Source organism: Sphaerodactylus townsendi, linkage group LG01 (assembly GCF_021028975.2).
Source record: "Sphaerodactylus townsendi isolate TG3544 linkage group LG01, MPM_Stown_v2.3, whole genome shotgun sequence".
Taxonomy (NCBI): Eukaryota; Metazoa; Chordata; class Lepidosauria; order Squamata; family Sphaerodactylidae; genus Sphaerodactylus; species Sphaerodactylus townsendi.
This window is the reverse complement of record NC_059425.1, coordinates 76,276,248-76,337,195: the sequence shown is the minus strand read 5'-3', so window position 1 is coordinate 76,337,195 and position 60,948 is coordinate 76,276,248. Positions and strand designations below refer to the sequence as shown.

The 60,948-nt window shown below is 42.7% G+C and overlaps 1 protein-coding gene across 1 annotated transcript; it reads right to left on the bottom strand.

Annotated features, from left to right (window-relative positions):
• Positions 1–412: 412 nt before the first annotated feature.
• On the bottom strand, positions 413–22,523 carry LOC125426139 (sulfotransferase 6B1-like). Its single transcript, XM_048484332.1, has 7 exons — positions 22,137–22,523; positions 19,669–19,787; positions 14,207–14,296; positions 7,251–7,377; positions 5,278–5,372; positions 4,522–4,678; positions 413–767 (listed from the first exon to the last, which is right to left on the bottom strand). The coding sequence occupies exons 1-7, from the start codon at positions 22,336–22,338 to the stop codon at positions 637–639; spliced, it is 921 nt and encodes a 306-aa protein (XP_048340289.1). The 5' UTR covers positions 22,339–22,523; the 3' UTR covers positions 413–636.
• Positions 22,524–60,948: the final 38,425 nt, after the last annotated feature.

Here is a 60,948-nt window from a genome sequence, read left to right as displayed (position 1 = left end):
GTATCAACAGCAGACACAAGGTGGCTCAGATGTCTCTTTCAAATACATGCTATGTTGATATTTTTCAATTTTCAATTTCAGTTTCTATAATTTATAAACCAATTTATAATCAACCAAAATTGGTGTGTTGTTAATTTAGACTTCTATCCCAGATCTCTGATTTTCTTTACTAAATATTGCCTTTTAATTTCTCTCATTTTAGTTTCAGTGCCAAATCAGTGAAGTACAGTGCAATCCTAAACAGTTACACTTTCTAAGTGGATGTAGAAGGATGTAATGTAGTTTAAGAGTACATTGGTAGGTAGTAGCAGTACAGTTATTTTCTTCTAAGTCTTCATTAACTGTAGAGGTTAAAATAAGTCTCATAACTTGACAGTAAGGCATGAACACACAATGTACAAAATCCAGAAAATGCTGCTCCAGAATTTTTTAATGATACATAAACATGAATATATAAATTTCTCTCTTGTGTGCATATACATGTGTGTTAATTTTCTGTGCATAGACATCAGTTCCACTTTAATTACTGTATTTTCATTTAGAAAATGGATAACTAATAAGCACAATGCCATGCTTTTGCAGTGCCATTTTGAAGAGACTTACATCCTTAGGACAGCATTTCTGATGTTACAAAATTTAAAATGTGCAGTATTGTTCATATTTTAGCATAGTACCCAGTTTAGTTCCTGCTAAACACTCTTCAAATTTTGCATCCATTTCCTTGCTCTGAGCTTCAGTGAACAATGTCTTCCAGTCACCCACTGCACCTATATAGAAACAAAGACCATTTAATTATAATACTAGCAGCAAAGCCCATTGCGGGGGAGATGCAATGGGCCCTAGCTAAGGTTGAAGAAGCAAGTATCTCCCCCTGCAATGGGCTTTACTGGGGCCGTAGCCCCCTCCCCCACTCCCCCCACGACATTTGCCATCTATCTGGTCCTGGGTCTGTGGCTTGGGGATGGGAGAGGTCAGAAAGGTGTTGATTGGGGAAGGTGAGGATTGGGGGAGGGTGGGAAGGAGTGGCTTGGGTGGGGGAGGGTGGGAAGGTGAGGCTTGGAGTGGGGTAGAGTTGGAAGGTATAACGGGGTGGGGGAGAGTTGGAAGATGCGGCTTGGGGTGGGGGGAGAGTTGGAAGCTAAGACTTGTGGGGAGGCAGGGGCTGATGGGAATTGTAGTCCATCAACATCTGGAGTGCCATAGGTTTGCCACCACTGGCTTAGGGTATGGGGAGGGTTGGAAGGTGTGTTTTGGGCTGGGGGAAGAGTTAAAAGGTGAGTGACATGGGCTCAGAGTCAGCCAGTCAGGAGTCCTCTTGAGGAGCACAGGCAGGATGACCCCACTGTGCTGGAGCCCCAGTCGCTGGGCCTCAAGCACTGCCAGAAGCTTCACAGGATGCAGAGTGGACCCAAGTCAAGAGCTGGAAGTCAGAATTCTTGCAGAAACACCTCCAACGAATAAGACCCAAACTAGCAGTCCACCCAGTTCACCTGAGTCTGTGAGGCAGATGGGAATCTGTACCCGGCAGGAACTGCCCTCTAAAAGGTGCAGAATGCTGTGAGTTAGCTCAGGATCAAGACTGAGCAACAGCAGAGACATATAAGAGATAGCTCTGGGAAGGGGCAGCACTGCTGAAGCAGCACTGTTAAAATCCTGACAACTTTCTGCTGCACATACTTGCAGACTGATTTCTCAGAATACTGACTCAGAGAAGATTGCCTGACCTGACCTACCTTCGATCCTTGACTGCCTCTTCCCAGACCTGCTTGGAACTTGTTCCTCTGGGCTCAGAGTAAGACTTCTCTCTCCCTCTCTCATGTCTGTGCCTACTATCAGCTGTAATCTCACTGTCTGTAAGCCTAGCAGGCCAGGAAAGTGAGTATTGGGGTGGGAATCCGTGGAAAGATCAGGCTTGGAGGTGAGGGAGGTCTTCTCCAGGCCCACAGAGCAGCAGGCACCAAGGTGCCACTACTCCACTGACTGGGGCAGCCTGTTGGGATGGAGAGAGGTGAGAGGGCTTCTCTGGACCTGTGGAGCAGCAGCACCAAGATACCACTGATCCACTGGCCAGGATGGGCTGCTGGGACTTGCTCTTGGGTCGGGGGAAGGTGGGCAAGGTAGATACTAGGATTGGCAATTTGGCAAATTGGGCCCGATTCGACTTGGATTCAGTCTGATTTCAAGCAGCTCAAATCCAAGCCAGATCTGAATCTAATTGAATGCCCAAATCTGAATAGCAATTCAGATATTCAAATGGATTTGGGGAGGGGGGGTGTTGGGAGCCCCATTAGCTCCCTTTAAACTATGTTGAAAGCAGTGTTGTTTGTTAGACTAAATTCAGCATGGATGGGGGGAAGATTTAAAGGGAGCTCTCCCTTTAAATCCCCCCAAACCACGCAGAATTCAGGCAAACAAAACAACGCTGCTTTCAATGCTGCTTTCACTCCCCTTCCCTCTCCCCCTCCCTCCCCTTCCCCTGCTTGCCACCCCCAATTCCTCTGCCAGTGCCCCTGCTTGCCACCCCCACCTTTAAACAAATAGTGTTGTGTGTTTGCCTACATTCAGATTCTCTGCTCTGAAGTGACTGAATTGCAACCAATGGGGAATTTCTGGGGGTGTCTGTGGAGTGCACATTTTTAAAATCAGAGGCACCAAATGATGATACCACCCAGGTTTGGTGAGGTTTGGTTCAGGGGATGCAAAGTTATGGACTCCCAAAGGGGTGCCCCATCCCCCATTGTTTCCAATGGGAGCTAATAGGAGATGGGGGCTACACCTTTGAGAGTCCATAACTTTGGACCCCCGGAACCAAACTTCACCAAACATGGGTGGTATCATCAGGAGAGTCTCCTAAAGATACCCTGAATTTTTGGTGCTGCTAGCTTAACAATTGCACCCCTGACAGGAGGCACCCCCCCAAATTTTCCCAGATTCTCCTCTTAAATCCATCCCCTTCGGCATAGATTTAAAGGGATAATCTGAGGTTTCCAGTTTAAACATTGAAAGTGATGTTGTTTCAGGGTGGGGGATAATCCACCCCAAAACAGCATCACTTTCAATATTGTTTAAACTGGGGACCCCAGGTTCTCCCTTTAAGGTGGATTTAAAAGGAGAATCTGGGTCCCTAGTTTAAACACCTTTGAAAGTGATGCTGTTTGGGGGTGGATTCCAGTATCACTTTCAATGGTGTTTAAACTAGGGACCCCAGATTCTCCTTTTAAATCCACCTTAAAGGGAGAATCTGGGGTCCCCATTTTAAACAATATTGAAAGTGATGCTGGGTTCTATTTGCGGGGGGGGAGGGGAGAATCCACCCCCAAACAGCATCACTTTCAATGGTGTTTAAACTAGGGACCCCAGATTCTCCCTTTAAGGTGGGTGCCACAGGTCGAGGAAGGGCGCTGATCCTCTGGAGCCAGAACCCGTGCCAGCACGCTGACTCAACCCCTTCTGGTCTGCCCGCAGTAGACCTGGGCCCCTTCCAGCCTTCCCAAGCAGTAGACCTGGCCCCCTTCCTGCCTGCCCAGCAGTAGACCTGGGCACTCCTCCATGAGATTGGCAGACGGCTTGATTTCTACAGTGGAGAGGCACTGTATCTAGGGAAAATGGAGCCTGGGGGGAGGGAGCGGAAAACTGAGATGATGCCCCGGGCTCCATTTTCCCTAGATATGCCTCTGCTTCACCCTTCCAGGGTCTGTCCAGGTAGGCTTCTGTCCTCCCTGGGCCCTGGGGAGAGCAGGAGCCAGCAGCAGGGATGCGAAGGGGGCAGGGTTAAGCAATGCATGGGGCGGGGCTACGTGACCTGCAGGGGGGCACCCGGAGGATGTTTTGTCCCTGGGCGCCACTTCCCCCCATACGCCACTGGTTGCAAGGCTTTAACTAGGTACCAGAATTTATGCATTGACAACACTAGACAATACTGGTGGATGTTTTGACACATTTCTGGAAGCAACAGCAGAGAGAGTGATGGTTATGGAAACATTAACACCTACACTCTCTGAAAGCTGTTATTTATTTCAACAATAAAGCCTCTGTCTTCTGGACCAATGCATTCAGGAGTAAGTACTATTATTTGCTCTGATGCATCCACACTTAGAGGCAGGCAATGGAGCAACACTTCTTTTTATTTATGATATGGGGAGTAAGATTGAATTTGTATCAAAGTAAGTGTTTATGGAACTTAATAGGGTACAACTCATACTTTTGCATTTGACTACTGATGCCTTGGGGCAGAAAGGCAGCATGGTCATCAGATCAAATCTCAGAAACTAAGCAGGGTCAGAATTTGGAAAGGAAGACTCTGCAGAGGAAGACAGTGGCAAACCAACTCTGCTTTCCATTTGCCTTGATAGCTTTTTGCTGGAGTTGCCATGGGTTGGCTGTGACTTGAGGGCACTTTACACATGCACACATGCACACACGCACTGATGCCTTCACAAAATGGCTCATGTTATTGGAAGAAATATATAGTCACCATGTGGGTCTTTGGAATTAGATTATTATTCTGCAGTAAAGTAGTACCTTTCCTGAAAAGGACAGGAGCAAATGAGCCATGGGTTTCATTGGATTTGTTGCTCATTTCTTGAAATGTGGCTTTGGTGGCTAAAGACCTAATTGTTTCATCAGGCAAGGGAAACTCATAAAACTCAGCTATTTGTTTCATTTCTTCATAAAGATTCTATAAAATAACAACACAGTAAATATAGTTAGTATTTCATAACTATTTTTGCCATATTTTTATGCAAGTTGTTAAATATTAAACTTCCCTAAAGCTCAAGGATAAGGAAGACATAACAAATGTTGGCTGCTTAACCAGGTGCATCGAATATACCGCATCAGTAGATGAGTAATCATCACAAAAATGTTTGATTGCAAAGCATCAACATTTAACTTTTTATCCATTTCTGCACTTACAATGACTGAAAATCAATTATTTTCTATTTCATGCAGCCAAAAAATTACATTTCCAATGGGTTTGATCTAGAGACCCATTGTGGAAGGCATTGGTAGGTATATACCTTTGCCACCCACTTCTCCCCTGAGCAGCCCCTTCTGTCCCCAGGAAGAGTATTCTCCCATTTGCAGAACTCATGTGGGGGGGGGGGAGTAATTTCCTCTTTTCCTTCTTCCATGAACACACCTGTGCTTAAGAAAGTAGAACAGAATAAATTTTGGGCTGTTCTACATCCTCACTGCACTCCTTCCCCCATTCCCTTGATGTTGATGATATCATCTAATCAGAAAACTGAGAGAGTTAAATATTTCTTAGAATCTTACTTCTTTCATGTCTTCATATGTGATGATCTTGATATTTTCATCATCTATATGTTCGTTCCAAGCAAGAGCATGGTCAAAATAGGACTTAAAACAAACTGAAATGAAATGCAACCAACATATGTCAAAGCCAGAGAAAATTACACTACACCATTTGTTTCACTTTATGGCACATGCTTAGGATACAATTGAAGGTTTGTTTTCATAATACATAAAATCAATTGATACAAAACAATGTGATACTGGATAGTGAGGAAATAGTTGGATTATCCCTATATAAATCAGAAATAAATCCAAATTCCATCTTGGCCAAGATATATTGATTTTATATGCAATGTAATCAACCTGTAAGCCTTACAATGCAATTCTACAGTATAGTCCATAGAAGTCAATATGCTCAGAAAGTGTAATTCTGCTTAGTATTGTAGAGTAAGAGAACAATATTAAGCAGGTCCACTAAGAATCCTACTGATTTATTCTGTGGAGCTTACTCTAAGGAAACTCCTCATGAAATTGTTAACAATCCTATGCTGATCTACTCAGAAGCAAGTCACATTTTATTTGCTGGGATTTACATGAATACACTCCATATTCATTTATGGAGAGCCCTTCGGGGGTAGAGCAGTATATCAAACCGAATAAACAACAACAACAACAACTGGTGGGAACATTGTCCAGAGAAAGTAATAGAAAATGAGAAGGTCACAATCCTGTGGGACTTTCGAATCCAAACAAAGTGTTGAAACACAATACACCAAACATCACTGTGATCAAGGACAAGAAAGTGACCATCATTGACTTAACAGTACCCGGTGACAGCAGGATCATTGAAAAAGAACACGAGAAGGTCACTAGATACCACAATTTGAAAATCGAGCTTCAGCGTCTATGGCACAAACCAGCTGAGGTCGTCCCAGTGGTAATCGGCATGCTGGGCGCCATCCTGAAAACACTAGGGCAGCATTTGAAACATCTTCAAATTGACAAAATTAACTTCTGTCAAATTCAGAAGGCAGCCCTATTCCAGCACGAATACTACGCCGATACATTACAACTTCCTAGGCCTCTGGGTGAGGCTCGAATTGTAATGAAGGCCAACAACCAGCTAAAGATCTTGCAGCTGTGAAATCTACAATAATAATAATAATAATAATAATAATAATAATAATAATAATAATAATAATAATAATAATAATAAAAGTAGGAAAATACGGATGCTTAATATTGTTCTAGAGAATATGGGAGCATTTTCACAATGCTATGCTAGTCATTCTCAGAATTACAAATGTATATCCAATAAACATTATTACAAAAAGAGGAAGAAATGCCCTTTTGTAACATCCAGACCACTTTGAAGGGTGCTTTAATCATTCTATTTCATATTAGTGATCAAAAGTTATTAGTCTTAGATCTCTGGTATAAAATTATTTGGTCTATAATCCACAATAAGAATATATAGAGAACTATGTACACAATGAAAGTTTTGGATGCTATTTTTTCCCACAGCAGTTCCCATTGCTGAATATAGATCCAGTCAAATTAAACACTTGTAAATTCTATCAATTTCAGTGGAGAAAGTTTGATTTTAGTGCTTAATATTGTTATTGAAATAAAACGTACAAGCACTTAATTCTGGCTGGATTTAAAATCTATGTTGATTAAAAGTTGTTAGCGGAAACAGTGTTGGTTGCATGAACTGAACTGTGGGTATCTGTGACCCAGACTGATTAACCTTGAAATAAAAAACTGTCAAAACATGAAAATAATTTATACTCAATATGGGCAGCTTCCACATGAGGTGCACAAAATGTGTCTCTGCTGTGAAAGCAAAGGCAGGGATACTGTCAACATACCCCATCCCAACTATGCTTACTGCCACCCTCTCACTTTTCCTCATTTGTCTCAGTGCAGAAGTGTTGGCATGACAACAGCCTGTGTCCCAGCTATGGTTTTGAAATTCATGAGGAAAAATATACCTTCTCCTCGCATAAACATTGGAAAGAATTCATCCCATGAAGCGACATTTGGAAGCACAGGATTTTTGTTGTAAAAATGGAAGAAGGATACAGCCGCATCTTTGGGATTTCTAAATATCACCAATATCTGTTAAAAACAATAACAAAAAGTACATTGCATATTTGTGGTTTAAACAAAAATCATCATATCCCAGATTATGTGAACCTGCTAATCACTGGCGGACTTGCCTAGGGACAAGGGGTACCCCTTGTCCCCGGGCACATCCATTGCAGTCACGTGGGGGGCGCCAAAACATCCCCTCACGCAGACTGATTTTGGAAGCCCAAGCAAGCCCGGCATTCAGGAAGCGGCTGCTGAAAAAATTAAGGAAGCCTGACATAGCCCCGCCCACTCGCTACGGTGGCCCTGAGTGTCCAGAGGGCGGGGGAGAAATACCATTGTGCCTCCAGGAGGAGGACTGGAGAGCTCCGCCTCCCCTCCCTCTCGCCCAGAGTGCAGTGCCTTATTCTCCAGTAAGTCCTTGATGTTGCTCTCAAGCCTTCTCCCCAGCAGAGGGCGCCAGCCAGCACAGGAGAAGTCCATAGGCTGGCTAGGGAGGCAATCCCTGCCCCACAAGGTCTTTGTTGTGGGGAGAGGAAGGGAGGGCGCGTTTGTGAACTGTTTGGAGACTCCTTAAAGGTAATGTGCAAATCCAAACTGCACTTCTATCCATAAAATCTTGTTTGCAATTGTGAATGGCCTTGATTGGGTGTGTGTGGGGGCGGGGGGGGGGAGCGCCTGGCTTCTTAACTTTTGCTGTGGGGCTGAGATGTAATCTGCAGAGCTGAGTTTGATTCCCCACTTTCTCTGCCCCACAAGGTGTTTGCTGTGGGGAGAGGAAAGGGAGGGGGTGTTTGTTAGCTGTTTGGAGACTCCTTATAGGCAATGTATGAATCCAAACTGTTCTTCTATTCCTAAAATTTTGTTTGCAATTGTGAATAGCCTTAATATTACGGGGGGGATGGAGCGCCTGGCTTCTTAACTTTTGCTGTGGGGCTGGACTGGAATCTGCAGAGTGAGTTTGATGCCCCACTTTCTCTGCCCCACAAGGTGCTTGCTGTGGGGAGAGGAAAGGGGGGGTGTTTGTTAGCTGTTTGGAGACTCCTTATAGGCAATGTATGAATCCAAACTGTTCTTCTATTCCTAAAATTTTGTTTGCAATTGTGAATAGCCTTAATATTGGGGTGGGGGGATGGAGCGCCTGGCTTCTTAACTTTTGCTGTGGGGCTGGGCTGTAATCTGCAGAGTGAGTTTGATGCCCCACTTTGTCTGCCCCACAAGGGAGAGGAAAGGGGGGGTGTTTGTTAGCTGTTTGGAGACTCCTTGTAGGCAATGTATGAATCCAAATTGTTCTTCTATTCCTAAAATCTTGTTTGCAATTGTGAATAGCCTTAATATGGGGTGTGGGGTGTGTGGAGCGCCTGGCTTCTTAACTTTTGCTGTGGGGCTGGGCTGTAATCTGCAGAGTGAGTTTGATGCCCCACTCTGTCTGCCCCACCTGCTACCCTACAAGGGCAGGAAAGAGGGAGAGGAAGAAAGTGGGGAGAGGAAAGGAAGGCATTTGTTAGCTTGCAAACTCCTTTCCCTTCCTTTCTCCACAACAGACACCTTGTAAAGTAGGTGTGGCTGAGAGAGTTCAAAGAGAACTAGTTCAAGGTCACCAATCAGGCTTCATGTGTAGGAGGGGGAAAACAAATCCAGTTCATCAGATAAAGGTCCACCACTCATGTGGAGGAGTAAGGAATCAAACCCAGTTTTCCATATTAGATGCCACCAGGCTGAAAAGGGCACATTCATTCATCTTTGCCGTACACTTAGCACTAAATTACCTATAACATCAATTATGAGGGTCTCTTATGATTCTTTTGGATGTTTGTTTTAGACAGATTGTTGCCACGGGTGTTGGGAGCAGGTCCTCTCCAGAGCAGTGGCTGGTTGCTTAATTTGGAGGGGACAGGTTGGTCAATAAAGCAAAATAGAAGCTCTGATAGAAAGTCAATTTGTAGTGCAAAAAAATATTTAGGGGAATTGGTCAAACATCCATTTGTTTTCCCCCTTCCTCAGCTGCTTTGGCTTTTGACAAAAGCATGAGGTTCCGATCTTCTGCATCATGTGGTGGTGGAGCCCACTCTTTCTGGCCTTCAAGAGGGGACCTATCTCCATCTAGTCCAGCAATTAGTTTCCAGTATTAGCCAGCCAAATACATCAGACCAACTCCTGAGCAGACCTTGTGAGTTACAGCAGTCCCTATTCTCAGCATACTGTCAAGTGAAAAACTCAGAGGTACACTGGCAGAAAATGATGCCCAGGGCAAGACAAGAGTTTTCCACCCCTGCCCCACCCCTGCCCCATGCCCAGCCAGCACTGGGGCCAAGACCTGGTTTTTCCACCCCCCATCAAGCCCCACTTATGGTTTCCCTGTCAGCTGCGGGGGCCATCCATGCGCCTCAGAAGCCATGGCTCCCCACTCCAGACTCTGGGGGCTTTGGGGGGGGGCAGGCCGCCCAGTCCCCATGCTTAACTCAGAAGGCCCTGCATCTTTGCCAGGCCGTCTCTACCTGGGCATGTCGTGGGGAGTTTGCAGGAATGATAAACACTGTTTCTAAAAAATACCCACCCACCCCTTCTACTACAGGTTTGTCTGGTAACAAGAACACTGGAACCTTGACACTTGTTTTAAAATGAGTAGAGTATAGGTAGAGGCACTACTGCAAGGTGGCAGATTTACCCCACATCAGATCCACAAAGATAAATGGGGAAAGCCTGCTATCCAAGGTACTTCAGCCAACTCACAGTTGTCTCTCTGATTTTCTTTCTTTGTTCAAACTGCCTTTGGGGGGAAGGTTCCAACTTCTGATGGGGGCGGTGATTTGTGAGAGATTTACATGCTTAAAAGTTAATTCTCACTTGCGCTGGCTTGGAGCTGTTTCTGAGGCTAACAACCTACCTCATAGGGTTGGTGTGAGGACAAAATTAGGAAAGAGAGTTGGTGGGGAGAGCCATGTATGTTTTGCTGGTGGTGGGAGGTGTTTTGTGAGCTGGTACAAAAAATCATTGTTTGGTTGTTGTGGGGAAGGGTGGTCGTCCATACCGGGGCGGGGGGGGGGGGGGCACCAAACTCAGATTTTGTCCCCGGGCTCCAGTTTGCCTAGATTCGCCCCTGCTGCTAATGGATCATGAGGGAGTCCTCCTATCCTACTTAAATGTTTTGGATTTCTCATACTTGCTCTGGGGAATGAGAGACTGCCACAACAAGAGGCAAGAAGTTGAGCAGAGTAGACTTGTGTCCAACTAATATTTCTTCAGATACACTTTTTGCTTCACATTCAGCATCCCATTGATTGCCAAATCTGGGTCCAAAAAGTATTTTCCCCAGGAGACTATTGATTGTGAGGAAGGAAGCAGGGAAAGGGGCCTGTCTTCTTCAATATGCTGTGACATAACTTCATGTGACAAAGGGCCAATATACCGGTACATGTTACAGAGGTCACATGATGAACACGTGGACTGGAAACAGATATGCTACGTGTGGTCTGTGATGGGAGCTTAATTCCTAGGTGTGCATGGGCCTGCTTTGGACCAGGTCAGCCAATGAAGTGAAAGGACTTCAGCATTCTTCCCACAAAGTTTTCCTGACCCCAAATGGTCCCTGGGTAGGTTTGCCAATGGTGGACTAAGAAATTCTGAGGCATTCGGAGGTCCAGCCTGGGCAGGGCAGACAGAGGAAAGGAAGCTCAGCAGCGTTTAATGCCATAGTGTTCATCCTCCAAAACAGCCATTTGCTCCAGGGAGCTGATCTATGTTGTCTGGTGATCAATTTTAATTCCAGGAGATCTGCAAGCGCCACCTGGAAGCTGACAACTCAATCCCAGGGATTCACTATTTGCTGGTTGACAAAATGTACATGTACTGATGGCTGCATATAATTTCTCATGAATGACAAATACCAGTTCCTTGAGGCTTTTTCAGGTCAGGAAAAGGGCACAGAGGAGAGACTGAAGATGTCTCATGCTCTGCCTCAGCCTCAATAGGTTAGGATGTCATCAGGATCAGCTCTACTGCTAGCAGGGTTGAAATCTTAAAACCTGCTAAGGCTCAAGAGTGCCACCTAGAGCATCTGGACCCATTGGTTCTATGAAAATGAGGTATTCACTTCCATTCCACATTGCAGACTTAACCACTTTTGATCAAAGGACAACCCAGTTTGGATTATTAGACCATCTATTTGTCATGGAAGTTCAGACCCATTACCAGGTGTTTGATGGAGATGGGACTATTTTGTATATGGCTCTGATAGATAAAAGTAGCCTCTGACATCAAAGATGGGAATTTGCATTAAATTGGAAAAATCTGCTTGTCGTTCTTGTTTATTTGATTGATTGATTGATTGATTGATTGATTTGCTAAACCATCCACCCCCGAAGGGCCCTGGGTGGTGTACAATGCTAAAACACTTTAAAACACCAATAAATAGAACAAATTAAAATAATAATAAACTGTACAAATTCCAAAAATATAATACTATACAAATGGCAACTGTAAAACACATCTTCACATAGCACGCCCCGCCTGGGAGGGGGATCAAGCAATGATATTAGCAGTAAATCAGATGCTATAAAGGAAACAGGGAACAGCCCATCAGTGGCTGGCCTCCCCAAAAGCCTGGCAGAATAACTCTGTCTTGCAGACCTTGCAGAACTGCTCCATGTCTCGCAGGGCCCTGATGGTTGGAGGCAGAGCATTCCATCAGGCAGGGGCAGGGCAGTAAAAGCCCTGGCCAGGGTGGAGGCCAGCTGTATCATAGAGGGGCCAGGGACCACCAGTAAATTGGCCTCTGCAGAGTGCAGTGGGGACATAATGGGAGAGATGGTCCCTGAGATATGAGGGTCCCAGGCCATGAAGAGTCTTAAAGGTTAGCACCAACATCTTGAAGGTGATCTGGAATTCAACTGGGAGCCAATGCAAACGGCAAAGCACAGGGGAAATGTGGTCCCTCATCAAAGCCCCTGTGAGAACCTGTGTCGCTGCTTGCAGAACCAGTTTCAGTTTCCGGAGCAGCCGCAGGGGAAGGCCTGCGTAAAGCGAGTTACAATAGTCTAAGCTGGAGGCGACTGTAGCATGGATCACTGTGGCTAGGATGGCTTGGCAGAGGTATGGGGCCAGTTGCCATGCTTGGCTCAGATGGAAAAAAGCCACCCAGGTTACATGGGCCATCTGGACCTCCAAAGATAGAGAAGAGTCCAAACTCCAGAATGAGGAGGCTGGTGTCAATGTGGCCCCTCAAGCGATGGCAACTGGAAACCTTCAACCCCACCCCCCGCAACCCACCCACAGGACCTCCATCTTAGATGGGTTCATTTGCAACCTGCTCTGTGTCAACTACCCAACGACAGCCTCCAAACAATGCTCTTAGAAAGGAGGCTGGTTTAGGTCCAACTTTATTGTGACTGTGACTGTATTTTATTGATTTGTACACCGCCCAGAGCCCTTTGGGGATGGGGTGGTCTATTAAATTTGAATAATAAAGAAATAAACAAATTCCATTTAGCAGAAATATCTGGACATTTGGTATTTTCCCTTGTCTTCAGTAGAAACTGGGTCCACAGGAAGTTGAGTAGGGTTAAGGACTCCGTCTTCCTGTTACCACAAGGAACTCTCCACATGCTCTGAGGAACCAGCTTCAGCATAGGTCATGTTTTTAACTTATTTAGTTCAACTGCATTGCTTTTCATTTTAATATCTCTGTGTTGTTGTTGCTGGATGCTTTCCCATGTATTTTGTTTTACCTTTTTCCAGCCCTTTTTAAATCCAGCCACCCTTTCCCTTTCTCTGTCACTTTTACAATAAACTTTTTATATAGACTTTCTGGAGCTTTGTTTTTAGGAAAATTCATTTTTCTGGAATATTTCTCTCAAGTCTTCTCCATGTGCTAGACTGCATGGGTGATACCGGGTTTGTTATAAGTTTTTTGTTACTGCTCTAGTGCTGCGCTGGAAAACAACTTTCTTAGTAGGTCAGTCTAAACTCTAGAGATTTTCAGGAGTTATTGAGGGGTAGCAGCTGGTTACCAGGGTACTTTCCACAGAACTCCTGAGCTAATGGAGTTTCCCAGCAAGGAAAGGTGCCATTTTCCCCTTCCTACCATTAGAAGCTTCTGCAGCTGTTCTGTGCTTTCACCAGGATCCTGTGAAGGACTATCCTTGGCGATCTGCTCTAGATATATAAGGAAGTTATGTGTGACCAGTGAGGCACTTGATCTCCTTTCTGCCACCATGGTCTGGGCTTTTTTGCCACTGCTATTTCTTTGGAGAGGGAGAGGGTCCAGAGGGGTTGCAGGCCCAGGTTTGAGTCTTGCCTGGCAGAGACCTAGCAGATGGCTTGTGGGTGGCTTCTCTTGCAGGGTCTGGCAGTATGGCTTATGGTTCTGCTATTAGGTCCATGATAGGTACTGGTTCATTCCGTACAGGCACCTCTGCCATGATGACCTTCACATGTCCTCCTCCTGAGAACTCTGAAACAGATTCTCTGGACTGATTGGAGAAGGTTATGACAGAAGTCTTCTCTCACATAACGCAGTCTTGATCTGATTCAGGCCTATACACATCTGCAAATTAATTTCCCGGCATGGGGACTATTAAGTCCACATGTTGAATATATTTCTCTATGTAAATTTTGTAATGTTTGGATTGCCCAGAGATATGACAGACTCCTAGTTATGAGAGCATCTCAGTTCCAGAGGCCTTGTCTGTGCAGATATGACATGAAAGGAAACACCACAACCACTAGCTCTTTAGAATTTATATCAGACATAATTTTTACAGAACTTATATTATGAGATCTGCATTATTTCAATATCCAGTGTCCCCAGCTACTGCTATAAGGTACACTAAGAGTAGTAATCAAGATGGTTACTTACCTTTGTCTTTTTTTGAATGAAAGACTTGGGAATGTCATCATAAAGGAGATGAGTAGCAAAAATACGTGGCGAGGGCTGGTTTTTCATGTTCTAAAATTAAATTTATATCAAATTAACATTGCTGTTGTAACTTGTGCTTGCATCAGGGGAAGGTTCATCTCACCAGGAGAAAGCAGGACTATTAGTGTAACAGATCTGTGGAACCTAACTCATAGTTTTCTTCAGTCACAGAAATACATGAGTGTTAATGGCAGAATTTTCCTTGTTAATTTTCAAATGACAACAAATGGTATTATTTCGAATACAGGGAGTGGCAATAAATACTACAAAAAAGATAATTAGCTTTCGCGTTTTCAATACATTTGAAATATGCTGACCCTAAATACCTGAATCTTTCAGTTAATTTCTTGTATTGGTCTGCATCCTTGCCCTATAAATTGCATTTTATCTAGAGTTTTGTCAGCTGAGTAAAGTTTTTTAGTTAAGAGAAAGTGATTGTCTTGGTTCCTGCCTACAAGTTTCACAGTGACAATCAATCAATCAATCAATCAATCAATCTTTTATTGGCATATCAACAATAAGCTAGACATGAATATCAAAAGAACTACAACCAGAAGGGAAAATATGGTTCAGCATTCCCTCATTTAGGAGTGCAGCTTAACAACATGATATAGGAATTTAGAAGAAGAAGAAGAGTTTGGATTTATATCCCCCCTTTCTCTCCTGCAGGAGACTCAAAGGGGCTTACAATCTCCTTGCCCTTCCCCCCTCACAACAAACACCCTGTGAGGTAGGTGGGGCTGAGAGAGACCTCGGTGAAGCAAAAAAAAAATGTTTCTAGCCCAAGGTCACCCAGCTGGCATGTGTGGGAGTGCACAGGCTAATCTGAATTCCCCAGATAAGCCTCCACAGCTCAGGCGGCAGAGCTGGGAATCAAACCCGGTTCCTCCAGATTAGATACACGAGCTCTTAACCTCCTACGCCACTGCTGCTCCTGATTTAGCTACTGATTCTGTTATATCACCAATGTTATTGTTGAATAGAAAAAATATTTATGTTGGTCAGAAAGACCTTCCCTTTTGTTCCACAAGGGGGACAATAACTTTGTCTAAACTGCAATCTAAAATATAAAAAGAGCAATAAAGTAATATATGACTAACAGACTTCATAGATTTCTGACTGTATGCACATAATCTTTGTTTTAAGGAATTTTTAGACATCTCCCCACTGTTATTGCTGAAGGTAGTATATTACACCTAGCAAGTGAAACTGACCTTCGAAGGCTAGGCCAAGTTAGATGGTAAAGGTAATTAGCCCCATTTTCTATGGGGAGTGGAATTCCCAGAGAGAGAGGGGAGCAAGCCCCTGTAGCTTTCCCTTTAGATTTTGATGTTCCTGGTCAAATAACCTCCTTTTTGAAGTTAAAAAAATCTCCCCTGCTGAAAGCATGGCCAAAGAGTCAAAAGAGAAACTCAATGTAGAGATTTTCCGTACCACAAGTGCCCACCAATCAAAAAATTGCAGATTGGCTAGGGATTTATAATTCAAGCTTGTATCCTCAGAAGTAAAACAGAGATGGAGCTAGAACTTAAAAGTTGCAAGCCATGCCCTTGTTTCTAGGAGATGCTGACAGATTTCCAAGCAGAGGTCTGTATAGGGCACAGAGTGAGATAGACCTAATATACAGGAAGCAAGATTGACCCCGCTCAGCATTATGATTCCACACACCCACCCATATGAGAACTCCGTTAGGAAATTGCTGACAGACCTTTGCATTAAATATCTTAAGCGCAGCAGGGACAAATTCATGGCCCATATTATAAAAGAAGAATATGATGACCACAACATTGGTTGTGCAGGTTGTGATAGCTCGGTCCCTGTGTTTGGCCCAACCACCTCTATGATGGAAGTGGAGCCCCAGATATTTAAAGTGCTGACTTGCTCCACAATATTGCCCTTAAGCATCCATCTAGTGGGGCTCTAAGGTCTTGAGAAGGCCATGATCTTAGACTTGGCAAAATTCAGTTCCAGACTGTTGTTTATGCAATATTCATTGCAATATGCTAACAAGCAGTTCAAGCCTACTCTTGTAAAGGAGAGCAGGACAGCATCGTCAGCATATAGCAAAATTGGAATTTGGACATCCCCTAGCTTTGGGCAATCAGAGTTGATGTTCATGAGTGTGGGGGAAAGGGCACTGAGGAAGAGGTTAAAGAGTACGGGAACCAGAACACATCCCTGTTTAACTCCTCTGTTGACAGGTACATTGGGCATAAGCAATCCAGCCTGATTGCATTTAATTTAGCAGACTGTGTCCCTGTGTTGGGATTTAATTATTAGGCATCTATTGTCTATGCCTTCACATGATCTAATAGGAACTAGTTGGTCATTCCAAGGCCTTATAGTCAAAGAAAGCAGCAGATGATCACTCACAACATGGTAATCAATGTAAAAATCACATATTCTTTCTAAAAAAACCGAAAGAAACCGTGAGATAATCTATTACACTGCTATGTCTGTGAGACACAAACATATATTCATCCAAGTTGTTAATTTAAAAAAACATTAAGAAAAATCCACCTGAAATCAAGAATGTAGGTAAGGGGGGGCTTCCCCAGCTTCAAACCCCCCATTACATATCGGAAGCTCCGCCCCTGTTTGTGTTTTTGGTTTTTTAAAGTGTTTTTTTCAGTTTTTGGCCTGCAGGGGGTGCAGTTTTTAGGCTAGCAGCACCAAACTAACAGGGATTTTTCGGGAAACGCTCCTGATGATACAACTCAGGTTTGGTGAGGTTTGGCTCAGGGGTCCAAAGTTATGGACTCCCATAGGGGTGCCCCATCCCCCATTGTTTCCAATGGGAGCTAACAGAAGATGGGGGCTACACCTTTGAGGGTCCATAACTTTGGACCCCCGGAACCAAACTTCACCAAACTTGGGTGGTATCATCAGGAGAGTCTCCTAAAAATACCCTGAATTTTTGGTGCTGCAAGCTTAACAATTGCACCCTTGACAGCAGGCACCCCCAAAATTTCCCCAGATTCTCCTTTTAAATCCACCCCCTTCAGCATGGATTTAAATGGAGAATCTGAGGTCCCCAGTTTAAACATTGAAAGTGATGCTATTTCAGGGTGAGGGATAATCCACCCCAAAACAGCATCACTTTCAATGTAGTTTGAACTGGGGACCCCAGATTCTCCCTTTAAGGTGGCTTTAAAAGGAGAATCTGGGGTCACTAGTGTAAACCCCATTGAAAGTGATGCTGTTTGGGGGCGGATTCCAGCATCCCAGCAGCCGCCCGGGGGGGGGGGGGGGCTCAGATTTTGCACTGGGCTCCATTACCCCTAGCTACGCCTCTGCCCGGAGGGGAGGGCAGAAGGAACAGCCGGCTGCCAGCCGGGAGCCCAGCTGATGGGGAGGCAGGGCGAGTAGGGCAGGGGAGTCTGCCATCCCTGACCTCGAAGAGCTGCTTTTATAAGCACTGAGGATGGGGACGGGGCTTGGGGAGGTGTGACCACATCCCCAGGGCTGGGTGGAGGCATGGCCCCACCCCCCGAACCTACCCCATAAAAAATCTATACCTATGTCACTGCCTGAAATGTATGCAAAATTTAGGAATTTAGGACACTACAGTGTAATTTGTTTAGGAATCCAAACATTCAGAAAGAAGAAGAAGAAGAAGAGTTTGGATTTATATCCCCCCTTTCTCTCCTGCAGGAGACTCAAAGGGGCTTACAATCTCCTTGCCCTTCCCCCCTCACAACAAACACCCTGTGAGGTGGGTGGGGCTGAGAGAGCTCCGAGAAGCTGTGACTAGCCCAAGGTCACCCAGCTGCCGTGTGTGGGAGTGTACAGGCTAATCTGAATTCCCTAGATAAGCCTCCACAGCTCAGGCGGCAGAGCTGGGAATCAAACCCGGTTCCTCCAGATTAGATACATGAGCTCTTAACCTCCTAATAATGGGAGATTTCAATTATCCTGATATTTGTTGGGAGTCAAACTCTTCCATGACAATCAGGTCCAACAAATTTTTCACTTGCCTTGCAGACAATTTCATGGTCCAGAAGGTGGAAGAAGCAACAAGGGGAACAGCTATTTTAGTATACTACAGAAAGTTCTGACTATAGAATTTCTAACAGTTCCTAAAACTACCAAGAAGTGACACAATGTAACTGTAAGAATCACTGGAAAATATGGTGATTCCTAGAGCATAAGCATAAGCATAAGCATTTTATTGTCATTGTGCACGCACAACGAAATTTACAGCAGCATTCCTCGATGCACACAATTTCAGACTCATACAATTTCAGACTCATGCAATTTCAGACTCATACATCATCATCCTCCACCCATCCCTACATAGCCCCAAATACATCAATATGAAGCAGCGGAGTTTAGCATAGCCACAGCTCTAGAGTAGAAGCTGTCTCTAAGCCTCTTTGTCCTAGTTCTGAGGGCCCTGTATCGTCTGCCAGATGGTAGCAGTTTAAAAAGAGAGTGTGCTGGATGAGACGGGTCCCTTAGAATATTTTGGGCTTTATTTAGACTTCGGGCATTATAGATTTCTTCCAAGGAGGGGAGAGGGCAGCCGATAATCCTTTGTGCAGTATTGATCACCCTTTGGAGCGCCTTCCTATTCGCCACTGTGCAACTGGAGAACCATACACAGATGCAGTAGGTTAGGACGCTCTCTATAGCACAGCGGTAAAAGGACACCAGAAGTTTTCCATCTAGTTGTTGCTTCCTTAAAAGTCTCAGAAAGTACAGTCTTTGCTGGGCTTTCTTAACCACCGCGGTAGTCTGTACTCCCCAGGTCAAATCCTCTTTAATCATAACGCCCAGGAATTTAAAACTAGCCACCCGCTCCACTTGATCTCCATTTATAGTCAAGGGCTGAATTTCTGAGCTATTCCTTCTATAGTCCACTATGAGCTCCTTTGTCTTGTTAGTGTTAAGAACCAGGTTATTTTCCCTGCACCATGAGAGCAGTCGGTCCACTTCATTTTTGTCACATCTGAGTAGCTTTAGGAATAGCCAGGAACTTTATGCCCCCATGCCCCCCCAAACCCTCCTGCTGGTTGCCAGGCAGGATATGTCTGGATTGTCAGAGAACGACTAGGCTAGTCCATTGGCAGCCAAGTTAGACCATTCAATAGAAGTATGATTGTTTTATATTTCTAACTCTCCGTGACAATCTGTAATTATATATATATTCTGTTTATATAATCGTAGATTAGAATTGGTTCCAGAGTTCAAGGACTCTAACTGTATAAATGTTTGAACAGTCACATAGTGTACCTGCAAAGTGTCATATTCCTGTGTGGGATATTGTAAACTAAACATATTTACAGTACACTTCTATGCAGAGTACTAGAGTCTCTCATTTAAATTAATGAGCTTAGACCTGAATAGGATTGTACTGTTGTACTGTTAAAAACTGATTGTTTCTGTGACTTCATACTGACCTGAACTTTTTCTGGGGGTCCAAATTCAAGCATTTGGAAGTGGCTGGGTAATGGTAAATCCTTGTAACTTGGAATAGCAGCTTTCATTTCATTCATAATATGTAGCATCCAGTTTGTGCCTGCAACAAGGGAATGGAGTCACAGGGAATTCAGGGACATTAGCCACTCAACTCAGGACACATTTACATGAAATATGTGGGCTTTAAGCATGCCTAACTCTGTCTGGGCTTGTGGCTACAAGCATTAAAAACCCTTCCACTTTATTTCATAGGTTTGCCAGCCTCCGGGTGGAACCCAATAGAAATTTGGATTTAGCCTCCAGGTGGAGCCTGGAGGTCTCGTAGAACTATAATTGATCTCCAGGTGATAGAGATCAGTTTCTCTAGAGAAAATGGCTGCTTCAGAAGGTAGACTCTATGGCATTATAATCTGCTCTTTGCTCCTCATACCATGCCCGCTCCAGGTTCCAAACCCAAATCTCCAGGAATTTCTGAAGCTAGAGTTTGCAACCTGATCAGTTCCACTCAAGGACGTAGGTAAGGGGGGTTTTTCCTTGGGTTCAACCCCCCCCCCCATTCATGTCCAAAGCTCCGCCCCTCCGTTTGTGGGTTTTAAAAGCATTTTAGTGCTTTCTCGGTTTTTGGCCTGCAGGGGGCGCATTGTTTGGTCTAGTAGCACCATACTTTCAGGGATTGTTTGGGAGACTCTCCTGATGATACTTCCCAGGTTTGGTGAGGTTTGGTTCAGGGGTCCAAAGTTATGGACTCCCAAAGGGAGTGCCCCCATCCTCCATTGTTTCCAATGGGAGCTAATAGAAGATGGGGGCTACATCTTTGAGGGTCCATAACTTTGGACACCCCAAACCAAACTTCACCAAACCTGGGATGTATTATCATGAGAGTATCTTATTGATACCACCCAGGTTTTGTGAAGTTTGGTCCAGGGGGTCCGAATTATGGACTCCCAAAGGGGGTACCCCATCCCACATTGTTTCCAATGAGAGCTAATAGAAGATGGGGGCTACATCTTTGAGGGTCCATAACTTTGGACCCCCTGAACCAAACTTCACCAAACCTGGGTGGTATCATTAGGAGAGTCTCCTAAAGATACCCTGAAAGTTTGGTGCTTCTAGCTTAACAATTGCACCCCTGACAGTGGGCACCCCCCAAATTTCCCTAGATTCTCCATTTAAATCCACCCCCTTTGGCATGGATTTAAAGGGAGAATCTGAGGTCCTCAGTTTAGAAGAAGAAGAAGCGTTTGGATTTATATCCCCCCTTTCTCTCCTGTAGGAGACTCAAAGGAGCTTACAATCTCCTTGCCCTTCCTCCCTCACAACAAACACCCTGTGATGTGGGTGGGGCTCCGAAAAGCAGTGACTAACCCAAGGTCACCCAGCTGGCGTGTGTGGGAGTGCACAGGCTAATCTGAATTCCCCAGATAAGCCTCCACAGCTCAAGTGGCAGAGTAGGGAATCAAACCCGATTCCTTCAGATTAGAATGCACCTGCTCTTAACCACTACGCCACATTGAAAGTGATGCTGTTTCAGGGTGGGGGTAATCCACCCCAAAACAGCATCACTTTCAATGTTGTTTAACTAGGGACCCCAGATTCTCCCTTTAAGGTGGATTTAAAAGGAGAATTTGGGCTCTCTAGTTTAAACACCATTGAAAGTGATACTGTTTGGGGGTGGATTCCAGCATCACAACAGCTGCCCGGGGGGGGGGGGGGCGGGACACAAAACTCAGATTTTGCACCGGGCTCCATTTTCCCTCTATGCCTCTGCCCAGAGGGGAGGGCAGAAGGAGCTGCTGGTTGCCGGCTGGGAGCCCAGCTGGTGGGGGGCAGGGGAGGGCAGGGCAGGGGAGTCTGCCATCCCCGGCCTCGGAGAGCTGCTTTTATAAGTGCTAGGCCAGGGGCGTGGCTTGGGGAGGCATGGCCATGCCCTAGGGGTGGGTGGGGGTGTGGCCCCACCCTCGAACCCCCCCATAAAAATCTATACCTACGTCCCTGGCTCATGGTGACATCCATTTTGGTTCCCTTGGCTGAACCTGTCAAATCAGACCCCTGGGTTCACATACTCTGAAGCCAACACTAACTTGACTTCAACATTGTTTCAGGGACATTGCAAAAGTAAACAGCATAAGAACAGTACAGCACAACAGGGGGGTTGTGGGGTCTCCTGCTTAACAAACTTTTTTGCATTGCCACTAAAATAAATAATTTGAAAACATGTTGAAAGAGTTCATTGAAAGTTTTTTTTTCCTTTTTGGTTGCATATCTCAGCCAACTGGGACAGGAAGCAGTGCCCATCTTGGAAACAGGCAAGATATTCAGGTAACCTGAAGCCCACACCAACTTTTCTTTCTTTTGAAACTAATTTGTACATTTACTATCAATGATCCAAGGTGAAATGAAACTGAAGCCCTTCCCTTTTTAATGTTCATCTTCAAAAATGGACACTTACCACATTTTGGATAAGCAACTACGAGGACATCATCCTTTCTGGCTTCCATGGTTTCCAGCGCTTCAAAGGTCTCAGGGCTGCATAGGCGTTCAGGATACAGCACTCCTCTGAAACTAATCATCAGCTCCTTATTATCCTTCTCTTTAATAGAAGCAAAAAAATCTTCAAAATATCGAGCAGTGGCACTCTTTTCATTGGCCATGGTCGACTTTTGCTGATGGCTCTGTCTTGCCCTGCTCCTTTTTAAAGGAAGGAAACTGCTCCCCTAAAGCTAAGGGGTGAAAGGTGTTTCCAGTTCTTGCTCTGACTCCGTGGCTCAAGATAGAAAGGATATTGCTGAGGAGAAAACAACCCTGAACCACCCAAGCTCACTCCCTCAACTGTGATTTACACTCTGATTTGTCAGTGTATCTGGTTTCAACAACTTTGGGGAATTAAGAGTTACACAACCTTTTTTCCTGGCAGGGCGGTACTGTTGCTGACGGGGAAAAAATCAACTACAGATTGTCATGCTAGAGGCCCTCTAGGGTTGGAAAGAATAGATTGATATCATATAAATCCGTACTATACAAGGAATGTCCATTTCTGTTGCAACTCTGTAATACTAATTTTTTTAATCGTAAGAATCTGGGTATGATTCATTTGTTTCAGAACTAAGAATAATAATTGATACACAGCTTTTTTGCTTATTTATAGCCTGCCTTCCTCAATGAGGGTCATGGTAGATAACAAAAATTAACCAATGTAATAGGAACAGTTTAAGATAGGGTAATAAAACTGTAGAAAACAATGCAGTAAAGCAGTACAAAACATAAGAAATACAAACACATGTTCAAAGCACTTCGTATGCCTTGCTGCAATGCTTACAACAGCATTGTAAAGTAGACCAGTATCATGTATCTAAAGCCAGATGGGAAAAGGTCTAGGGTAGATGAGTTATCCAAGAACTCTGTGAGTGCGTGCCCACAGAGAGGGCTCTGAGTGCCACCTCTGGCACTTTGTGTGTGTGTGTGTGTATGTATGGTCAGTTGAGATGCAGCAGTAGAGAACATTGTATGCTTCCTCAGTAGAATATAGTTGTGAATGAATATGATATTTATAATTCAGTTTTACACACTGCCTTTGTCAAAATCATTATTTTGTGCATTATTGAACATGGTACTTTGTATAATTAAACTGAATGCCAAAATATTTTTTACTGTCAAAATGTCAAACAGGGCTAGGTAGGCACTAGAACCCAGGCAGAGCATTCTACAAGAAGATCCAGCATGTTGAATTCTGTGGCAGAAGAATATACAACCTACTGACATCTTTTTCTGAGACAGACCATAGTATGGAAGATTAGATCAACTTTGTCAATTTCACATAGAACTTGTGATCTTAATGTTGAGGCAGAGATACAAACTAGAATGATTGATTGGATCAGCTTTGGCTGATTTTGCATGCCGAAATTGCCCCTCTGTTGGCACAGGGAATGCCCCAATGCAATTAGGAGTTTTGCATTGCCCCCAGTGCTGCAGCGTGGCTGCCATGTTTCTGCCCTGGAGCCGCCCAACAGACACGATAGCAGTTTTCCAGCCTTGCTGCTCTGGCCTGCCCCACCAATGGACAGGCACTGAGAAGCATCCTCCTCCTCCCCCCTTGCAATGAAAAAACTGGAGGGAGAAACTTTGGGTAGAAAAGTGGTGTGTGCAGGCGTCGCAAATGGGATGGCGGCGATTCACTCGCACATGCAAGGATTTTGGATTTACGTTTTAGACCGGGGTGTGTGTGTGTGGAGGATAGCGATCCCATCGCACACACAAGAATTTTAGACCGGGGACGGGGGGGGGGGGGGGGGGGGCCGGTTCTCGGGCGCTTTTTTGTTTTGGGTGTTTTTAAAAAAAAAGTTGGGGGGGGGGGGGGGGGGGGGGGGGGGAGCCCCCCCCCCCCAAAAAAAAAAGGGTGGGGGGGGGGGGGGGGGGGGGGGGGGGGGGCGCTGATTCTCAGTGCCTGTTTTGTGTTCAGAGTCATGTAAAACTAAAGTAGTGAAAGTGAGTGAAGGGAATGGGGCGAGATTCAGCCAATCCGAATGCAGGAAACGGAGGCTGTCCATGCATGAGTGAAAGAGACTACGGAAGAGCTCGTGGCGCTTAAGGGGTGCTTATGGGAAAGGCCAAGGCTTGTGGGGAACCATTCAGGGCTTCCCACACTGGCCCTGACTAGAGTGAAGCAGTGGGGAACTACAAGCAGGGTGAGAAGCCTCACAGCAGGTACGCTCCCCGACTCAGCCACGGAGCATTTAGAAAGTGAAAAATCAGCCTTTGTCACTTTCATATCAAGCTACTGATGTAACATTTGGACAGAGAGTGATTTTGAAGCTGGGGTCAATTGAAAAGAATACTAGAAGTAATTGCTGCATATAACTGGGGACTGCTGCTGGAAATTGTGGTTCTTTGTGGGGGTGGGTAGACTATGTGTTCCTGTTCCTGCTCCAGGAGTTGTTTTGGCTTCCATTTTGGGTTGGTAGTTCTCAATAGTAGAAATGGGAGGCTGAGACATTTTTGAATTACCACTTCAAAATGTAACTGCACAGTAACACTAGAGTGCCTGTACAAAAGGAAAAAGGGGGCGGGGAGGGAGGTTGTTCCTCTGCATCACAGAAAAATGACAAGGGGAAAGGAGGTGTGTGGAATGATTTCACAGAAAATGTTTCCAAGATACAAGGTTTTACCACTTGGAAAATCTATCGTAAACTGTACATGCAGAAAAGGCCTACGTTTATAATCATAATGGCAATACAATAAGATACGCATAATACAATAAGTTACGCATGAAATACATGAATTCCATTTTCTTGCAATGTTCTCAGTGACATGAGTGTTATAAGATACCCAATCTCCTGAACAGCTCTGATGTGCTCTTTTGTGAAACTGTTGCAAATTTTATACTGGAAATTAGTAATTTTAACTGCATTTCTTAACCTTGTTTTGTTTTAAAATTTTGTCCTGTTTTATATGCCAATAAAGGCTTGTGTTGTTGTATAATCATAATGGTATTAAGTTGCCCATACAGCAAGAGAATTCTGATGGGAACTTTATACATCAAATTGGTTAAACACCATGCCACCATCTGCTTAATCCTAGAAAACTGGTCTGATTTAGAACTATAGTTCCCAACATGTCAACAAATTTTATAATGGGAGATTAATTAATAACAGGTGACATAGACATAATTCAGGAAACCAATCCTCCTCTTAATCCAGCCAGATTGTGTATTTCCATTCTCAGGATGCTTTGAAAAGCATTCTGAAGTTCCCTTTAGGATAAACAGCCTTATTTGTAAACCAGTTCAACTGGAGTATTTGAATTTAAGTGGTTCACTCATGTGTAAATTCACATCTCTCTTATCCTGAATCAATTAACAGAGTAACTGCAACTTTCTGGTGGGTTTCATATTCACAATTGCTAACTCTAATTAAAATGTCAGCCTCACACAGAAATATGTATTCTAATTAAAGCAGGGATTTTTTACCATGCCATAATCAATAATTGTGTTAATTAGTTTTAAGATACAGGTAGGGTTGTTTTTTTTCCCATTAACCTAGATCATTGTCCCCCTTTCTTCAATCCTTGTCCTCTGTTTTTCCTACTGGGCTGCTAATCCCTCATTGCCAACACAATAATAATACTTGGACCAAAGTGTGCCTCGTTCATGCTTTTCCTTGTCCTTCTTGTGGCCTTTGCTCAGATCTCAATAGTTATACATTATCTCCAGAATAAAGGTTAAAAACTAGGTGGTGTTTATTTAAGTCTAAAGGCTATAGTTTAAAAAACAATAAAGAAAGCTTTACCACTGTAAGTTAACATTCACCTGGTTCTTTTATTTATTTATTTATTGTTTCAGCTTTTATACCGCCCCATCCCCGAGGGGCTCTGGGCGGTGTACATTAAAGCATAAATAAAATGAATTACTAAAATCTTTAAAACAGCGGTACAAACAATAATGTGCATTGGAGAACTATATAGAGGCGTCCGACCAACCCCACTTTAAGAATTCTCCCCAGGAAAAGGGAGGGAGGAGAGCGGCGAGTCATTTTAGATGGTGGCCTAGGTGTCAATCATTGTGTCTTGTACAAGCTTGTCATCGTATACCAGATATGACCAGCATGATAGGTGTGTGGCCAGGCTGTGCCTGGAGAACTATTACTAAAAGGAAGTCGAGTAGTAGGCAACTACTCTTTTTGTTGTGAGGCAGTGGTTTGCTGCTTCTTTTCACATTCATTGCATGTGGTGAATATCTTTTAGCAGGTCAGAAAGAATAACCCGGGCACTACACACCATTTTAAAAAGTGGTATTTTGTTTTGATTTTAAGTTAAGCTCTACACATCCCCTGTTAACTATGGTTTTCTAGTCTTCTCTGATTGTTCAATACTTTATTTTCAAAGACTTATAATACCCAGTGGTGGGATCCAAAAATTTTAGTAACAGGTTCCCATGGTGGTGGGATCAAACAGTGGCGTAGCGCCAATGGGGCTGGGCGGGGCACGATGGGGGTGTGGCCGGGCATTTCGGGGGTGGAGCATTAATAATTTCTCTGTTACTGTAAAACTCTTACTGTAAAAAAACAGTTCCTAATTTCCAGCTGGTATCTTTCTGTCCATAATTTAAACTCATTATAGCAAGTCCTATCGTCTACTGCCAACAGAAACAACTACTTCTCCTCTAATTGACTGCCTGTTAAATATTTAATACTTTCAAATACTTAATTTTGTTTCTAGAAATCAAAAGAAGGATACTTTCCTTAAACAAGACACAAATTCATTAAAACATGGATCCGATGGACTATTCCTACTGCATAGGCATATTCAAGAGCTAGATATTAAGGCTACTGCCAGGATACACAGGTCATGACTTTTTAAAAAATTGAGTAAGCATTAGTAGTCAGTACCTTTAACCTTTCACTTATACAAAATGCTTTGTAATCCTTTAGCCCCATAAATCCCTAAAATCAGTCATTAACACTCCCTTTTTATTCCTGGGTGACCTTGGGCTAGTCACAGCTTTCAGCCCCACCCACCTCACAGGGTGTTTGTTGTGAGGGGGGAAGGGCAAGGAGATTGTAAGGCCCTTTGAGTCTCCTGCAGGAGAGAAAGGGGGGATATAAATCCAAACTCTTCTGTTTCTCCTGTTTAAAGTAAAAAATAAACCAGAACATCATCCATTGTGAACTAGAATTCGCAATACATACTGTATATTCTATAAATATTTCAGATTAATTAATCCAGGATTAGAGACACAGATTAGCATAACATTCTCACATACAGGAATACAGAGCTGTTAAGTGGCCAAGCATCATGGTAAATCACAATTTATCATAAAATGAACAGAGTGCCAAAATAAATAGCCTACCAAGCAAGTAAAGAGTCCCCTGGACCCAACAGTAGTTAAAGGGTCCCTCCTCTTACTAGCTGGCAAGCTCCGGGCTACGAGAAAGAAGAAGAGGAGGGGAGGAGAGGGCGTGGAGATGGAAAAGCGGACCCAATTAGTAACCCTTTCTCGGCACACACAAATAATTAGTAACCCACTCTCGGTAACTGGTGAGAACCTGCTGGATCCCACCTCTGATAATACCCCTAACTCTACTGCAGTGGTGTCAAATGGAGTGCTACCCAACTTGTCACTCTGCACCTCTGGACAACATTGTGGGGTGCCAGAGCAGATGCAGGGGTTGGACCAGCGCACAGGCTCTCAAGGCATCTTAAAATAACATAAGTCTGTGAGGAAACCGCTCTGGCTAGATCCACTGCACGTACTTTGGTCTGGCCTCCTGATACTGAAGAAGAGCACCAGTTCTTGTTTCCCACACTGCTGAGGCAAATCGACACCTGTACAGTGTTGCCAGCTGGGAAAGCTGCCAAATGCAAAGACATTAGTTCACAGTGAAGAAAAGTCCACTGGACTTCTGATAATCTTAACTAAAGTTACATCCTTGTAACTCTTAAGTTCACTGAAGTTAATGAACTTTTAAAAATCTAACACTGTTAAGGATGGTGCTGAAAATCAGTTTCAGTGTGATAAATTATTTTTATTATGTGATTGATCATAAAATTCTAAGCTGACCCAACACAAAAATCATGAGGATCCATGGTTCAGAACCACATTTTCATGTCATGGCGTTGCCATGAAATCATGGATCTGTGATTTTCAAGGTAAAAGGTGTACCCATGGTCATATGTGCTTTGATGGTGAGTTTGAGATGAACCAGCACAAAAATCCTGAAGATCCACAAGGATCCATGGTTTGGATCTATGCTTTTGTGCCATGGTGTTGTTGCAGAATCATGAACCTGTGATTTTTGTGGTACAAGCTGTGGCCATGGACGTGATAGGTAATTTGATGGTGAGTTTGAAGTGATCCAGATCAAAAACCCTAAGGATCCATGGTTCAGAACCATGTTTTAACACCATGAAGTTGCCATGAAGCCATGGATCTGTGATTTTTGTAGTATGAGCTGCACCCATGGACATGCTATGCGATCAGATGGTAAGTTCAGCGTGACCTAGTGCAGAAATCACAAGGATCCATGAGATTTGTGCTTTGCAATCATGTTTTTGAACAACTGCAACCCCACGTGGATGAGTGATTTTTGTGGTGCTACCAATAGTCTGATTCATGAGGATCTGTTCAAAATCATCTGGATCCAACTTTCACCAAGTCCCCACTTCAACCACTATACTGTGCTGGCTCTTGGCATGGTTTATTAGTCTTCTACTTACAGAGAATTTGTAGGTTTTCCCAGTTGGCCAAACACGACCCCTCAGAAATATTTTGGATCAAGAAACTATGAGAGGAACGCTGGAGTCTATTTTCCAAGTAAACTGTGATCCCAGTCTTAAGAGGACACTCCACTGACAGGTACTGAAGAAAGTCTATAACTCTCATCTGACTGCTACACAGGGTGTCCTTCCCAGAGACAGCAGCACATGCACATCTGATCTCAGGAACCATTCCCAACTGGAGCAACTTTCCCCAGCTCCATTCATGACCTAGCTAAGTTCCTCCCCCTTTCTTCTTACATATCCTTGAGCTTGTCACTTTAAGGACTATATGGAATGTTGCGCTAGAGATACACCAGCCTATGAGAATGCATTACGCACGCGCAGTTCTACCCAGGGGGCAGTGTAGGAACACAGCAGGCACTAAGTCTGCTGTCATTGTTATCTCTTTTCGCGTGTGATCTCACGGCTCTGGGATGCTTCCAGTTAAAGCGAGTCTGTTTGCTGATGCTAGAGGAGGGACTTAACGGAGTGCGGGTGCATCAGTCGTGTTTGCGGCGGCTGGAGCACTGGAACTGTTGCCCTTATCATGGGACTGCAGGGGATCAAGGCTGTTTTCTTTGACTTGGATAACACGTTGATTGACACGGCCGCGGCAAGCAGGGCAGCCATCGAGGTGGTAAGTCCTTCCTTCTTTCCCCGCCCCTTTGCATTAAGAGACAAGGAACTGCACTAGGAAAGGAAGCAGCATGAAAGGGGGGGGGGGGCGGGGCGGGAGATCTCATTTCTGAATCTTGCCGTTTCAATCTGTTTAAGCCAGGTGTGCAGAGGCATATCTAGACAAACTGGAGCCTGGGGACAAAACCTGAGTTTCTCGCCCTCCCCCACCGTGACCAAACTATGATTTTTTTCACCAGCTCACAAAACACCTTCCACCCCCACAAAACATACATGTCTCTCTCCCCATCAACTCTATTTCCTAATTTTGTCCTCACACCAACCCTATGAGGTAGGTTGTTAGCCTGAGAAACAGCTCCAAGCCACTGCAAGTGGGTATTAAGCATGTAAATCTCTCACAAATCACCCCCAGGAAAACATTTACCAAACAAATGTCAGCATCATCTCTAATAAAACACCTCCAGTGGCATCCACCCCCAAACAGCATCATTTTCAATGGTGTTTAAACTAGGGAGACCAGATTCTTCTTTTAAATCCACCTTAAAGGGAGAATCTGGGCTTCCCAGTTAAAACAACATTGAAAGTGAGGGAGGGGGTGAGGGGTAGAATTCAAGGGAGGGGAGGGAGGGGCCCTGGCATCTGGACATGGCCCACCCACCCTACCAAAGGGAGAGGGAAGAGAGGGAGGGGGAGGGGTGGCATGCAAGATAAGGGGAGTGAGGGGTAGCATGCAAAGGAAAGGAGGGAGAGGGCCCGGCATCTGGATATGGCCCACCCACCTACCCTAGCAGAGGAAGAGGGAAGGTAGGGAGGGGGAGGGGGAGGGGTGGCATGCAAGGGAAGGGGAGGGAGAGAGGGGAGGGAGGGGTAGCATGCAAGGGAAAGGAGGGAGAGAGCCTGGCATCTAGACATGGCCCACCCACCCTAGCAGAGGGAGAGGGAAGGGAGGGAGGGGGAGGGGTGGCATGCAAGGGAAGGGGAGGGAGAGAGGGGAGGGAGGGGGAAAACTAGGGTAAAGAACTGATCAATAAAAAAACTAATTTGGTTATTTAATGCCTTCCTTATAGATAGGTTATGTGATGTCACCCAAAACAAATTAATCAAAACCAATTGAGACAAAACAAATCAAATTTATCTCAATTTTTTTTCATATGTCAAATAAAATGTCCGTTCAGAAATTTACCTAATGTGATTGTTGTTACGATAATTAAAAGGTCAAAACATGGAAAAATAAAAGCACAAAATTTGATAAGGTAGCTTACTACAGATTTTTTCTGTTTATTACTATCCATACAAGAGTGCTTAACAACTTTCAAGTGAAGATGCTAATAAGCGAAATAAATCCTCAAAGACAAAGTCTCAATATCAATATTTGTAAAACAATTTAAAGTAGATGTGGAAAGAAAAGTTTTGATTGTCTTTATAAAGAGTCTTAGGTATAAATGTGTCATATAAATTTTGCGTCAACCTTTTGCTCAGAAGAATGTAACTGAATTGATAGATTTACTCTCAAATGTGATGAGGTCTGACCTGCTGCCTGTCACCTACTTCCAAAGTACTTTTAAAGAAAGTAATGCAGTGCATCAGTCCACAATTTTTTTACAATGATAGGACAATCTCAGCATTCTTTTTTGTTCAGCTCACGTTGTATATATTTCAGTGCTTACAAAGGGGCTCAGGTATCATTTGGAGACCTAGGTACAAAAACTGCATCAAAATTTGGGATTGTAAGGCCATTACTGTAGAACCAGTGGAGGCAAGGGACTTGTGGTGGGGAGTCAATTAACATCCTTACCCTGTGACATCCCACTTCCATAGACTCAGAAGTGATGTCATTACATCGAAGAGATGCTTTAACATTCATACAAAACTCTATGATTTGAGCATAGAGTTTTGGATAGGAATGTCCTAGAACAATTGTCCCAGTGTGATGTTATCACTTCTAGATTTCTTACAGAACAACATCATTGTACTAGAGATACCAAATCCTTTATTTTTCTAACATTTCCTCCAGCTGCCCAACTGAGCAGTAGCAGACATCGGAAGGTAGCAGACATCTCTGGCTTCTAGTGGGGCGCTAGTAACCTTACACAAGCCTTGTGTGCATCTAACACTATCCTATCCTGTACATACTTACATTTTATGAATCTTGGCATAGAAGTTTACATTTCTGTTTAAGTTCTAAAAATGCCTGTTCTACAGTTATGAAATTTACCATGGCTCACATTGGGCAGGCACCGTTCCTTAGTTATTTTTAGCATAACATTCAGCCTGATGAAAAGTCATGAAGTTTACTGACTATACTGTAATGTTTGTATTGGTCCTAAAATATTATCTTGTTGATGTTCTGCTATTTTATTCAAATGAACAAATCCAGTACACTTTTATAAAGAAGCGTACACCTGCAGCACAGCCGCCATTTCAGGAGGAAGGGTCTGGCATCAGGCCCAACTGCTAACTATTAGGCAGCATCTGGAATGGACCTAGAGTGCACATCGTGGACTTTGCTTGTGAATGTGCAGAGGGCCACGCGCAGGTCATGATGTGCTCTTGCGTAGTGAGGGCACATCATCAGAGTGGGCCCTGAGGCAGGGCCTATAAAAGGCCCTGCCTCATGGCCAGAACCTGCTCACCGAGGGACACCAGAAGACACCCACCCACCTGATCCCTGGGTTTAAGATGTTAAAGAGGATTGCATTTGTTGTTATTAAAGCTGGCCGTTCTTGGGTTGCACATGGGAGGTGATCTGCTGGGAGGGCTGAGGGAGCTCCCCTGTGTGTTCACCTCCTTAAGGGTGGGTGTGGAGCAAGCCCAAGGTTAAATTGCTTGTAGTGACTGGGAGCTTGTTAGCTAACAGAAGGGATTGGAAGGGGGCTCTAGTCATGGACACTTTGCCTGTGTGGAATGTCTCACTCCAATCTTCTCACTTGGTTGTTTCCTTCAGCAGACGGGCTGGAGAGGAAGGCCAGTTACTCTGGGGACAGCATTCGGGCTGCCCCAAAAAAACCTGATCACCACCCATGCTGCACAATTTGCATTCCCTGTGCTTTCTGTTAATAAACTCTTTGGCTGTAGCCAGTTTTCGCCCACCACAATATAGCATGTGTGTCATTGTTGCTGGGGTCTGGGTAGCTTGAGCAAGAGGGGGGCCACCTCTTCCTACAAATTGTTCAATTTATTGTAGCACTTTATTTTTGTGACCTTCTGGATTACAAAATCATGAGTCTAAGAATCTCAAATGTGTTAAACCCATGGGGATTTTGTATATTTTGGTCAGATGGTGGGAGGAGGGTCAAACCTTCCATGATGGAGACAGCTCTTTCCAAACCGCGTCGTCCTTCCTTATTCCAATTAAAAAGTGGGGAAAAAAAAGCCAGGTTGTTTATTTGCATTGGAGAAGAGATTCTTTTGAACTTTCCCTAAAACAAAAAAAAAGTTGCTATTTGCTTTTAAAATTAAAATCATGTTTAAGAAATTATTCATTTATCCTACACTTTGAAGCAGCTTTTCCTATGGGTGTTGTGGTTTCCAGGTTGTATGACCATGTTCTAGTAGCATTTCCTTTTTCCTGTTTTTCAATAGATTAATTTTATACAATATATGAATTTACTTACAACATATGTATGGTTTGTTGTTTGAGTAACCAGTTTTGAAAGTCAGAGAGTTAATTCAATGTAATTAAAAGCACATGACCAATTCTAAAACAAATTAAACGGAGTTACTTTACAATTATCCAAGCTAGCATTTTCTAGCGTCTTTAGACAATCTACTACATGGAAACCTAATATGATTGTAATTACAAATGTGTGTTTTATTCTCAGGGCAGTTGACTTTTCAGTGTATTTAATAAGGGGAAATCAAGTAGAAATTTTACTGGTTAATTAGAGAGCCTAGAGTTCAATGGTAAATAAATGCAAATGAAATAAATTCCTATGTGTATGAAAGAGATAGTGTAATTAGAATTAAATTGTTGACATTATAGCATAATACATCCTCTAGAATTCAGGCATGCAAGATGTACTGACAGTAAATTACCAAAGTCAATTACTGACTGTATATTTATGTTTCTTATGTTTGTACTCTCTTTTAAAGGGAATTTGAAGATATATGGTGACTAATTCTTCCATCCAGAATTCATTGTCTTCACAGATGGTACTACATTTAGCATCCAAGTGTGAGATGATGTTCTCCATATTTCTCACTCCCTATGCTTTAACTGTTGAAGTCTTTGCTGAAGATGCCATTGTTAGACTCAAAAGAGACTTTTCACTGCTGGCACAGTGTGTGTGCATCATTCTTAAGGCCAGTGTTCTGATTTCCCAGCTGAAACCTACTAAGGTTCTTGAGGGCAATCACAAACAGCCACATGTCATTTACAACAATCATGCAGTAGAAGTCAAACTATGGTGAGTACCACAGCTGCATCTGGAGACCATGACTGTGCAAAGTAATCCTAGGACTGCTGCTCAGGTTGGGAAATTCCTGGGATTCAAGGGATAGTCTTGGGAAGGCAGGGTTTGGGAGACTCAGACTGTAACATATATTCTATAACTTCTACTAGTGGGCTGCCATGTATCTCCTTTTTTTACGAGAAGAGAAGTACTACATCTAGGCAGAACTGAGACACTTAGGAGTTGTTGCCCAGTGGTTTACTAGGTTAACTGGTGAATTGAGGACAGAACTCAGTGTACTCCCTGTGTCCTCTAGAGGGCCAGCTTCCTTTGCAATGGCATGTGTCCTATTATTCTAGTGGGCTTATCTGCAGCATTTTTCTGATGGCCTTTCCGCAGTTAGCAAGATGGGTTGTTCCATCCTGAATTAAAGTGGCTATGCTAGCCATTTCTCCATGTGGATATAGTTCTGCCTTCTGAGGGTTTTGAAGTTATTAGCCAGCCAAATGGGGAGTCAAACAGTTCTGAGCTGGAATGAGAACAAGCTGGCCATTCAAAGGGTATAGTAGTCAAACATGCAGACTGATCCATTGGCAGCCTGTCTTGGGGGTGCCAGCAATGTGGCAGGAGAACCATTACAGAGCCAGCAAAAAAAAAAGTCCTGCAGGTGTTAGCTTCTGCTGGGGATGCTCCCCCCCACAGAGCAGGCCAATGAAAACATCACACTCTGGCAAGAGAGGCATTTATGCTCTTCTCCTGTAGCTATGGAGTCCAAGAAGAGAGAAGAGAGTTTGGTTATATCCCAACCTACTCTCCTACGGGAGACTCAAAGAGAGACTGATCTCTTGTCCCTTCCCCCCCCCTCACAGCAGAGCACCCTGGCAAGTGGGTTGGAGACTAGAGAGAGCTCAAGCTGTGACTAGCCAAAGGTCACCCAGCTGGCATGTGTGGGAGTGCATAGGCTAATCTAGATTCCCAGATAAGCCTCCCACAGCTCAGGCAGCAGAGCTGGGAATCAAACCAGTTGCCAGATCCAAGTGCTACTTAGCCACTCATACTGCTGCAGAGAAAATCCTCTCTGCTCTTTTTTGAAATTACACCTTAACAATGGGGCCCAAGTGTCCATTGGTACCCATTTGTGCATTGGAACTTTCCTGTTCAGAATCTTTCCTGAGGGATGTATTGCAAGGGGAGTGTGAGGCTTGAGATTACAATGATTTCCCAATGGGTGGGACTCCAAACAAGGGGCAGAGAAAGAGAAAAGACAAACTTCACAGGGATCAGAAACAAAAAAAAAATTAAATCCCCAGTCCCCTTCTACTTGCAGGATGGGTGAAGGGTGTGTGGAAATAGAGGTTTTAGGCAAACCCAAGAGATCCAATCAAGGCTGTCCCATGCCCACAAGAAAGGAAACTGCCTACCTGGAAACCTACCTGAATCTGTGCCCATAAACAAAGATCCAAATCACAGGGGAAACTTATGAGAGCTGTTCCAAAGCTGCTTCCCTAGTGTGAGCAAGTCAGGAACACCTCTGTCTCTTTCCTTTCTCCTTGTCCTTTTCCTGCTGCCCCTCTGACCCAGGACCAGTTTCTTGCAGCTGCAGGCTTCCCACTTTTTGCACGGTCCAACTTGGTACTCCCTCAATTTCTTTCCTGACAAATAGAGAAGGAGCGATGTCGGGACTCAGAATGAAAACATTGTTAGACTAGTTTTACAAAAGTCACAGCCAAAATGTGCAGGTTTTAGTTGGAGACACAATAGAACACCAACAAAAGAGGAATGGGTTCACAAAGAAAGTTACAGAATATACAGAAATGGTGAAGCTAGCGAGCATTACTAAGAGATAACTGGACAATTGTTGTCCCCAGGCCTCAGCGACGCGCCGGAGGCCCGGGGACAAGGTAAGTGCCGGGTGGGGGAGGCGTCTCAAAGCCGCTGCCGTTCGCTCGGCAGCGGCTTCGAGGCGGCGTTTCCCCAACAAGAGCGCTTCCAAGCGCTCTGGGGAAACGCCGGCTTCGCGGCGGTCGGGCGGCGCGAGGGCGGCGCGGCTGCGATGCAGCTGCGCCCCCTGTGTGAATGGCGGCCTGGAGACGGCGTTTTTGCCGTCTCCAGGCTGCCATGAAATGCCCGTGCGGAAACGGCCTCTGAGAATTAACAAAGTTTGGCTACCAGTACTTAAAAACACCAAAAGCAAACCTCAAGGGCATTCTAAGTTAATGAACAATGGACTCCACCCAAACACAGGATTTGCATTCACCAATACTGCTGCTGCTGCAGGGCATGAAAATGTGAATCACTCCCTGGACTGATAAACCTGACCCGCAATACAATACTATCAACCACATCTTTGCATAACAAGTTCCACCCAAACATTTACTGATTGGTTCCCCACCCTGGGACATGGACAATATATACCCCATTAAACATTCCCTTCTCACAGGACACAGTGTGTAACAGACATCCCTCTGTGATACACCTCTGAAGATGCCAGCCACAGATGCAGGCGAAACGTTAGGAACAAGATCTACCAGAACACGGCCACACAGCCTGGAAAACCCACCACAACCAGTTGAATCCAGCCATGAAAGCCTTCAACAAGACAGCTACTGTTCCCCCCAAATTTTGCAATGAAGTTCCCAGTATGGAATTCATAATGCATATCTCAAGAAATAGAAGAAGGATAAAACAATGTGTGATTTACTCTGTGAGTTCAGCTATCTCCTTCCTTCTGGATTCAGATGATCATAGCATAGTTTTTTTTTATTGTAACCATGTGGCATGTCTAGTTTATAATTTACTCCTTATAACAGCTCTGCTATGTTTAGTGCATTTCCTAATCCATCACACTGTTCTTTTTAAATTAGCAAGTTTGTGTCATTTAAAACTAGCTTTTTATGAGTCCAAAGAAAATTTAACAAAAAAGTAAGGAAGGGGGTGTTTCTATCTTTGAAGCAGGTGTTCATTATATCTTTTCCTATTTTTATGTCATTTTTCTTCCCCACCTGGCACAGTCTCATCTTCCTACATTTGCTAATCTGGCTTCCCCCTGGTGAAGTTGTCAAAGAAGGTATAAATGCCCTATCCTACTAACTAAATCCTTTTCCATCCAGTTTTCTCAGATGCAAGTGGGAAGGAATAGCAGACAGGCTTGCTACAGCAAAGGGAAATGTTCTCTCTTCACATACCCTGGTTACACCTTCTTCTCCTTCCCTGCTCTCAATGGTTAGTTTCTATAAAGGTATGAAGACTTTATCTGGAAACATACTTTTCAGTTCTACACATGTGAGAACAAGATGATAAGTGGTCAAGGACTATCTTCTTTATTATCACTTTGCATCCCCAAAGGAGTGTCAGCACTGAGATTAGGATCAGAGTTGAGCCCTGGCAAAATTTTAGTTCAGCTGAAGCAGTATAACTTTGGAAATTTTGTACCTCACAGAAATTGGTCCTCTGTAAAGCTTCAACCCATATAGAAGCAGTATTACTCTGGAGCGTATTTATGCCAGTACAGTAGAGAGGAAGCACATCAGGAGAAAACAGGTCCTGCTGAGACTGTGTCTAAATTGTTGCCCCATGAGACTGTGCATAAAGCAGGGGTGTCCAGAGGCGTGTGGTGGGCATGGGCAAATGGCACCTGGAGACAACTAGGTCTCCCGGCGCACTCCCACTCAAGAGTGGAGCTCAGGGGCATGGTCCACCTCCAAGTCTGTCCCACTGGAGCCCAGAGAGCAAACACTTACAGGCCTCCAGCAACATGCTTATAAGAGGCCAGAATTGAGGCAGGGGAGTGGCAGGACCTTTAGCAAAGGTTCATGGGTATGTGGTTTAGCAGGCCTAGTCCTGCCTTTCAACTATCTTTTCAAGCATATTTCAACCACATACCTATGAGCCTTTGCTAAATATGCAAATTATTAATTTGCATATTTACCAAAGGCTCATGGGTATGTGGTTGAAATATGCTCACCATAACTTGAAAAGATAGTTGAGAGGTGGGACTACTCCCGCTAAAGAGCTAAATTTTCCCTGCACAGAGTTACTTGGTGCAAGCTGGGGAACTGGGAGCACCATGTTTCCTGACCAGGTAGGTGGGAGTGTGGCCCTGCAGGGGGCATGGCCCCATGCTCCACCCATGGTCTCTTAGAAGCACATTGCTGGAGGCCGGTAAATGCTTTCTCCTGGGTTTTCAGTAGATGAGTAGCTTGGCTCCAGGGATCCAGGTGGGAGGGAAGCTCTCCTCCCCCTGTGCATCCCTGGAGGCTGGCACCGGGGGGGGGGTGCGCTGGCCATGGGCACATGCCTGTCAGTCTGAAAGGCGTGCACCTGGGGACATGGGTATCCCCATGTCCCTAGGTGGGTAAACCTCTTGGGGTGTCCAACTCTGGCCCTTCAGATATTCATGGACTATGATTCCCATCAGCCCCTGCCAGTATGACCAATTGGGAATCATAGTCTGTGAACATCTGGAGAGTTGGACACCCCTGGCCTAAAGAAAACCAGTATGGTTCTTAGAGTTTTAACCACATTCATTCAAGTAATCTGACATCATGCCTACCTTCACAGGGGTAATTTTTATTTTATTTATTTATTTATTTGATTTTTATACCGCTCCATCCCCGAAGGGCTTAATTTTAATACTAGAACATTTAAGTTGTATATCACTCTGCTTAATTTTTAACTAGTGATGAATGACATTGGTCCCACTTGTTTCTGCTGTAAAAGTAGTATATTAGTTTGAATAGATAAAAGAGTTATTTTTGCTCCTGGCACACACATATTGGATAGGCCACTGCTGCTAAAGCCTTGTGCACTCTGCTAAATTACTGGATTTAGAATCTAACTGGTTCTTAAACGACCAAGATTCTTGAATTCCAATGTGAAGTCACTCTCCTTCCCAAATCCTACCCTCCTCTGGCTCCACCCCCAAAATCACCAGGCATTTCCAAACCCAAAACTGGCAACCTTACCTGGACCAGCCCATGTTGGGAGGGCACCTGCTGAGAAATTCCCCAGTGCTGTAATGACAAGTCTGCTGCCATGGTAAAACTATGTGGTAAAACTTCTAGGATAAAACCATAGAGTTTCCAGTGATTCCTAGAGATAATTGGCATTGGCACAATAGTTTTTTTTTTAATTTCTCATCTCCTGCTGTTTTGAGAAGGTTGTTAGTAGGAGCTCCCCTGCCATTGTGGGAGACCTTTTGTGTTAGAAAAGGGGCTGGATACACCCAAGATACGGCAATAATACAGTGGCTTAAACCACAACAACATGGGTAATTTTATCTGCAATATGAAATAAACATTTTCATAAATGTATATCATACTATGTAAACTATTTACATAGTATGATATACAGAATTTCATACATTTATAATCAATTTTGAAATAAGTACACGAACGTACAAGATAGCATTTCATACATCAGTTGCTGTTTCAAAATAAACACAAAAGGTGGGGCTAGTTAACCTCCAGAAATGGTTAAACTCGTAATGCCTTCTCTCCATAGGAGAATTTTTGATTGTAAACTCAAATAATAAGAACATATTGAGGGACCTGAGACGGCATTATGAGGTTAACCAGTACCGGAGGTTAACTAGCACCACCTTTTGTGTTTGTTTTGAAACAGCAACTGATGCATGAAATGCTATCTTGTACATTCGTGTACTTATTTCAAAATTGATTTTAAATGTATGAAATTCTGTATATCATACTATGTAAACTATGCTTTATGAAATTTTTGATTTCACATTGTGGTTAAAATTATCCACATTGTTGTGGCTTAAGCCATTGGATGCAGACTGTATTATTGCCATATTGTGGGAGACCTGGCAATCCTATATTCAAATTAGGCCACCCAGATCTGGAGAAATATAATCTGGCAATCCTACATCTGGAGCTAAAGAAAATTCGTACTGGTGGATTCCGCACAGTAGAAATATAACGGGCTGACAAAGGGAAATAGCCAGATTTGGGGAAGCACTTTGCCCAGGTCCCTTTCCCAAAGCACGACTGGCACATTATATTTCCCTCAATCTGGTTTTTTCAGAAATTGCTAAACTAGCAAACTTTTTACCCAAACCTGAGTTGAACCTGCTCCCAAGGACGGGCACCAAATGCTTTATTTTTCCAGCCCACCATCCATTTTCCCACCTTACCTAATTTCTGTTTCGTTTCTGCTGAGCTGCTAGCTGATATGACCCACAGTCCACCATTTCCCAAACATCTCCCAAGCACATCTTCTCCCCATGGCAGTGATTGTGAGCACCATTTTACCCATATTTGTACAGGAACACATTCTCAACAAACAGGGCCTTTGTGAGCAATGACCCCGTTTCCTTTTTTTAAAAAAAGAAATTGGTGCTCAAAATACATAGCTACGCAGATACACACCTTTTAATTTGGATGGGACATACTGCTTTGCTCTCTTTTTGGACAAATTTTATTATTTTGTATAACAGTATTAAGGGGGGATTGCATGCTTCATGTTTACATATGTTGTGGTTTCAATGCCGTAAACTTTTTTCCACACTGGAGAAATGGGAGCGGGAGGTCCTGCTTGGGGTCCTGGGGTTCTCCACCAATCAGAAGCATTCCCTTAGCAGAGGGCAGGAACGGTCAGCAGGACTATGGCCAAACAAGAATAGCCAACCAGAATGCAGGAAAAACAGGATGTTTGCGCCCAGAAGCGTACCAGGGTAAATGGCACCAGGAGACAAATTGTCTCCAGGACGCACCCCCAGGCTCTGCCCTGCCCCCAGGCTCTGCCCCCCACCACCCTAGCTCCGCCCCTGATGCCCCAGGCTCCATCCCCACTGCCCTCGACCCCGCCCATGTCACCATGGACATGAGCAAGGTCTAGGGTGCCCACCTCCCCCCCCAGACTCCCCCTGCCAGCTGGGCTCCCAGCCGGCAGCCTGCAATTTCTTCTGACCTCCCCTCTGGGCAGGCCAGCAGAAACTGCAGTCCTGGCCTCTGAGACCTTCTTTTATAAGCACTGAGGCCAGGGGGTGGGGCTTGGGGAGCAGGAAGGGGGGAAGGAAGGAAGGGGGGAGTCCAGGGTGGGGTTGAGGGTGCTTGTCGTTTTTTGCGTGCCTGGGAAGGAGTCGAGGCACGCGAAAACAAGGAGACAGCAGGACTTCCTGGTCATGTGGGGGGCTGATTTTGCGCCCCCCCCACGTGACCAGAAGAGTGACGCCCTAGGCAGATACGCCACTGTTTGCGTAGGTACATATGCATTATTTATTCTTTTTCCCCCCAAAAAAATAGCTGGCTCAAGGAAAGGGGCAGAAAGAAAACCGACCACAACTCAATTCCTTCATGGAAAATGGGTGCCCATGCGAAGGAAAAAAATGGACCCAGATTCAAAAATAATGGCTGCAACCAGTGGTAGGATTCAAATAGTTTAACAACCAGTTCCGGTGTTTGGATTCAAATAATTTAACAACTGGTTTTTACGGGCACCATTTTAACAACCGGTTCTGCTGAAGTGTTGCAAACCTGCTGAATCCCACCACTGGCTGCAGCCCATTATTATTATGCTGTGCGCAATCCACAATTACAGCCTGGAAACTACACAGCACCCCAATCCACCATTGTTGCTGCTCTCTGTAGCTGCAAAAATGGAGATAGATAAGTGAGTGAAAATTTGGTTGGTAATTAATGTCTGCTTTGTGCTTTTGGCTTGGTGGTTCGTAAATGAAATGCTCCTGATGAATTGGTTTAGTGGGTTCCCTGCGTGTTGGCCACTAGGGTTGCCTTTTCCTCTAGTATGAGGTCTTCAAACATTCTTTAAATAAGCTAATTCTATTAAACACTGATTTTACAGCAATGTTTACAATAGTTTTCTTTAGAAATCAAGATGTTCTTTGCCTTTCTTTGCCTGGTTCATATGTTGACTTGCCAATTTGGTTTATTTTCCACCGAATGTCAGCCCATATTAGCCATCTTTTCAGTTTCATCCTTATGATGAAGTCTGCTGTAATGCCTTAAACTCAGAGTATAATTAGTCAATTAATATCAAAGCTGCCACAGTACTTTAGAGAAATTGAGAAACCCTCAATTTGCCCTTTCTAACTGGATGGGAAGGAATCCTGCCCCCTCAAAATCATCAGGGCCATTGGAATGCAACTTTTGATTCTAAAGTATAATTTTGTGGTTACATAGTTGAGGTTCTTTGCTTATGCCAGTGAAGAGTTCCCCTCCCCTATTATACTATGAAGATGAGGGTGTAATCTGAACCCTCAATGTAAGTAAAAGAAAATGCATTCATAAAATACCAAGCAACTGTAATACAAGGCAGAGAAGCCATTGGTGCCTGAATTTCTTCTGTTTGAATTTACTCCCATTTTGTTTGTTTTACCTGACTGTCATTAAATAGGTCCCACAGGAAAACTGCCCTGCTTATTACTTTAATTTCCAGCGAAGCCTACCAATGAAATTTACAGGATAATAGTGTGGAGAAATGACCTTCACAGCTTGGAAGAGTTAGACTCTGTTTACCCCCTTTAATTGGCCCCAACCAGGCAGAATTAGCAGTGGGGGTGGATGTTTTCATTTACTTACTCAGATGTATAATCATTTGGCTTAATACAATTTAAACCATCTCAACAGGGAAGCTTCAGGACAGAACTGATTTCTGGGATTCTTGTTCATATTTGTTTAGCAAGTCGGGCAAATAGTAAAATATACAGAAAGCAAATCAAAATATGAGATTTATATTCTATTAAAAACACAAAAATCCTTTATTCTACCTGTTTTTATTTAGTTATTTATTTATAATTTCATGATTTCTAGACCACCCTCCCCTGTAATGGACCAGGATGGTTTACAATTTATGAGATGAAAATTTATAACAGTGCATTACAAAGGCATTGTAAAATTAATCACTCAATAAACTAAGGGGATTGAATTAAACGGAGAGAAGAAAACGAAAGGGAAAGAAAAGGTAAGAGCAAAGAAGAGGGAGGGAAAGGAAGGCCTGTTGCTACCCTCATCAGCAGGCCTAGACAAATTGCTTGGCCTCACAGGCTCTGCAGAACTAGAAGAAGTCAACAACAACAACAAATACAAAACCTTTAATGGCATATAAAGAGTGGTAAAATACAGATTATGTTAAAACCAATTGACTAAAATTTACACAAAGGTTTCACTCTTGACCCAAGTGCCTTTGTTAAAAACCTGGCAACTGATTCAGTAGTGTGGGGATGATGGTCACTAGGCAGGTGTGAAACTATTTCCTTGTCTGATCTCACTGAAAATTTCTTCAAGATGGCCTCGAGAAAAAGCAACCGATAGACTGCCAAATCTTTGCAATGAAGGAGCACGTGTTCAGTTGTTTCGGGTAGGCCCGCTGCACAGGAACAAGTCCTGTTCTCCTGTGGGATGCCATGATATCTGCCTCTTGTTTGGGCAGTCGGTAACACATTTAGCCGAGCAAGCATAAAATATCTGCGGAGATGTGGATTGATTAAATTACTCATATATTTAGCCATAAAACCCGGCAATGGTGGTGAAATGCCATAAAATGTGGGAGAACAAGTTCTGCAGGCTCCAGCTGTGAGAAGCTGCCCTTCAATGTCAAGAGTACGTTGTTTCAAAACTCCGAAAGCCTGTCTTTCGTCCATCAGTAGGAGTTGGTCAAAAGATACACCTATGTTGTTTATTTGCTTGATAATTTTGGTGTGCCAGGTGGAGTGGAAGTGGTCGCTTAACAGAAAATATGTGAGACTGCCCGGGAGGGCTCTATAATGAAGGCGAAGCCAGTATTTAAACAAAGAGAGCCAAACCCGGGAAAAAATTGTCTTGGCTCCGGTTTCTAAACAAAGAACTTGATACGTGACTGAGTTTGGAAGACCCAATAAACGACGAAGAAACAAAGATTGAACACTCTCTAATTTCTCAGCGGTTTTTGCTCCCCAGATTGGAGCTCCGTAAAGTAATTGTGGCAGTAGTTTTAACTGAAAAACTTCCATTGCGGCAGGAAAAAATTGACCGCCTCTGGTGTGAAAAAATCTGGATATTGCCAACACTTTGATTTTACTTGTATTGGATGTGAGGGCGATCTGGCTGCGACATCTGTCACCCCATTGATCGCCAGGGTTGATTCGGCTGATCTGGCTGGCTAGGCGGGTGTCCCCTACCTCCCTCACCGCTCCATGTGCGTCCCTCCCGAAGCTGCGCGCTCGGTGGAAGAGGACGACCATCCCAGATAGAAGGAGTGTACCGTTCTTCGGTCAAGGGTATACGATAGCTGCGCTCCCCTGCTAGAACCTCCAAACTAGAAGAAGTCCTGCAGGTCTAATTTAAGTTTTCCCTCTGTTTTAATAATTGCTTTTATATTATTTTATAATGACTTTTTTACATTTAAAAATTAAAACTATGGACAAAAATAATTATTTTATGTTCTTTCTTTTTCATTTCACCATTGCATGAGTTCTTTGGAAGGCAAAATGAAGACTTTCAAAATGCTGCTCTCCACTCATAATATTTACATTTCTGGTACCACTCAGATATGCTTACAGATCTCAGTAGCCCATTATGCATAGAATGCTTACTTTGGGGCTCTTCATGGGCTCTTCAGTATGCAGTGGGCTTGCAGAGGGGTCTCGTGTTTTTCTGTTTACATGTGAGGAGGCACTCCCTCCTGGGTGCAAGTTTTTCTGTAGAGAAATCTCCAGGCCTGGTTCTCTTAACTCTGCCCATCAAGTGATTCTTAAAGCCACAGTTCTTAAAGGCACTTATTGTTAAAGGTACAATTCTCACTACATCCGGTCAAAATTGTTGGTTTAGCCTTTAAACTGCAGTTTTATCCATATTACTGTTCCAAAAATAATCTCCCCAAATGAAAGAGCAAAGTAATTCCCTGGACTGCACGCTGCCCAAAAAGAGACATGTTAGAACCCTGCTAGACCCCATATGCTCTTCTTGCCCCCTGCTCCCTGCTGCTGCCGCTGCCACTAAAGGACAGACAGGCTTGTTATTTCCAAGCATTCTCTGTTCTTATTATGTTGAGATATCGATCTATCAACATGCAATGCAGAGGTCAGTGTGTTTTGGCTAAGCCCCTGTGAGTGAACTTCTTTTCTTTAACTTGAAGCAGCAGGCAACATGGAATCGGGTGGAGGGGTGGTGGGAAGAGGTGTGGATGTCACTGTGAGGGAGAGGGAAGGCTGGTTGTGGGCAGAGAGAAAATCTGCAGGGCACTGGCAAATTTCCCTGCTCCAGTGGCAGGGACGAAGAGAGTGGAAAGTGAAAGCAGGTTTCAGGACATAGGTCCATACAAGAAATCTTGCTGCAACGGACATTTTCCCTCACAATGTAGCAGGCACATTGTGCATAATAGGCCAGTGGTTGATGCAAGTCCATGATTAAAGCTGTTGCCAGAGTGTAATGACAGCATGAGTGTAGCAGCAGTTCTGATAAACTATGTTGTAGTCATCCCCGCAGGGTCGTCGCTAAGGAATAGGCGAGACGCGGGGGGGTGGGACCAACGTTCTACCACGGTGCTGCTGGGTCAGCAGTGCATTACTACACTATGTTTAGAACCTCCCTGGTGCTTAAGACATGATTTTTAGCTTGGCTGAAGGGTGGGAAGAGAGAAATGCTGGTAGATCAAAAGCAACCAAAAATAGCACCCTTTCTGTGGGTGTGTTAGGAGTTTCTGGACTATGGCCAATGTGTTAGAGATAAGTGTTAAAAATAGTTAATCAGTTGGCAGCCTTAAGGATATAGCTGAAAAGAACAAAAACAAAGAGGGGGATCATGCAAAATTATAGCTCTTACTTGAACCAATTTAAACTGATATGGGATTATACAAGTCTCACATATCCCTTTTGCATTTAGAAGCATGAGTTCAGAGAAAAAACATTGGTCTAACCGAGGATATCAGTTTGCCTTCATCATTATAACCTCTCATTTGGGATCAATATAGCAATGCCAATTCTTTAAAAAAAAATACATATGCAGTGGTACAGATCATTTCCAGTTTAGCCAGGAGTTAATTCAAGCAGTGCATTTCCAATTTTCATTTGTTGTTAATGAACTATGACTTCATTTGGACTATTTTTTTCATCTTAATAGGCCAGAATAGGATCTATCTAGAAGTACAGATGCCTGATATATGTATCTCTTTATGGGAACTATAATTCATTGAGGCCTTTTATGCTAAGAGCCAGTCCACTGCTGAATGCTCTGCTGATCATCATTATCCAGCAAAAAAGAAAAAAGCGGGGGTGGGGGAGTGGGACAAAGACTGTGGAGCAAGCGCTCAGCTGTCTCCATAGAAAAATCTGACCCACAGCTTTGAATAGGGGTGACTAGCCGAGGATGAAGAAAAGTCAAGCTCCAGTAACTTTTAATGACAGATCTTGTTAGGGTTAAAAAAACAGGACTGCCCTCACGCTGTGATTAAATCTGAATGGAAACCCGTCACCCAAACCATTCCAGGTTACAGCATTGTGAACAGGCTTGTTACTCTCTAAATTAATCATTCTGAGCCACTCACAGCAACAGGGCTTGGGTACACAAAGCAGCCTGAGGCACAAAACTCACTGCAGGCTGCCAGAGTGAAGTCTAAATGATTGGGGCAGTGTTGCCATCTCCCCCCTCCCATGTCCTGAATCCAACTTGCCCTGGTTCTTTTTTTTTTGTTCCAAAAAACAGGATGCAAATGGGGACAGTTTAGCAAACTGCCAACAGAACTGCTACCGAAACCATCTTCTCATTCATCTAAGAGACTCAAATGCTGAAAAAGCCAGGGTGGCACAACAAATTGGCTTGAAGCCTAGCAGGCCTGCATTTACATCCCAGTTCACCCCAGGACTCACTGAGTAGTGTGTGGAGCGGAGGGAGAAGAGTGGTCACAGAACTGTTGTGAGGATACATGTTATCTGAATGCATAATGGTTTGCACATGGAAAGCCTGTTAATAGGCAAAATGGTCACTATGGTCACTTTATGCAGTCTTTGCAAAATCTGGCTGGATATGGCAGCTGTAACCGGGCCATGGGCCAATTGCTTTGGTTGACCAGAACATATGGATACATATTTCATGCTACCACCAATGGGACCTAAAAAACAAGTAACACTGACATGGAAAGTATCTAGGGAACATGGACAACCCACCTTTAACCCATTACTGTTCTGGTGTGAAATCTGATAATACAGGATATATTTTCAGCAGCTGTCACACTGCTGAGACAATAAACTCAGCTCAGCTCAGTGATGCCAAGGTATGACAGTTCAGATTTCGGTAGACAATAGCAGCGGACATTTTTATTTCTCATAATAACTACAGCAGGGTTTTCAATATATGACAGAAATGCTGTGTATGTATATAAAGCAAAGCTATTTGTGCTATCAGAATGCATATTTAATGCTTTAAGATAGGGATTCAATATGTAAAACCAGCAAATAATGATGGAAATACACGTGCCAGAGTAATCACATGTGTTCTAAACCACTGCTCACCATTATGAAGGAATGTCGGTAGCATTCCATTTGCCATAGGCATAATACAGCCATAGAAAGAAAGCAGCTAACCACAAGGACGTTAGTAGTGCCATTTTGTTCTGTTTTTGCACATTCACTAATAATTTTCTTTATTATGAAGCTTATGAAATAGACTTGGTTCACACCATAGCAAGTATTTAAATATCTAATTGATATTTCACTGTTGCACAAACAGGTCTAGGCTCAAATTGCTACATGTGCTATCACAATTTCTTGTTTCCTAGATGTGCACATATCAGACTTTACCAAGGCACTACAGCCTCTTAGACCATAGAATATGAGTCCCAAACCTTCTTGAGTGTGGGCACATTTGGAATTCTGGCATGGCATTGTGGGCACAGCAACAAAATAATTATCACAAAATGGCTGCCCCAAGAGGGGCATCACAGCTTAATTTCAGTAACACAGTGCAAATCTTTGTACTGTGGTGGCAGCTGCTGCCAATTTTTTTAAATCTGCACAGCCAATCAAACATCTTCAATAGCCAGTCAGAAGTCTTGCAGGGCAAACGTGCTACCTGGCCCTGCATGCTTCCTGAAAACACCTGGTGGTCGCCTGAAAAGGTGTCAGTGCTATGGCACCTACAGGCATGCCATTGGAGACCCCTGCCCTAGAAAGGCCCCTTTGGTAGGTGCTATTATAAAAGTTTGCTGCTGGACTGAGATGATGTTGTAACATATTCCTTCATTCTGCAAAGCAAGCTGTACTCTCATTCACACTAATATAAAACTGGGGGTGGGGCAGAATACTAGGAGGAATTCTATATACTGAAGTCTGTGGAATACTTGTAACAGATTTCAGTATTGCCAGGATTTTACCCACTGACTTCAGTGGATTTAATGTGGAATCATGCCTAAGTATGAACCACTTTTCATATTGTGAAAAGAAACAGATGTATTCTACAAAAATAGGATCTGACTCACAGAGAAGATATGTTGAGGAAGAAAAGATACACAAGTGGGATTTGTTTTGTCTCTAACATACACCAGACATATGCACAACACTTTATTTTCAAGAAGCCTTCCAAAACTAATTGACTTCAGAAGCTCAAATTCATATGCACAAGAAAACCATATTATATCAGTGGAAGTGAACACCAGGAACAAAACATTTCTGTAAGACCAGGTTCACTGGAAAAGACAATAATGCTAGAAAAAGTGGGAGGGAATAGGAAAAGAAGGACAACCCAACATGAGATGGACTGATTCACTAAAGGAAGTTTCCTAGACTTGACCAAGGCAGTCAATGATAAGATGTCTCAGAGGTTGTTAATACATAGTCACACTAAGTCAGGAAAAACTCGATGGTACATAACACACACATACTTTTAAGGATTGTTTAGCATCTGGCGTTTTTTGAACTTGTGTTTATTCTTCTGATGCACTGGGTTTCAGTGAAGTACTCTGATTTTACAAAATATGATTTTATTTTCTCATTCCATCGTTATAACACAAAATTTATATCTCACCTTTCTGGCCTCATCAAGACTACCAAGGCAGCTGACAGATTGAAAACACATTTTTAAAAACATTAAAACCAAACAAAATACGGTATGCAATTCAAATAACAATAAGCAAGTTTGTATATACAATACATATTCATTTAAAAAAATCAAGGCAGGAATTAAGGATCACTTGGAGACTACTACTGGCAGGTAGAAAATGGCAACAGAACAGGACATGCACATCTCTCTGAGGAGAGAGATTCAGAGTACTGGTGCCAAGACCACATCAGCTACCCCTAGGAACCAGTTAGCCAGCCCCTCCAGCAGATTTAAGAAGCCTGTAAAGGCAAGGGTCCTACAAGCAGGTGGTAGGACTCAAACTTCTAAGGACCCCGGCCATATCAACTGATTAACTAAAATTTAAAAAAAAACATTCCAAGCCCACTGGCCTTGTTGACTCCCTGGCAATATTTGACCCTGTCTTCCTTGTCTTTTTTTGTTGCCTGCAGTGAACCAAGGGGTTACTGGGCTCTTAACACCTTGTAAGCTGCCTTGAACCATGAATAAATTTGGGCTACAAATGTTCTAATAATTAAAAAAAGTAATCCATGAGAGAGGTTATCTGGGATACATCATGTCAACAGCCAGATTTCTTCATTCCAACTGTCGTTCTATCAAGGCATCAACAAGAACACCTACCATATTGAAAGGAAACTCTTTACTGTGGTCAGCAAACCATTTGGATCCATCTGCCTCTTGGGACAGACCATTTTAATAGATCCCCCAGCCCTGCAGATTCTTAGTGTCCCTTTATGTCTGAACTCAAGTAAGTAGTGATCTGTCCATGATAATGGAACTTGCATGAATTCCTTCACCAGCAGATCACATTCATCCTACCCAAAATACCAGATCGACAGTGTGAGCTGCACAATGCATAGGATCAGTTAAATACTGGAGATAGACTCAGGGATGCTATAGAGGCCATGAAATCCTTAGCCACTCCCAACAAGACAGTATGAATATTGAAGTCCCCCATGACAACCACCATAGGGGTCTTCAACACCATTCCTGAGACCACTTCTGTCAGGTCAGGTAAGGAGGCTGTCAGGCAATGTGATGGGCACTACACCAACAGAATCTCAATCAATCCCAACATTAGGTAAACAGCCTCAAAAACAGAAGAGTCCTGGATAGTGCTGTACGCTAAGCTAATAGAATTAATGTAGACTACAGAAATACCACTTCCCCACCCACCAGATTTGATACGTCACTGAGTTTCCTGGGAGAATCGATTGGAAGAAGTGAACTCCTCCCCTAACACATGTTTCATCAGCCCTCTCATCTAGAATTAAATCCTGGTTGGATGGCTGCTGTTTTCCTGTGACTGACCTGGTATTTAGTAAATGAAGTTTGATATCTTAGTGGGCTGTTGAGATAGTTCCCCACTTCACCTGGAAGAAGAGCCAGAAAATACCTTTGTTGTCCCTTCCTTTACCTGGCCTACTCTTCTCCTGCCACTGTATCTCTCCCCACCCAAAACTCTATGAATCTTGGCATTATCTATCACCCCATACAGGGAACAGTGAGTGACATGAACTTTTTAGTTGCATTCATAGTTCTGGTAGGGGTTTTATTCCTTACAGCAGGAGTCCCCAACATTTTGAGCCTGCGGGCACATTTGGAATTTTGACATAACATGGTGGGCATAGCAACAATATGGCTGCTATAAAACAGCTGCCACAGAAGGCCAAGTCAAGCACAAAATGATTGCCACAACTTAACAACACAGATCCTTGTGCTGTGGTGGCACTTTCTGCCAAAGGAAAATGCACACCCAATTAAATAGCCAATAGTCAATCAGATGCCTTGCTGGGCAAAATCCCTACCTGGTCACATCTATTTCCTGAGAACAGTTGACGGGTGCCAGAGAAGGTGTCAGCAAGTGCCATGGCACCCATGGGCACCAAATTGGAGGCCTCTGCCATACAGTATTACTCCTGAATTTTTAAAAAAAGATTAGTCAGGATATTGGTTCTACTGAGTGTTTTAAAGATCAATACAAAGAGTCCTGTGCAAACATTCCAACTAGCATATGGAAGAAGTGCAATTTCCCATTATCTCTAGACATTATGGTTACTTGTTTAGGTTACATTTCTAACCTCAGTGAGTAAATATTTTCATGTATTCTGAAGTCTAACCAACAGTAAAAGCTCTAAATACCAATCAATGGTGTCTTTGGAATGACACCTCTCAAAAGGTGAAATCCTATGACTTCCTCAGCTAGATTTTCCTCACATGATGCTAGTATCCATAGATGAGGTTCATAGGACAATTTATGGACAGCTAATATGTTACTTTGAATGGTACTTTATTTTTATTTATCTTATACATGCTCTTCGCCTTTCATATACTTCAATATTATTTTAAATGAAAAAAGACACACATTTTTTTCTCAAATTATATTTTAATTACTGACATTTTCCTATATTGCAATGGATAGCCTTTTGTTCTAAAAAAATGGCTTAATTAATTTTCAAATCTTTCATGAAACCCATACATATAAAGCGCTTTTCTTTGGACTTTTCGAGACCTAAATTTGGAGTTGGCTTGCCACCAGCGCATTCAAGCAAAGAGTCACGTAGGTAGTAGCGAAGCCAATTTTGATGAAGTAATCATAGTTGACTGCCTCACTTGCACAAAAATGTCTGCAAACAAAAAAAATTGGGCAAGCATATTGATTTTGATTCTGAATTCATTCAGATGCGGCGTAGCTATGTCAAAAAGCAAAAGGACACCTTCACGGACTGTTGCCTACGCCTCGGCGCAGCTTTGTAACTGTCTGTTAGACAAAAAGGGAGCCGGATGCAGATACCTTAATAAGCATCCCATCTGCGAGGTCATTGGGATATTTCAAACAACTTTCAACTCTCATTAGTTTAGAAGGTTCTATAAGCATGTCTGTATCTTTTGTAACTTCTACAGCCAAACTTCATGGGAAAGTCTTTGAGCTGAGTGACATTTTTACCCATGGGTAAATCTTCAATAATGAGGTCCCAATTTATGGTGGATTTTTTTTTTCACTTTCAGACCTTACATGTTTAAAACAACCTTTCACTTCATGCTTCTTCTTTATTTCTGTAATACCCTAGTTTCTGCCATGCAAATCTCATCATTTCTAATGGGCTGCAATTAGGACCTTCATGCTGAGGTTCACAGCCATTCAGAACTGTTTCAGGATGAAAAACTAGATAAAGCATGAGCAAAAGGTTTTAGACATTACGTTTTCCACTCCTAATGTTAAATTAGAAAACAATCCTTTCCAAAAGTTAAACGTAACAGTAAAATCATTAAAACATTTACAGTTCTTCTTTGCAATAGTTTTATATCAAAACAGCAGTGTATAGATCAGAATATATACAAAATACGAAATAATGATTTGTTAAGAGATAAGTAATTATAATCAACAGTTAATTAAATGGTGAAAGTTAAATCAAAAAAGTTAAATGGTTTATCACAGAAGTCAAATAAGCAAAGAATTTACTGAACAACAGTCCCAATTTAAAATCAGAAAATGAAATGAAGTAAAGAAATATTTTTAAAGATACAAAAGTGGTATGATCTGGTGTGATGATAGGATTTTTCTAGGTATAGGGAGTGATATGGAAGAATGAATGAAGCTGGACTTAGAAAGCAACAAAATTTAGAGGTAAAGAAAATTTGTGCAGGCTAAAAAGGATTACGTGTATATTGTTTTCCACAGCCTGAAGAGTTAGAACAATTACAGTTCAATCCTAAATTCTGGACACTTGCATATTGCTGACACCAGGATGGCAACAGCACAGCACTAGCGTGGGATGCATTGTTGTTGTGTCCTTGGTTGGAGGAGTAAAGGATCCTGTTTAGTGTCTGTGTCCTCAGGCAGAGTACTTCTAAGAATTCTGAGCAGAGCAGTGTTAGACACAGGCTATAACAATGTCTCTTCTTTTAAAAAACGAATTTAACAAAAATCAATTCTCCCCCTCCCCCCCTCTCTCTGTATGTACTATCTGTTTTTAGAATGGTGCCAACATGTTCCTGAGGAACTCCCATAAATTTTTTATAATCTTCAAGGAAAGTACCACTGCTGAAACATTTTAAAACAATTTTATCTTAATTGCAATGCAAACTGAGAACAAAGACCCTTTCAAATATACATATTGTCATATATCTTGACTCAGTGAGTATCCTAGACATCTTTGCCATCTTAGTTCATGGCTTTTAAGTACTTCCTTCTCCATTTCTAGCAGTTCAATATGCAATTTAGATAATAAACCCTTCATATTTCCAGGTGCCAGTTCCTCAGATTTTGACAGTTTTCTCAGACTCAAACATCTTTATAAAGAAGATCAGATAGCTTTTGTGTTATAAATAATAAAAGGTAGTTAGTGTCTTCCATAAAGGAATACTGAAAGCTGTTAATGATAGGACATTTTGGAGGACATTAATTCATAGGGTCGCCATATGTTGGAAGTGACTTGACAGCACTCAGCACACAGGGTCTCCACTACTTCCTGGATTAAAAAAAATATCCACAAGAGTGCAACACCAACTTTCCTCACATTTAAATCCACTTTGTTTTTTTATTTATTTTTATTCCTTTCTCTCACTGCTGATGCCAAAGGGAAAGTGGCTAGACCTATCCAACTACTGATTTTGTTCCAGATTGTGATTAAACCATTTAGTATGCAGTTATCTCCTTTACATAATTTTTTCTTTACAGAATTTTTATTTTTATATTCTTTATCCCCATGCATACAGTGACAGCTTAATAAAAAGCACGATTACCGACATGATCCGCATTAATTTTCTAGCAATATGGTAGTTTTTATTATACTGAGGATTTCACAGTCCCCTCTTCCCATGCCAATCACATTTTAATCTTTGTTTTACCATCTGTTTATCAGTTTTTGTCATTCTACTAAAGTTTTAGCTGAGACATATACTGGAATTTTGTTCAACAAGAATGTTGTGGTGGCAAGTATCACCTAGACAACATTAATTCTTCCCAAAAAAAGAGTTTATAATTTTTCCAAATCTCTTAACATAAGAATAAAATTCAAACTCACTAAGTCATTATATTCCCTTGGGACGATGATTCCTAAATTGTCCCTTGGGACAATGTTTCCTAAATACTTTATTGCTTTGTTCACTATCTTAATTTTTTTTGGAGAACAGAATCACCTTCAGAATTCAACATTCACATGAAACGTATGAGCTTCAGTTAATTTTATATCCAGAAGCTTTACTATAATCATTAATACCTTAGTGTTCTAGAAAAAAATTCTGTATCTGTTATATAAGTTATGGAATCAGCATATAAACTTATCTTATATTTTGTCAGATTTATTTATTTATTTATTCGCTTTCTATCCCACCCTATCTCCATAGGGCTCAGAATATTTACAACATAGCATCTACAATAATATAATAATTAAAAATTTTAAAACCATATGAAATTAAACCAATACTAAAACAAAACAGATGGCAATTTAAAAAACCCTCTCCCCCCCTCCCCCCAGAGGCTGAAAGAAGATGGCATATCATTTAATGGGTCATAGTTTCTAATGGACCAATAATGCCAATAAAGGAAAGCTGTGCTTAGTTCCATGACATATATCAGTTTTTGCAGTAAGTTCTCCATTGACCATCAATTTTGCAGAAGTCAATTTTTAAGCCATATCTTCTAACAATATTTTTGGATATTCACTTTGTGCAGAAATTTTTTGGTCCTTTGAACACTGGGATTCTGATATATGAAAAATCATTTATATGGGAACAAATTTTTATTTCTTTTTATGTAACCATAGATCATAAATCCAAAATAATACTCCCCCGCCCCCCAAGCCTAGATAGCGTCAGTCACTCTATTGGTTCATAAGTAAACACCACTTTGGGAAGGTTTATTTGTTATTTCATGCCTCTCATGAACAATCCATTTTTTCCTGAATCTTAGCAAGCACAAGTACTAGTATGGCAGCAAACCAAAAATGTTTCTTCTCCGGTGGTGGCCAACACATTCCACCAGCCGTACAGGTGTTTCAAGCAAAAATCACAGCCTAATTCCTATGCTGGCTCCCTATACGGATCCAAGCTTTTAGTTCCAACATGGGAGCCATCCAGTCATTTTTCCTCAATGCATTTTTGCCACTCCCAGTTGCATGGCTTCATTAGTCCTGCACTGAGAAGCTGGCATGAAACAGCTTGCCACCTCTGGTTTGCCTTAAAGCTTAAATTATTCTTACACCTTTCTCGATCCTTACCTCCCCTTTTGCTTTGGTCACATTTGGATTCTTTTTAAATGCATGGTGCTAGTTTCTAGACTCCAAAATAGCAGGATTAGGTTTTTCCCTTTCTTTTATTGCTTCTTTGAGCTAGGCTTTGATCACGCTTATACTATGATTAAAAAACCAGCTTGAACTCTTAGACTGGAGCCACCTTCTATCAGATGCCAAACAAATTTGCTCTCCATTGTACTTGGGTTTTACCCTTTTGTATTTGTTGGCAATATGTATTTATATTTTGTTATGGTTCCCTCTTATCACTATCTTTTCTCCCTAGCCCATTTTAATGTATTACCAGTTGCTGATCTTTTCAGAAGATTTTCTAAAATGCCACATGGTCAAAGCATTTGTTCAAACAGTCTCGTGGTGCTTGAAATTCTAACACTCTTTTTCTTCTTATGCAAATCCTAGGGCATATTACGAGTTTCATCGATAACTCCCCTTCTTGTAACCTTTCCCAGCTGTTCAAAGGATGGCCACTTACTTAAAGCTTTGTCTGGAAATAAAAATCACATATCTCTGGCAGTTGCCAAATATATCTCAGTTGCACTAAAAATCCAAGCTACTGCTATTAATTTGGTGCTTAGATAAATATGCAGCAACTCTGTTGCTATTTTAATTTTAAATCAATTTTTAAATTATGTATTTAATATTTACCTCTTTTTGAAAAGTTGAATATTTTTCTGTTTCATGTATTTCAGCTGTGGTTATATTATTTTGTCCACAAGACCAATTACTGTGCAGCCTTGCTTGAAGGAAGGAAGGAATTTTAGAGATTAATTTCTAGTAATATATAATATCTCTAGTGCTGATATTTCTAATATCCATGAAGATTTGATGCAGTCAAGTTATTTCTGAATTCTGTATTCTTTGTGAATGAATACATCCTCTTGATGATCTGAATTGAGCACTCCAATAAGTAAATTTTACAAGAGTTCAACTACATTATCACCTTCCTCTTTTTCATTTAAACCATGAATTTACCTTATCATCATCATCATGCACTAATAGCTTCACTTGTGCACCGTTTCTCTATCTTTTCTATTTTCTTTCCATCAAGCAGCCATCAGGGATGGGAGGAGTGAACCCCCACCCCCTCCCCCAGCTGCAGAAAGTGAGTACGCCTTATGCTTTGTCAATTAGTTTGTAAATAAAGCAAATACTACAAATGTGTTATAATGCTCTCAAAAGAGAGCCAACCTGGGTAAGCGGTAGTCCCTGTCAATTCTCACTATTTGCCGAAGTGGGTCATGCACAATGATACTATAAAACAAATCAGTCCTGTTTGTCAGTTTTCACCCCTTACAAAGAATTTAATATTAAACCACACCAAATGACTTATTATTTTAAAAAACAAAACAAAAAATGGAACGGGAAAGCGCAGTAAAGTGGGAGTGCCCCAATGATGATTTGGGATGGAGAGAAACATTCCAGCTTTTTCTCATGTTTAAAGTCAGGACTGTTGTCTTCTCTAACACCAACTTTCCCCACTCTTTATTATCATTCCACAAAGCCTGTACAAAACAAACTTCCCCAGCTGTCCTTGTAACATTGGTACATTTCTGTATAATATATAGTCTTTTTCTATTTACCAAAAGTATCAGAAGCTTGCGCTTGTTCCAGCCAGTTCTCCATTTACTGAAGTGGCCCCCTTCTGTGGCCTCCTGCCTTTCGCTCACCATTCTGTTTTTCAGAACTGCTCTTCTGTGTGAATTACTGAGAATGCAGCCTCTCAGACTGAGTAACCCAAGTGTTCCTCACTGATTTCTAGAGGATAAGAAAAAAACGATATTGGAAATGTGCATGATTGTCTTGCTGAGTGGGAAATTAATAGCTCCCCCTCACTGGTTCACAATAGCATGTGGAAAAGCAAAAGGAGTGGTTGTGAGATGGTTTATTTCATTTCATTTATTTGGGGGATTTATATGCCATCTCTCCAAAGGGAATTTATATGCCGCCTCTCCTGAAGCAGGTGGGTTAAAACAGCAGGGTATACTTTTTCGACCCAAAGAATGAGTATATGGTAATTAATTGTGATTAATGAAGAAAAAGAATAATTTCTTTTTATAAACAATTTTTCTCTACCAAAAGGAGTCTCAAAACAGTTTACAATCACCTTCCCTCCCGCTCTCCCCACAACAGACACCTTGTGAGGGGTAGGTGGGGCTGAGAGAGTTCTGAGAGAACAATGACTAGCCCAAGGTCACCCAGAAGGCTTCATGTGGAGGAGTGGGGAATCTACCGGTAATCTATTTCTCCAGATTAGAGTCCAGTGCTCAAATGGAGGAGCAGGGAATCAAACCTGCTTCTCCAGATTACAGTCTGCTGCTCTGAACCACTACCCCACTATAACAGCGGTGGCGAACCTTTGGCACTCCAGCTGTTATGGACTACAATTCTTATCAGCCCCTGCCAGCATGGCCAATTTTCATTCAATAGCATAGAGCAGTACAACTACTTGTCTCCATCTCCATTTTATTCCCACAAGACACTTGAATAGTAGGTAAGGCTGACAGAGAATGACTGGCCCAGGTTTATGAAGCGATTTCTATGGTTGAGTAGGGATCTGAGCCAGAGTCTCCCCAGTACAGTTTAACACTCCAACCACTACATCACACTTGGGTCCCTTCCACATGGGTCAATAAACCTGGGCTATGGATGGTAAAAAATAAAAAACCTGTTTCAGGGGGAACCTTTGCACGGATCCCACCGCTAAAGCGAGGCTGCGCCATGTTAAGTCCCCCAAACCAGTTTTTTTTAGAATTGCACTATTCATGATTCTTTTTTTTAAACCAGAGTTGCAGCTATTTGTGAGCAAACAGCTGTGCAGGAGGCGCTTTAATCAGGCACACTTTCCTTTTTTAAAATTACCTGCCTCGTTGCTGTGTAGCCACACAAGGTCACAGGGACATCTCGTGGCATTTTGATATGTTAGCATGGCTGTAGAGATCCATTAGTGCCTCTCTGCATAACTGCGCAGCAGAGGTAGGCAATTTTTAAAAAAGATACGCCTGCATGCAAAGGTGCGACGGCAACCAGCTTTGCTTCTGTGGGCTCCGTTTGCTGCCAGCACGGAGGCATGTGGATGTGATAACAGGAGAGCGGGTTACTTTATCCCGACTGCAACCCGCTCTACCTGTGCTGTGCAGAATGGGCCTTACTCTTGAAATATAATCTACAGTGCCCAGCAAGGTTCTGATCGGCTGTACAGATTTTTTTTTATGTCACTGTAGCAGCAGCTGCCACCACAGCACAAGTACTTGCACTGTGTCACAGAAGTTAAACTGTGGTAATCATTTGGTGGCTAGCTCTGCCTCCCATGACAGCCGTTTTATGACAGCCATTTTGTTGCTATACCCACCATGTTTTGTCAGAATTCCAGATGTGCCCACAGAGTCCTGGTCTATGTATTGAAATGAAGTTATAATGAGACCAAAGTGAGCAGCAGACCCCAGCTTTTCATTGAGAAAATCTTCCCAAGTCTGTGAAAACTTGTTATGTGTCAGCTTAATGGATCTAAGATGATATGTTACAATTATGAACACATTGATTTTAAAGCAAGCAACCCAGAGGCTGAGCTGAATGGAATGTTTCATTTAATGCTTTTGTTCCATTGTTTAAACAGGATAAATGGATTTGATTTTTGCCAAATATTTTACACTGTATAAATCACTCTGAGTTACGGAAGTATTGTGCTGAAAGAATTAATTTCTGCATGACAACACTTGTCAGCACTTTTCCATTGAATTGAGTGAGGGGGGAGCTCCTAAAGACAGCTCCTGTGGAAGAGGCTGTGGCCTAGAAACCCTGAACTTCTTACAAATTTTAAATAGCTTAATTTGCGGTTAGGATAGTCTCATTACAAATTCATTTCTATGCTGGGCTGCAAAACCATACCTCTGTTTCAATATATAGACCAGGAATCTCCAACCTTTTTGAGCCTGTGGGCACATTTAAAATTCTCACAAGGCACAGTGGGCGTAGCAACAAAATAGCTGCCATGAAATGCCTGATGCAGGAGGCAGAGCCAGTCTCAGTGTCTGTTGCTCTGTTTTCATCCACACTTTTTGTTCTTTCCATTTTTTCCCCATGGGCTTCTCTAGGTAAATCAACAAGAATTTTAATAAAAATGGGTTTTTCTGATAAATAACCTCTGTTCTTGCTTTCTGTTGATTTTGTGGATCAGAAGTTGAGGAAAGCTGAAAGCAAATAAACATCTCTAAGTTTAGATACAAACCTGACTCTCTTTCTGGGGCTGCTGTTCACATCCTCTGGAGGATTCAGTTCAAATTTTTATAGCGACTTATAACTAGATGCCAATCAAGGCCTTGGATTGGATTGGAATGGAAGGGACGTATAAGACCCAAGGTAGTGAGAAAATATGTGTGACTGAAAGCAGAGCTACCAGTAGCAGAAGCTAGTAATCTGGAGCAGGGCCAGGGAATGGCATAATTACATTAGGACACAATGTAAACTGAATATTGGGGGAGGGGGAGAATATGAAGTGGAATTGTCATTTAATGTAGCGACCTGTGTGTTCTTTGTTAACTTCAAGAGCTCACTAAAATAACTTTGTCAAAAACAAATGTGTCAGAATTTGATGAATTATTCCACATGAACGCTGCACAGTTATTTTAAAAGGCTAGTCAGTATTTGATGTGGGGATTATTATTCAATTTACTGATGTCATTTGCTTTGATAATGAAAATACAGTTAGTATTCATCTCTATTCTAATACAGCTTTTTCAGTTTAACACATTTTTTCCATGATGGTTTAACTATATGTCTGAGGGGGTGAGGGAGAGGTGCTTTTAGAAGCAGTATGCAGAGCCAATGCAGGAGAAGGGAGGAGGGCTATTTGGCCTCCAGCTTAAAGGGTGACTGAAATTAAGACATTTGTTCATTTTCTGGCATTTGATAATTTCCACAACTTGCTTTTATCTGCATCATGTGTTGTCATTAAAAAAAACCACTATTGTGACTAGAGGTTTTTAAAGCCTTGGAAGTAGCCTTGGAGTCTCTGGAGTTCTAAGAGGCCTTGGTTGCATGTTCTTGAAAAACAAGCTGATTTCCAAGAAACAAAATAATTTACTTTTTTCCTCCACCTTGAGGAATTAGATAATAAATTTGTGACTCTTCTACTTACCTGAAGAATTCCTTGTCTTTGCTGTCAATTCAGAGATTGCCATATCTGTTGGGAGTGGATGAAATATGTTATTTCGGAGAAATATTTAGGGGAGCTCAGAACAAGAGCCTCCTGGTGCAGAATGCCACCTCTGGTTACAACCTGAGTTTGATCCTGAGTTTCAGGTAGCCAGTTCAACATTGACTCAGCCCTCCACCTTTCTGAAGTTGTTTAAATTAGTGCCGGGCTTTTGAGGGTGAACTGTAAATGATTGGGGAAGGCAATGACCAACTGCTCCTCAAAAATAATCTGTGCAGCAAACATCGTAATAGGATGTCACCCCATAGGTCAGTATTGTCTCAATGCTTGCACAGGGGCTACCTTTGCCTTTTATCAGAGCTCAGTGGTCAACTGTGCCCTCTGCATACATAAGATTGCAGGCTCAGTCCCCAATATATTTCGTTAAAGAAATCTAGGTAGCATCCATGGTCATGCTCAAGATCTTGGAGAACAGTGGCACTCTGAGTAAGATATATATTGGGTTAAATTGAATCAGTTGTTTGACACAGTATAAGGTAATTTCTCATGCTCT

Coding starts and splice junctions, on each gene's coding strand:
- LOC125426139 (XM_048484332.1), bottom strand. CDS start 22,338: ATGGCCAATGAAAAGAGTGCCACTGCTCGATATTTTGAAGATTTTTTT. Junction 19,788..22,136: donor AGTTGCTTATCCAAAATGTG/GTAAGTGTCCAT, acceptor CCCTTGTTGCAG/GCACAAACTGGATGCTACAT. Junction 7,378..14,206: donor TCATTCAAAAAAAGACAAAG/GTAAGTAACCAT, acceptor TGTTTTTAACAG/ATATTGGTGATATTTAGAAA.